At 47.8% G+C, this 72,089-nt stretch overlaps 1 protein-coding gene across 3 annotated transcripts; it reads left to right on the forward strand.

The window, feature by feature from the left end:
* The first annotated feature begins 342 nt into the window (after positions 1 to 342).
* Positions 343 to 55,261, forward strand: Cnpy1 (canopy FGF signaling regulator 1). Of its 3 annotated transcripts, XM_087659239.1 has the most exons (5): positions 343 to 588; positions 17,575 to 17,687; positions 46,962 to 47,165; positions 48,919 to 49,015; positions 52,672 to 55,261. In XM_087659239.1, the coding sequence occupies exons 1-5, from the start codon at positions 486 to 488 to the stop codon at positions 52,713 to 52,715; spliced, it is 561 nt and encodes a 186-aa protein (XP_087515365.1). In that variant the 5' UTR covers positions 343 to 485; the 3' UTR covers positions 52,716 to 55,261.
* Positions 55,262 to 72,089: the final 16,828 nt, after the last annotated feature.

The following is a 72,089-nucleotide window of genomic DNA, read 5'->3' on the forward strand; positions in this document are numbered from 1 at the left end:
ATCTGGACCTTAGCAAACAGGGGCCAGGCTCAGGGTTGAATAGAAAGGTTGAGAATCTCAGATAGACAAGGTTAGGGACTAAAGGGTGATGTACCGTTGAGTAAAGGCAAAAATGGGGGTCAGGGCAATTGCAGGGTAAAAATAAAGATCAAGGGGAGGAGGCAGTCTGGGTTGTGGCTGACTGGGCTGGGGAAGGTAGCTACAGACCTGGAATCGGGGTAGATGCAGCTCTTAGTCAGGGAAGTGAGCTGGAACTGGCATAAGCACAGGGGTGGGGCCAGCATGAGGGTTGTGGCCCAGATGAAGGTGGGCGGGCAGGATTGGTTAACCACCAGGAGGCAGGTGCAGTGCACCTGTGGGCCAGCCAGGTGCAAGGCTGTGGGAGAGCGGAGCACAGGGCTCCTCAAGCTAAAGCCGCTAAGGGACCTTGTGTGTCCTTTTCCTCCTCTTGCACCTGTGTTTGCTGCAGGCATCTTTGAAGAGACATGGGGCTCGCCCTGCTGCCCATGGCTTTGCTGATCCTACCTGCCCTGCTGCTGTGGCCTACATTAGCCAATGACTCTGAGGAACCCAACGTGCGTTGTGGAGGTGGGTATATGTGCATACGAGCGTGTGTGTGCATGTGCGTGTGCGTGTGCATGTGTGTGTGTGTGTGTGTGTGTGTGTGTGTGTCTCCCTCTGTGTCTGCTGTGTGTGATGTCTCAGCCCTAGGCTTCTGGGGACACAGCATGTTCCTATTCTGTGGGAGTCAGGCCACTGGGCAGTTCCCTTTCCTCAACGCTCCCGTGTCCCGGGTACTAGAGAGCCCCCGATGCGTCTGCCACGTGGCTGCTGGACAGTCTTTGGAGCGCACTGCTTGCTGCTTGCCGTTCTGGAATGACAGTGCTCTGATCTGGCTTCTGTGTGAAGCTGGAAGATTCTTTGTCTTTGCCAGCCTTGTCTGGCATAGGCCAGAGCCCCAGCGTGTCTGCAGGCAGAGGCAGGCAGCAGTCTTCCCTGGGTAATTTGATGGGTTGATGTTCGGGGAACTAGGTGTCTGGTGCCTAAAGAAGCGCTCTGGTGGTTTGTGATGTCAGCTAACCCCTTGCTAACCCCAGGATTCACAGCAACTCTAGCTATTGGAGAACCAAGGAAGGACAGAACCTGTCTCAGCCCTGTGATCCCCTTTACACCTTTAGTTAACAGAGCTGTGAGGATGGTAGGCGATAACAGAAACGCATGACCAGATGGGAAAGGGCTGTCATGTGCAAAGGAGAGGGGACCTGAGGTACAGTTGGATGCTTCTGGCTGGCTTAGGTTTCATTAATTCTTGAATCTTGAGCAAACTCTTTGCTGTTTGCCTGCCTCTAGGCATCACAAGATGACCACTGGAGGCTTGGGTTTGTGACCACTCAGTCTGTCTCTTTCTGTGGTGTTAGAGTTGCTTCTCTATGTGGTGTTGGCTTCTAGCCTAGCTCTGGGACCAGGATTGGAACAGTTGCAAAAGCACCGAAGTGGGTACAGGGGGACAGAGTACAGGGTTGAGAGGGGAGCAGAGTCCAAGAAGAATATCTATCCCAGGGTTTGCAACCTTCCTGATGCTGCAGCCCGTTAACACAGCTCCTCACATGGTGACCCCCAATCATGAAGTTATTTTGGTTGCTACTTCATAACTGTAATTTTGCTACTTTTACAAATATGGAAAACTACTTCTGGAAATGGAGGTTTGTCAAAGTGGTTGAGAACTGTCTATCCCGTGTGCGTTGGAAGGGGTATAGGGTAGAATGAGGTTGAGATGAAGTGCTCAAGGGTGGCAATGAGCAGGGTGGAGGTTACACTCTTCCTCAGAGTTGTTCTCTCAGTCTCAGGATCAGCTGAGCCTTTCTGCCCCACCCCAGGTCGTCACAGCAGCCCCCAGTCCCCTACGAGGCCCCCAGAGATGAGGTAGAGCTTCTAGCTCCTCGAACAGGCCCTCTGATGCACAGACCCCATACTGGATGTCTTTCTTTACTCTAATCTTGTAAAGCTTCTGCTCCCATGCAAATAGGAGGCCCGACGCAGGGGACCGTGGGGGTGAGGACCAACTGCCCAAGAGGGAGTATGCCTGTGACGGTAGCTGCCCGAGGAAACCTATAGCACCAGTTTCCAAGTCTTCCAGAGGGAGAGAGGTAGTGCAAGGAGCAGATGGCATGGAGAACATGGGCCCTTGGGCCTGCCAAGAGGAGATGTGAGCTGGGAGGGTTTAGAAGGCAGGATAAAAACCCCTGTTACCTTCCTCCTCCTCCCCCTGTGCTGCATGCAGTGGGGTTTCAGAGCTTTGGTGTGTGTTGTTGTAAAAATATAAAAATAAAAAAAAAGTATAGGGGTCTTTTACCTTGCTAGGTCCGGCACCTCAGTGCCCCAAGATATTTGCTAGACGTCTTGGTGGAAACACATCCCAACTCCTCCGAGGCCCACTGTCTCCTGCCGCCGCACACTTTCCTACACTCAAACCGTCACATAAAAGAACACACAACACAATAATCTTTGACCCAACTGATAAGATATAATGGCCCACCTAAACATACAAAGCCCTGTACCATCCATCCCTTGAGAATATTCGTAACAACCTGTAAAGGTGCAGCATGGAATCTTAACGTCACCCGCCATATTGTCCTGCCACCGCTTCTCTCCCTCTCCCTCCTGTCTCTCCCTTTCTGTTCCAGTCTCCTCCTTTTCCTTCAAACTTCTCTCCCACTCATCCCTCCTTCTCCTCCAATGACAGGCCTCCTTCTATCCTGTACCTGCCCCTCACCTGTACTTTAAAAATTCAATGCAGAGAAGGTTCTGGTGAAGTCACCTGATTCCTGAGTACAGGACTAGGCAGCTGTCCTTGGGGCAGTGGAATTAGCATCAAAATACAGACAACTCCAGGGCAAACCACAACAGTGTAGATTTTAAGTAAACATGTGTTAGGGGTGCTTTGTACATTTGGAGATGCCAATGAGTTTAGGACACACCCAGCACGGGCTGGGAACAGGGTCATGTGGGCAAAGAGCCCAAGACCTGGGTGAGGAGTTAGGAACCAGACAAGGTCCCAGCGTGGGCATGTCCCCCACCCCCACGCCTCCCTGTTCATTTGGTTGTGTGTGGGGGGGGGTATAGATGTTCACGCGGGGCGTACCTGTGGAGGCCAGAGGTTAAGGCTGGATATTTCCTGAGTTGCTCTCCATCTTAGTTTTTGAGACAGGGTGTCTCACTGAACCTGGAGCTCACCAGTTAAGCTAGACCACTAGTGGCTGACCATTAATCCACAGGGATCCCCTCCTATCTCTGCCTCCCCTCTGGGATTACAGGTGCCCGCTGCTGTGCCAGGCTTTTCACTTGTGTTCTGGGGATTAAAAACTCAGGTGGTCACACTCCTCACACCTCCCCTCACACTTTTCCTCACACTTCCTCCCCACACTTCCCCTCACACTTCCTCCCCCCTCCCCCCTCCCCCACACTTCTCCCTACAACTTCCCCCTCAACACTTACTTCCTACATTGCCACAGCAGCACTTTACTGACTGAGCTGCCTTTCTCACCCCCATTGTTCCTCTAACCTCTCTCAGTGGCTGCTTCCATTTCTATGTGAAGCAAGCCCACTTAGGACAACTGGATGGGCATGGCTCCTGGTTTGGTTTGAGCCCCTGTGTCCACGCAGATGACTTCAAGCAGACAGTGGGTACCAACATGCCAGAGGCAGTGCCACTCTGTGCTTTGAGGCAATCCTAATTCTCCTTTATGGAGAAACAGAAATGGAAGCCTATTGCCACCCAAAGGGAAAGAAAACACTTGCTGCCCCATTTAGGGGTGACACCGGAGGCGGAGGGCAGAGCAGCATTCTATCCCACCTTCACACTGCTCATTGTTGTCGTCACTGAGGACCTGTTTGCTGAGCGTGCAGTTCTGACTTGGTTTCCCCTCCAGGGATGCTGCAGATGGTGACTTTGCACCTAAGGCGTCAGGCTGTTCTTAAAGCCTGTGGGAGCTGATGGGACTGATAAACAAAGCGAGGTGGAACCCTGTCCCACACACCCGCAGCACTGGAGCAGTATCTTGTGGAAGTCGTCTCACAGACTTCCAAGGTAGAACCCCAGCCTGTGGGTAACCTGCTGATGTCCCTATGCTGTGAAGTCCTAAGAGCTTTGGTCTCCAGAGAGGTCTTAGTCTGAAGGCAGCACCAATGCCAGTACCTCTCCGATCAGCCCCCAGAACCCATGGTCCAAGCTGCTAGCTCCTTGCTCCTGAAGGCAGCTCTGAAGCTTGTTCTGCACTTGCTTGTTCAGCACATGGCTTTGGTAAAGGGTCAGTTAGAAGACAGCTTAGATTTCACAGGCCAGACAGTCTTTACACTGGTAAGACCTTTCTTTCTATAACACAAAAACCACCCCCCAAACATATAAATGGGTCAACAACGTGGTTCAGCAGGTAAAAATGCTTGCTACCAAGCCCAGTATCCTGGGTTCAATCCCCACAACCCACATGGAGGAAGGAGAAAGCTAATTCATAAAGTTGTCCTCTATTCTCCATGCATGCACTGTGGCACATGCATATCCCCTTCTGAGAGAGATAACCAAATATAATAAAAAGAAAGCCTGTAAACCCTTGAGCACGCCTATGTTCCAATAAACCTTTATTTATTTATAAGAGCAAGGCGAAGAGCTCATTCCGACCTGTGATTGTTGGTAGCTGCCCAGCCCTGCTGGACAGGCTCTGCGTCCGCCCGCCCACAGCTGTCCCTCAGTTGCTCCAGGCTCTTTACTCAGAACTCGCTCACTTCCCTGCACACCACTTCTTTGTCCTGAGGACTCAGTTTGAGACATGGGAATTATCATCCCATTCGCCAGGGGAGGCCTGGGCATGCCCTTCCCCAGGGTCCTGCAGTTGCAGCGCTGAGTTCTGGGCTGGCTCCATGCTGACTTGCGTCTCCACTGCCTAGTTGAATGCCGGGAAGGGAAGAGTCTACAAGAGCTCTGGGGAGATGGTAGGGAAACAAATGTACTGACAAGCACCTAACCCTTGGGGACAGGAGCCCTGTGGAGAGGAAACTATTCTTCTCTTCGGGAAATGACTCCAGCTGAACCCTACCTGTTGAAGACATGGGGTCCCCACTGTCGTTGACACTTCCTTCCACTCCTTGCCCTTAGTTTGCCATGTGGCCAGTGAGGTGACAGCCCTGTGGTTCCTTCCTTCCTTACTGATGCAGTCTAGCTGGAGCAGCCACATTAGACTCAAAGGCAGAAGCCACTTGTGGGAAAGCACTATGATCCCAGCCCTGAATTTCCGCTGACCTCTGACCTCTGGAATGCATTTCCACTTTGTCTTGGGCATTTGGTCTGGAGTCTTGTTACTGCTGCTTCCCAACCATCACTCCCAACCTTCCTATCAACACCCTACATCCCTCACCATCACCTCGCATCCCCCACCATCACCCCCACATCCCCACCATCACCCCACATCCCCACCATCACCCCACATCCCTCACCATCACCCCACATCCTCACCATCACCCCACATCCCTCACCATCACCCTACATCCCTCACCATCACCCCACATCCCCACCATCACCGCACATCCCCACCATCACCGCACATCCCCACCATCACCGCACATCCCCACCATCACCCCACATCCTCACCATCACCCCACATCCTCACCATCACCCTGCATCCCTCACCATCACCCCGCATCCTCACCATCACCCTGCATCCCTCACCATCACCCCACATCCCTCACCATCACCCCACATCCCCACCATCACCGCACATCCCCACCATCACCCCGCATCCCCACCATCACCCCACATCCCCACCATCACCCCACATCCCCACCATCACCCCACATCCCCACCATCACCCCACATCCCCACCATCACCCCGCATCCTCACCATCACCCCGCATCCCCACCATCACCCCGCATCCCCACCATCACCCCACATCTCCACCATCACCCCGCATCCCCACCATCACCCCACATCCCCACCATCACCCCACATCCCCACCATCACCCCGCATCCTCACCATCACCCCGCATCCCCACCATCACCCCACATCCCCACCATCACCCCACATCCTCACCATCACCCCACATTCCTCACCATCACCCCACATCCCCACCATCACCCCACATCCTCACCATCACCCCACATTCCTCACCATCACCCCACATCCCCACCATCACCCCACATCCCTTACCATCACCCCACATCCCCACCATCACCCCACATCCCCACCATCACTGCACATCCCCACCATCACCCCACATCCTCACCATCACCCCGCATCCCCACCATCACCGCACATCCCCACCATCACCCCGCATCCCCACCATCACCCCACATCCCCACCATCACCCCACATCCTCACCATCACCCCACATTCCTCACCATCACCCCACATCCCCACCATCACCCCACATCCTCACCATCACCCCACATTCCTCACCATCACCCCACATCCCCACCATCACCCCACATCCCTTACCATCACCCCACATCCTCACCATCACCCCACATCCCCACCATCACCGCACATCCCCACCATCACCCCACATCCTCACCATCACCCCACATCCTCACCATCACCCCACATCCTCACCATCACCCTGCATCCCTCACCATCACCCCACATCCTCACCATCACCCCACATCCTCACCATCACCCTGCATCCCTCACCATCACCCCACATCCCCACCATCACCGCACATCCCCACCATCACCCCGCATCCCCACCATCACCCCACATCCCCACCATCACCCCACATCCTCACCATCACCCCACATCCCCACCATCACCCCACATCCCCACCATCACCCCACATCCTCACCATCACCCCACATCCCCACCATCACCCCACATCCCCACCATCACCCCACATCCTCACCATCACCCCACATTCCTCACCATCACCCCACATCCCCACCATCACCCCACATCCCTTACCATCACCCCACATCCTCACCATCACCCCACATCCTTACCATCACCCCGCATTCTCACAGCACCATCTACACTTGTTACAATGGATGGATCTTGCTGTCTCATCATCATCAAAGCAACTTCCTGTATATTCCACAATGTGGGCACATAAATGGCATGAGTTACACAGAGTCACTTTGCTGCTCTGAAGCACTAGATTTTGAGCTTACTCCAGCTGGCCTTCCTTCCTTGTTTTGTTATAACCTTGTGTGGGTGAAAATGTAGTGATTCTTCTGTGTGGGTGTTGTATCCTGACCCCTGCATCACTAGCTAGTATCCTGGGCTTTACACTTGTAGATTGCCCTGGTATTTCATGCAACATATACTTGTCTGTGTTTCTGGCTTGTTCTGCTCCCTCAGCCTGATCACTTCCCACTCTAGTACAGACATCTGATATTCACAGCCTTTCATACACTTTTCTGGTGCCTATGGCCATGTAGTACCTGAACTTACCCAGACCTGTCCAGCCAAGCTCTGACCCATCTTCTCTGTGCCCTGTCCTTCTCTGTGGAGAACTTGGTTCTATTCCAGATGTTACCCTTAGAGCAGTTATGTGAGTGAGAGTGTGCAATGGGTGTGCATTGTGTGTGTGTGTGTGTACATGTGTGTATTTGGGCCATATGGGTTGTATGTGTATGAATGTATGTGTCTTTAAATCATGTGGGTTGTGTGTACATATATACAAGTATGTCTTTGGGTCATAGTAGTTGTATATATGTAGATGTATGAATGTACGTATGTGATGTATGTGTGTTGTTGGGTCATGGTTGTTGTGGATACATGTATATATGTGTATACGCATGACAGTTGTGTATATGTGTATGTGTGTCTTTGGGCCATGTAGGTTGTGATATATGTGTGTGTGTGTGTGTGTGTGCATGTGTCTATGCTTGCACATTCATATACATGTACACATATATCTATGCACACACACACACACACATATATATACATATATATATGCCTTTGGGCGGTGTGGGGTGTACATGTGTGCATTTGTGTCTTTGGGTCATGTTGGTTGTGTGTGTAGTTGCATGTGCATACACATGCGCATGTGGTGGATCTTATAATGACAGCCAACCTGCAATCATTATTGTATTGACCAACTTGTGTTTATCTTCTTGGGCACAGCCCCCTTTCTCTTAATGATCAATTCCTTCTCAAAGAAGTAGATATGGCCCAGGAAGATGAGTCAATAGGTAAAACTTCAGCCTGATGATCTGAATTTAACCCTCATTAAAAGAGCTCGATGCAATGGTGTGTATTTGTAATCCCAGCTCTTCTGCAGCAAGGTGGAGGTAGCAGAAAGGACAAGGGAGGATCTGCCTCTATAAGGAGGAAGACAAGAACAGACTCCTGAAAGCTGTACTCTGATCTCCACATGCATGTCTTGGTACATGAATGCACCCTACCCCATTTCAAATGTTTTTTAGAAAGGCATAGAAAGGAAGGAAGGAAGAAAGGAAGGAAGGAAGGAAGGAAGGGAGGGAGGGAGGGAGGGAGGGAGGAAGGGAGGAAGGGAGGGAGGGAGGAAGGGAGGAAAGGAGGAAAGGAGGAAGGAAGGAAGGGAGGGAGGGAGGAAAGGAGGAAGGAAGGAAGGGAGGAAGGGAGGGAGGGAGGGAGGGAGGAAGGGAGGGAGGAAAGGAGGAAGGAAGGAAGGAAGGAAGGAAGGAAGGAAGGAAGGAAGGAAGGAAGGAAGGTTGAAAGCAAGGAAGCCAAGCAAGCATGTGAAGCTGTGAAGCATGTGTGGACTCCTGGGGTGGTTTGGGGGTTTGAATGAATTTAAATATTGAAAACCCATTCTTTGTGGTGGCCATGTTGGCTGCTGTAGGGATGGCCCTTCCTGGATAGCAGAGTCCACAGTCCTTCCTGCATACTTTGAGCAGTTCTCTCTCACGCTCTGTGGATTCCTTTTTTCAATCTTCTCACCGGGGCTCACAGTGCAGATGCAGCCCAGCAGGTCATTCCAAGGTCAGTCCTGCTTTCCTGGGGACACCCGTGCTGTAGCAGCTTATAGATAGCAGCTTTCTGTATCTTCTCACCCATCAGCCACTCATAGAGGACACTCTGCCTTGTTGCTGGCAGACCTCTCAGCCCATCAGCCCTCAGCATAATGGACAGTCTAGGCTATTGATTTAGTGACAGCCGCTCCTCTGAGACTAGAGCTAATGTTTTCATTACACTGAAAACACTGTAACAAGTTCATTCTGAATTAGGGAATGGGTAGTGTTTGCTGAAGGAGGGTGACATTTTGGAAACCTGAGCTAAGACCTACTCACAATGACCCAGAGGCATGTATCCAGTCAGAAGCCTGCGACTCAGGAGCTCTGCCTCCTTTCTTTCCCACCTCACTGGGGCACTGGCAGAAGACCCTTATGTCTCTGGGTTCCAGTTTTCCTCCTCTTCTTCAGCAGTCAGCTTGGACTGCATCTCCGAGAAGTGTTCAACCTTCTCATCTGGCTTCTGGGCAATTTCTATGGACTTTCTTCACCCTACCTACTCACATTTTGTACTGTTCATAGACCCATTTGACTCTCTATCCCATTGCCTTTAGGTTCACACGTGTGTTAGGTACATTTTATTGTTGTGATAAAACACCATGGCTGTTCCTCCTTACAGAAGAACAGTTCATGTGGCTTAAGGTTCCAGAAGGACAAGGTCTGTCACCATCCCAGCAGGTGACAGCTATGGCCACTGGGGCAGCCAGCTGAGAGCTCAGACCCTGAATCTCAAGCAGGAATCAGAGAGAGTGCACTGTTATGAGATACTTTCTTCTACAAGGATACCTTCTAATTCTTCCCAAACAATAGAGTCTAAGTTGATTAAATTTCCTTCTCCATACCTGAAGACTTGTGGTTGGGTACAGGGACTGGTGGCTAGATGGGGCTTGACTTCCACTGTGGCTGTGGCTGGTAGACCAGAAGTCTCTTTGGTGTTTTCTGGTAGGAGCCAATGGGAAATTGAGCTGTGTGTTAAAACAGGCCAAGTGCTCTCCAGCCTTGCTTGTGTCTCTGCCACGACAAGAAAAGAAACACAAAGGACCCCTGTTAGAACTGAAACATTATAGCAATGGTGGTGTTCACTCATAAGCAAATCAAACTTCTTATGAGTTTGGGCCACTGCTCTCAAAATGTCCATTGGAGGAGCCAGCACAAGCTAGCTGCCTCACTGCACACTGCCCAGACTGAGCTTTGCATGTTGCAAACCAGTTTCTTCATTGAAATGTACTTTAAACTGACTTTATTGTGACATCATCCTTCTTCCTGGGCAGGACAAGTTTCTGAGCCTGTTGGAGTAGGTCCAGTGCCTGTGCATGGAACTATAGGTGTTCAGTTATAGTGATACCCAACAACAGAGGTGGTTGGTTGGCTCAGAAGACAACAGACAAAGCTGGTCTGGGTGGTTTCTCTATCTCTTTATGAGAACTCACATGAACTGTGTCTTTCAATTCTTTCTACAACCAGACTATTTTCTTAGGTTGTTTTTTGTTTGTTTGTTTGTCCGTTTGTTTTTTGAGACAAGTTCTTGTTATGTGCTCTGGGCTAACCTTGATCTCACTGTGTAACCCAGAGTGACCTCCAAGTCACAGTAATCCTGCTTCAGCCTCCTGAGTGCTGGGATTATAAGCATGCATCATCACTGTGGGTTGCACCATACTTTTCCTCTGGAAATGTGGCTCTAGCTGGAGTCTCAGGACAGAGTCTGGCCTTAAGACCACTTTCGTGGCTATACCTTGAAGAGGTTTTACATGCCCACCCTCTGCCCACTAGCTACCTACTCACATGCTTCAGAGGGAGTCACGGAAGACGATAGCCAGATTATGGGGCTCAGGTAGCTTTTAAATCTTTGACCATGACAGAATGGGACCCAGACCTCAGGCCTCACCTAGCGTGTTGAGCAGTGTTCACTGAGCATCCAAGGCCAGCAGTGTTCACTGAGCATCCAAGGCCAGCAGTGTTCACTGAGCATCCAAGGCCAGCAGTGTTCACTGAGCATCCAAGGCCAGTAGCTGCTATTGCTGCATGTGGCCTCCAGCTCCCCCAGGAGCCTCAGGGTGGAGCCTCCCCTGTGCACCTCTAATTATATAATGGTTTCTTTTCACTGACACAGACCCACAGGACCCATGGGATGGGAAATAACACAGAAGCACCTGCCTGTGTCTTGTGAAACAGCGAAGCAATCCACAGCCTGTTGCTTTTTCTATTCTTTTGTCCTCCCCCCACCTTTCCCTTTTCCTTCCCTCCATTGCTTTGCTTTTTGAGGCAGAGTCTCATCACAAGCATGCACCAGTACATCCAGGTCCAGACCTAAAGCTATTAAATATTTTATGGTTCAGCATGAAGGAAACGTAGAGTCTCTCAGACTAAGAGCTGCCTAATTCAAAAGCATTCAGAGGCAAGGCCTGAGTGGTGTCATCTGGCTGGGCTCGGTGCGTTTCCAGCTACCTGAAGGCTGGCTGCAATTGCTCCATTTGGTGTTAGCACTCAAAATCTTACTACCATGTGTCTGCCCATATTTCTACCAAAGCAAACAGCATTTTCTAATCATGGTTCTCGGTGTCCTTAGGCACACAGGGCCATCATCTTGAGCACCAAAAATGATTGCGGCTGGTGGTAAACAGAAAGATAGTGAAACTAGACAATTTCCTAAAACAAATCCCCCACACTCCAATACATTCTTACATCTTCCCAGAAGCAAGAGGGAGCTGCTTTCCGGCTCTGTGCAGTTGGTCTGTTTTAAAGCAGTATTCAGTAGGGTTTTTGTCCTTCCCAGCATCCGTCCCTCATCTTTGCCTCTCAGCCAAGGCATCTTAAAGTTGTGAAAATGAGTTCTTTCCTTACAGTGGCTCCGATTTTAGACCTGGAAAATATAATTTGGGTTAAAACTCAGTGGGGAGCCCCTCCCTCAGCCGGGTTGCCGTGGTGATGGGATGGGGGGGGTGCAAGACCTGCTGCTACTTGCAGGAGCCCCGGGCTCCAGTTTTGTCCACACCAGCTGGTGAGCCTCATCTTTGCAGACCCCACCCCCACCTGCTGCCTCCTGAATCCCTGCCCAGTGCCTGACCCTCACAGAGTGGGATGCTGCTCTCTGGCTAGACACATACTTGCTAGCTGAACCCTGATCTTGTTTAGCTAATGAGCAGTCAAGAGCTTTGGAGAACGGGCCAGATCTTCCCTAGCCCTGAAGGGTGACCACAGCCTGCCTCTGCCAGGCATCCTGACTGCTTCCGTGTAGGAGACAAGGTGAGGCCAGGCCACAGGCTGACTCTGGCCAAGGCAGCAGGCCTTCAGAGATGGAAAACATTCCTTTAAAATGACAAGTGGACAGGCTTGGGAGACCCAGATGCAGGGCTCGGATTCTAAGGCCTGGAACTGTGGATGACACCCAGTGTCCTGCAGGGAGAGCCAAGAGCATTGCCAAGGTATGAACCAGACAGGCAGTGAGAGCTAAGGCAAGTAACCGGGAATGGTCAGTCTCTGGGCTTCTTTACTGCAGAAGGAGGCTTTCCTTTTTATTTCCTGTTGGGGCAGAATTGTGCCCCTCTCCATTCATATGCTAAGACCATAACTGTGCACATGGCTGTTTTGGGAGAGAGGCCCTTTAAATACAGGGTTAGAGTGAGCAATGTCTGTAGGGTGGGCCTTACCCATACATGGCTAGTTCCCGATAAAGTGAGCAGGACGCACATAAGCAGAGAGATGGCCATGGAAGGACACATTGTAGGAGGCATTCCAGGGTGAGACACATTGTAGGAGGCCATTGAGAAGTGAAGCCCTGGGAGGCACTGCCCTGTCCCTCACACCTTCGATTCACAGTTAACCTTCAGATCTGTGAGATACTTTAGGCCTCGGATCCTGTTTGTAGGATTGACAACAATCCCAGCAACACTGTCGTACCACAGAAGGCCACCAGCTTCAGAAACAAGCATCATACTGACAAAGTGCTTCAGCCCCTGGGGTTGGTTAAACTGCACCCACAAAGTCAGGAGCCCACAGAGGTCTCAGCCATGTCCCCAGAACTCCAGATTCTCCCTGGGATACATTCTTACAGTTCTGTTTTTGTGAAAAGGGGAAGCTTCCAGAAGATCTGCACAGCTTTTGCTCCCCACACATCTCCATGGTTATGGTGCACACTCATCTCCATACCAGGAGCTGGCCAGGATGCAGTTACTAGCGGAAGAAAATGCATAGCAATGATATTAGGGAGGCAGCCAGCATGACCACCCTGCCCTGAGCAGCCACCTTGTTACAAGTGCTCTTGATTTTTGCCTCCTGGTGAGCGCTCAGATTCACTGACTTACTAGCATTTCGCCATGGTCATGTTGCCTGGACTGTGGCAGCAGCCCATTGGCCATCACTTACACAGCCTGGCTCTTCTTCCTCCGTCTGGACCTAAAGAGTCTGGCCAACATGGAAATCTCAAGGGTCACAAAGGTCAGAAGACTCGTCTCTCTTGCCTCAGAGAGAAGACGCCTTCCCTTCCCGCCCCACCCTCCTGCCACCTCACTACATAGCACTCAGTCCCTCCTCTCCAGGGATCCGGGCTCTTGTTTTTTCTTCACTCCTCCATCTTGTCTTGTGCTTTTCCATCACAGTGTTTGTATGGTTGTATGGTTTCTCCGATTCTTCTACTAGTCAACGATGCCCAATTCTCAGTCTCGATACTGGGGCCCTGGCACTGGCTGTCACTTGCTTTCATTCTCATGCAGCCTGTCACTGTGAGGTGACCAGTATGACTGCTTACGCAGTGGCCAGAGCCCTCTCAGAGAGCCATGGTGAAGCTGAGAGGGATTGGGGGCCTCAGGTCCCACATGTTGTACAGTACCATTCTGCCACATACATCAAGCAAGTACAGTCCTAGACCCAGGACTGCCAAAGCAGACACCTCAGTATCCCTGTGTGGAAGAGGCTGAGTCTATGTGGCACCCTTCTGATCTGTGCCATCCACCCTATTCTTCTGGCATATAATTCCTCCTTTCTGAAGGACACCAGAGCCCTTTACCCATAAGCCTTTGAGTTGCAGAGCCCTGAGTGTGTGCATTCTGAACCGTGATCTTCAACCCACAGAGAGGCAGTTTTAGTCTGAGTGAAGGTGTTCAGGTATCTGTTGACATAGAGGTTGTCACCAGGGTAGATCATCCATCTTTTAAATGGTCTGTAAAGGAACAGAACCTGCAGTTTACCTGCAGTATCCTGTTGGGATATTACGTAACAATTTAAAATTGACCTTGCAGAGGTTAGTAGCCACCCCAACTCATGCTCTCCTTGTCCTAGAGGGCTGTAGAAAGTTCTGTGGGTCCTGTCTCCAGATGGGTCAGATGTCATTGGGCACGAGTGATGTCCTTTGGATGCTTCTCACCATATGGCTTCTCCTCTGGGATAGAGCTCACTGATATCCCAGGCAGACGTGCATGCCTGCCAGGCAGGAGTGTGGTTTGTGCTCAGTGACTTCTCTGTGCCTCAAAGACAGACAGTGTCAAACATCAGAAGATACAGCACCAAAAACATTCAGCCCCTGAGTGTCAGTGCCTGCCTATTCTTACTGTGCTGACTCTCTTGTCATGTCCAGTGCAGGCTGTATACCATGCTGGCACTGGAAAGTGACACAGAGTGATGCTCTAGTGCATGTCTGGAGATGGCCCATCACCTTAGTACCAGGGGTCACTTGAATTTTCTGTCCCCATTTTCAAAGTCTCCTCTGAGAGAGAAAGAGGAAGGCAGGAAGAGAGGAGGAAGTGCAGCAGGGAAGGAATTGGGAGACCCAGCTGGGCGGGTGGCTTGCCCTCTGGCAGGCAATGTGACCTGCCAGTGCCCCCACGAGGCTCCGCTCCTGCTGTCTGCTCTAATAAACTCGAAACTCCAGTGGCTTACGTGAAGATTTCAGATTAACATTTAAATTAATGCTGGACTTAAAATATGGAGCCCAGGTCGCTGATGTGACTCTTCTTTAACATGTTCTGTGACCTGGGGCAGAAATTTAAAATGATCTTTTCTCAAAGAGCTCTTCCTCCTTAGGGAGGCCAGGGATGGCATGGCAGTGCTGCAAGTGCCCTCCTGCCCATTCTGTCCCTTCCAGAAGCTAACGATGTCCTCTTGGTTCTGAGAAGCTCCCCCAACCATGGCTGTAGGTCCTCCCCCTGGAGGCCATAGCCTTTTGGGTAGCCCTTTAATGCCCCTGCTCCAGACTTACTGGGCCTCTGGGCTTCTAATGAAGCCTAAATGCAGAAGGAACCCGGAGACCCTAACACCTTAGATGGGGTTGTGAGTGTGATGTGTGTAGGAGTAGCTCCCAGGAAGTCTCTGGGAGGGAAAAAGGAGGCAGGATGGTGGGAAAGAAAATGTGCCCAGTGGCAGCCCTGCACTCCACAGGGGACACAACAGTGGTGTCCAACTACAGTCCACCTCAGGGAGGATGACCATGACATGTGCTTGCTGGCTGGAAAGAGTCCAGATTTAGTCCTTCCCAGGAGGGACACCAAAGTACAAAGCCATCCCTCATCTTCATGGTTCTTCCACCACCCTGCTTTCTCATGTCTATTCATTCCCCTCCACAAATGCCTTCTCTTCCCCTCAGCTATTCAGGATGAGGGGTATGGAGACCCACTGGGAGACACTGGACTCAGTGTTCCTCACCAGACATCTTACTGTGTCCTGCTCCTGACTGCCCAGAACCAGCTCCAGCCAACATCCTCATTCTAGACGTAGGACAAGAAAGGCCAAGGGTGAGCTGGCCCTATTGGAAGGTTCCAGAACAAGCAGCTTTGGAGCTAAAATGCACCAATGGGAGGTCTGCTTGCTTTCCATGACCTAGGGTATCTGATGGTAGCAGCCTCTCAGCCTCAGAGGTCATGTCAGCATAATGCCAATGGGATCATGGCCAGCTGTACCACGACTAAGGCCAAGCGAATCTTCCATCCCCGTGGACCATGGTTAAGGAGAAACCCCAGCTGTCCTACGGGAGGCCTCAGGCGGCGTGGGCTCAGTTTACCATCCAGTAACAGTTTCATATCCAAGTGCTAACCAGGCCCAACCCTGTTTAGCTGCTGAGACCAGATAATATTGGGTGGTGTGACTCTGGGGTGGACAGACACTGGTTCAGTGAGGTAATAATGGCTGGTGACAGCTTGCTCTGACCTGGCTATCTTTATCAGGCTGCGGATCATAGCTGGGCTTGCCTGGCACTAATGCCTTAGTTCCAAATCTGTAGCTGAGGCTAGCTCAGAGCTGCTGAGCTAGATGCGCATGAGAAGCAGGTACCAGGGAAGTCCCTTCCAGCCAGGCCCTCAGAGAGGGAAACTCCAGCATTTGCCGCAGGGCAGAAGCAATGTCACCATCGAACTAGAGCAACATCTACCTAGCAAGTGCCTGGAAAGCAGCAAACACTCTGCCCCCAGCCATAGTCCACTTTGTGCTGCCATTTGCTACATTCAGGCACAAAATCAGAAGAGCACCTAATCTGGGGTCAGATTCCAGTGGCAAAGTCTAGTTCAGGGCAGTTCAGTTATACTACTTTAGCAAGGAGGCTACAAGACAGTGATTCAGGGTGGAAAAGACAGCTTTGACGGCTCCCCAGCCTGGTGACAAATTGCTTGGGACCCAGACTTTCCCTGTTGAACTTCTTCAATGTCCCCCAAAGCGGCTGCCTTTGTGCCGGCCTTTTGTCCCCAGCGAGAGAGACAAGGAATCCAGAGTCGACCTCCAGTATAGCTGAGGAGGTTGGCGAGGAGGCACCAAAGGCTTTACCACGGGAACAGCTCCACTTTCTCAAGCTGGATCTGAAGTACCGGAAGGGAAGAGAGAGATTTTAGGCAGATCTACCAGATCATGGAGATAGGCCCTCCAAATCGTTTCAGAGTTCGTGGAGACGGACTTTTAAGAGCAGGGGGCATCTTTGACCAACTCTTTCCTGTGGTGCAGGTGGCTACTTAGGCCAAAGCGAAGCCACCAGAGAGGCTCAGGGATATGTGATGAGCTGGCACCACCAGCAGCTTCCCCTGGGTACAACAGTGCCATCTACGTGCAAAGGAAGACATATGGTTTGAAAGATCAGAATAGAGGGCTGGAGAGATAGCTCAGTGGTTAGACACACTTGCTACTCTTGCAGAGGACCTGGGTTTGGTTCCAGCTTTGCTAGGGACTGTTTCCTAAATGCAGGCCATATGGGGGAAAAATCTTTTTTCTTCACCTTAGTAAGGATTTAATTTGTCAATTGAAACATACAGAACACACTAACAGAATGCTACAGAGGACCGAGGTGTACTACCCAGACCCGGCACCTCCTCCAGTCCAGTGCCCTATTCTGGCATCCATGCACATCAGACATGGACATGGCACACAGACAGATGCATAAATTCAAACAAATGATCTTGGTTTTTGTTTTTAGAAATTAAAAGGGAAGACCACTGTACAGAAAGGATTAAGTAACCTAGGTCTTGGTCCTTTTGTCTTTGGACACTGCAGAGCAAGGATTCTTGTCTCTGAGCCAGGTCCACACACATCTGTGGTTGCAGGAGCTCTGTGTCCAAGGGCGAGGCAAGCGTTGCCTCCTCCCACCTGCTCCTCTCCCCTGACCACAGCATCTGTCTTGTTTAGCCTGCAGGGCCCTGATGGACGAGGTGGAGTATGACGTCACTAAGGCTCGACAGAAGAAAACCAAGGTGGGCTCCTACCGGATCCGGCCTGACGGGACACAGGAGAGGAAAAAGGTAGCAGAGAAGGAATTATGTGCCAGTGTATAATTGCGGATATGGGCAATTACCAGCCATTTATCCAAACAGCAGTTGGTCTTAATCTTCTAACCTTGCTCTTGTTCAGGGTGTCAGCTCTAAATTGCTTCTGAGTCCTGGGGGACCCAAAGTAATCTTTAAGCTTGAAATTGAAGTATCTCTCTCAGCACCTAAATTTTGTGTTTTGTCAAGTTGGAAGACATTTCGGCCCCGTTGTTCATCAGAATAAGAAATAGCGAGTCCACAGTTCCTGGGCAAGACCAGCAGGGAGCCCAGGGAGGTGGCAGGGCAGATGCTCAAAGGCTGTGCAGAGCCCTGCTTGGGTACTCCACCCCTCCTCCTTCCTGATTCTACACATTTCCAGTGTGGAGCAAAGCAAAGCTCTTCAGGATACACAGGCCCATGGCTAGGAGGGGTTCTCCTTCAAAAGTATTCAAAGGGGACTTGCCCCAAGAGTCCACAGTGGCAGTTGCTACAAGGAAAGATGGGCTCGGCGTGCAGGCAGGAGGGCTGGCCAGCTGAGAGGAAGTCAAACATTTTAGGAGACACCATTTCTTCTAAGCACAGACAGTGAACACTAAAACTTAGAATAGCTGTCCCCATGGTGTCCAGTATAGGCAAAGCTGAATAGCCACAGGAACTGGATTCTTGCTGTTTTGTCTCGTGTTAAAGCAAACATGGAAAGAATTTGTCTGTACATCATCTCCATGGTATTCCCAGCATTGAGGGAAGGGGAAGAACCCAGACTGTATGGAGGTTGACTCTGTGTGTGTGTGTGTGTGTGTGTGTGTGTGTGTGTGTGTGTGTGTGTTCACATCTAGAAGTATCACTTTAAAAGAACAATTTTCATGGAGTAATTGGGGTGTCAGAGAAAGTAGAGGAAGGGCATGGAAAGGTCAGAAGGGGATGGCTGTTTTCTGGGAGCCACAGTATCCCAGCCCTTAAGCAATTTCTTTTTTTTTTTTTTTTTTTTTTTTTTTTGGAGCTGGGGACCGAACCCAGGACCTTGCACTTACTAGGCAAGCGCTCTACCACTGAGCTAAATCTCCAACCCTTAAGCAATTTCTAATCCTGGAAATGACCTTGCAGAAGACGTAAGACCCTGTGGTACTGACCATTGTGGAAGAGCCAGGCACACAGCTGCTCAGAGAGTTGGATGAACTGACTTGAGCTTCTCCCTTCTTACCCTCCTGCAACATCCTGCAGTGACATCACCAAGGGCTGTCCATGTATGAATTCTGCCCTTTCCTGGGGTCTAATCCCAAAAAGGAGTTACATTTACCACTCACTTCTCCTGCCTGATCCACCTTGGTAATCTTAGTCCAAAGAATTTTCTGATTTGCCGGGACACAAAGTAACTTCAAAGAGTCCACTCTGCCATATGAATCATGGAACATTAGACATGGGCCAAGGTCAAGATGATAGCAGTGGCTCAGGGACTGTCCAGGGCTCTTCCCTGCATGGCACACCCTGCACACTCACAAATTGCAGTTCTATTGCTGGGAGATCTGGAGTGATCTGGTCATCACTTTTCTGCGTCTGGCTGCCTCACAGTGGAGTAACCTCCATAGCAGCGGTCTTAGAGGAATTCCCCTAGCCTCAGAGGAAACTGACTGGAGGGTTTCACATCTTTTCCAGTTAGTGAACTCTCCTCTCTGTGATTCAGACCGCAGGGGTTTGCTTCAGTCCTCAGCTAATTGGCCAAATATTATCCACAGGAGCTTGCCTAGTATACACCACAGAGGAGCCAGCAGCTCAGGTCAGGCCTCGCCAGCTTGGACCAGATCCAGGCCACACAGCCTTGTCAGTGGTGTAGATATAGAGGCATCCTGTGTCCTTCCTGAGCTCAGGATGGGACTTGAAACAAAACCGAGTGTTTGGTTGCGTGGCTGGACACTGGCATTCTTACACACCGCGCTCGCTCATCTTTCTTTCTCATACATCTCTCTCTTGCACAAATCCCCTGTCTCACGTTGCTGCCTTGTACCCGTCTATCCTGCACCCTTAATCCTGTACTTCTGTGGCGCAAACTTTTCTCCCACACTACCTCTTTGGTTACTGACATCATTTGTGGCCTTCAGGGAAACCTGTCCATTCCAACACTCTTCCTGACTCTCCGGTTAGTAATGAAGCCCTAGCAGGCAGCCAGATAGCCTGGCTAAGTCCCTTGAGCTATCCAGGACCAAGGGCCACAGCCAAACACAGGATTCAGAATTCCCCAGGTCTCCTCCCCTCTGCTGTCTGTCCCCTTTGATTTGGCCTTCCCACCTTGTCCCTCTCTGGGACCTGGATGGCTGCTCTCAGACCCTGTCCTGCCCTTTCTTTCTGGGCACCATACACCAAATGCTCTTGAGTAAAAGCTGCCTTAGACAAGGGGAAGCCATTGGCTAGAGCCATCATAGACAAGGGGAAATCACTGTCTAGAACCATCACATCTCTAAGAGATACCTTTTCTGTTGTGTACTGTGCAACACCAGGATCCCCAGGCATATACTGTACTCAGGGTTTTGCCTGCTATCAAACGGAGGGTGAGAGGTCATTGACCCAGCCGGCCAGGATGCGAAGGAGAGGTTCAGTCATCAATCAGGAGCTTAGCCAATAATGGTGGGAACACTGTCAAAGGGGGTGTCCTTATAACACCTGGGACTTTGTGTCCCAGAGGCTTTCTAGTGGCAAACAGACCAGTGAAGTGCTGGGATGGTGCAGGGCCCTTATCTAGACTGCCACATCTGCCTGGTAACTTGAGTGTACTCAGAGAGGAGGCTCAAAGCCAGACTCTTCCCCCTACAGTGCAACACCTTCTACTAAGCGAGCAGGCAGGATGGAGTTATAGAAAACAATTTTCACTTGAATGGCCTGTGACATCATTTCCCAGGGTCAATTTTACAGACATCTGTGAAGGATAGAAACACTTGTTCAGTAACAGGTACTGTGCACTGACTCAGCTCTCATACACTTCTCAGAGGTCAGAAATACTCTTCTCACCTAAGGGACTCTGTTCCATTTGCCTTGTTATGCCTGTAAACAAGACCCCTATAGCCAAAGGGAGCCTCACTGCACCCAGCCCTTTTCCCCTTTAGGAAGAAATAAGCTGACCTCAGCGAACTGTCTCCTAGTACTGGAGGCTGGGGACAAGTGAGAGAACACCCAGGGGTTCTCCAACTGTGGATCTTAATACATCTACCAGTGTGTTTCAAAGCCATGTCTGGAATCTTCAGAAGTCAGAGTCACCTTGGAGGTGTGGTGTCAGAAATGGTGTCCTCAGGTGGGGCCAGTGGCATGAGCCATGGACTCACACTTATTTTTGTATAGTGAAACCCTAAGCTCAGTCACTGGACACAGTTGTAATTTTCTGTACTAGTTGCCTATGAGGCTGGAAAGTGTGTTGTATGATTTAGTTTGGAGGGTTCCTCTGCCCAGAGAAAATCAAGCCACATACGATCTGTAAGAAGGTATTTGAACAGACGAGAGCCACCAGCTAGGGCTGGTATTAAAGGGACCAGTATTTTGCTAAGTCCAGACACTTATGTCTTTGGTTCCTTTTCTGTTTTTAACAGTTAGCTTGGAGGTAAGCAACCCACTTGAATGGTTCCTTTTACAAACAGAATATTGATTCATGAATCACTAGTGACTTGGTTTTTAAAAATGGCATTTATTTGATTTCTTGAGAAGCAAGACAAACCTCAGTGTCATTTGCTGCTGGCAGAACCGCTGTGTCATGTTATGTCCTCTGCGACACCCAGGTGCTCAGGAATCCTGGAGCTGTGCAGATCCAGCATATACTACTGTACTTGGGGTCCTGTCTGCTAACAAAAGAAGGGTGCTAGGTCATTATCCCAGCCAGCCAGGAGGCAAAAGTCCATCCAGAACTTTAGCAGCTGCTAGTGACCCTTAAAATCAGCTTAATGGAGCATTTATAAGAAAACATCTTCTTCCCTGAGGGGAAAAAAGGTAAAAAAAATAAAAATAAAAATAAAAATAAAACATATAAATGCCAGAAGTCATCTTCTAGAGGAGAACTGTAAGCTGTGTTATTTTATATAAAGCATTAACATAAGAAGTAGGCCATGTCTAAAAATCCAAAAGCCACCATAGCAGTTGGCTGTCCCCAGCAAAGGAGAGTGGCCTGAAGACACTTTGTTTGAGAAGACTATTAACTGAATGATGTCACGCTCATTCATGCTTCCCTATGCAGAAAATGCCAAACTTTTCTGAATGCAGAGGCTCTGGCAGTCATGACTTGGGGTTTAAAGGCCTGTTATATATTTTTATATGGACTGAGCCTAGACTGGGCACCCGCATGCAGGGCCAGGCTCTGGAGGGGCCTTAGGATATCCTAGCAAGAAGACAAACAGTTTAGTGAACATCAGTGTTATGGAAAAACAAACAGTATCTCTTTATGCCCCTTTTTATAATTGTGGGAAGTCACAACCTAAGTTCTACCCCCAGACCCTTCTACCTCAGAAGGCCTCACTCACACACCTAGACCAACTAGCACCCATGGGTGTGGCACTTGCAATGACCCTCTCAGAAATATCCAGACTCAAACCAAGGCTGGGTGCTTGCCTGTTCCAAGTATAGAATGAAGTTAGTGCCTACTCTGTGTCACATCCCCCGCAAGCATGCCACTCAGGGGATACAGAAGCCAGTGGAACGTGGATTGTCCTTGTTCTATAAGGAGTCCTATGGAAAAAAACAGAGGGTGGGACCTTCTTTGGCATCAGGATACCTCTTTCCTTTCCATGACTCTACCTGGTTAAGAACACTGTTCTTCTGAATAAGATGACCATACCTCTCAGCTGCCTACCATGACATGAGCAAGATTCTGTGGCCAGGAACAATAAGATAGTTCATCCTTTTCCCTGACTCTGTACCTCCAGATCACCTCATGGAGGACAAACACCAGTGGATGGATGGATGGATGGATAGAAGATGGATGGATGGTAGATAGACTGATAGATGGATAGATGGGTAGATGGTAGATAGATGGATGGATGATGGACAGATGGTAGATACATGGATGGATGGATAAATGGATTGGTAGATGATGGTAGATAGATGGATAGATGGGCGAATGGGTAGATGGGCGAATGTATGGATAGGCAAATGGATAGACGGATGAATGAATAAAATGAATAGATGAAAAGATGAATACCCTTAGTCTGAGTAGATGGATGGATGGGCAGATAGACGGATTCACAGATGAATACCCCTGGTCTACAAGATTATATAACTTGGGCTGTACACAAATTTTAAAACAAATTTATTTGACAATATTTCACCGGATTTTATTGCAAAGCTTCTGTCTTCTTAACTTGGCTTATATATAGGAACCGTTTTTTGTTGTTGCTGTTGTTGTTTTTACATTTCTAATTTGTTTGTTCTTTTAGTGAGAACAAGAAAACGTTTACACAGCACACACGTGAAGGTCAAAGGACAACTTATAGGATTCAGTTCTTTCTTTCTGCCATGTATATCCCAAGAAGCAAACGCAAATGTCAGCCAGCTGCCTGGGCAGGTCTTAATGGAAACGCATCACTCCATAAGCAGAAGGGCACCGAGTGCAGGGACAAGGTGCTTCATCCGGCTTCACTGACCATGGAGAAGGAGGCTCAGGGGATGGCAGCCTGCCTTAGCCAGGGCAGTGAGCTTAGGCTCAGGAGATCTGTCTTGGAACTGTGCCCGAGTCACTGGATCTGAAGAAACAAAAACAAAACAAAAAAACAGAAACAACCTCAAACCCAAATAAAAGCCTGCCCCTCTCCTCAGTTCACAACTATCCCCTTCACATACCATAACCTAATGTAGTAGACAGCTCCAGGATGAGTCAGGCAGCCAGTGCTCACAGCACACGGAAAGAAGAGGCACAGGTGGTCAGTTCAAGCGACTGCACTTGAGTTCCACCTGAAGTCTGGGGAATACAAGAGCCAAATGTCACCTCCACATTCATTAACCTTCAGGAACAAAGATGCACATCAATGTCAGGAAAGGGGAGAAGGCAGAATTGCCTTCCGGTTTGTACTTGATTTAGCTCCTTGGGAGAGCCTCTCTAGCACCACCCTGAGCATCCACCCTGTGCAAGAGATAACAGGGTTTTATTTTGGGCTTGACTGTGGGACACAGAGATGTTCCTCTGGTCAGTCCCCTTTTCTCCAGTGCTGTCACACTAGGAAGGGAGGCAGCAGCACTCGCTCAACTGCAGTGTCCCAGATGTTCAATAGGGTGGTGGGCGAGACCTGATGCACACAGCTTTTTGACTGTTCAGGACCAGTGCCAACACCCTGTGTCTTTGTGATGCCTGAGACCAACATGGGAGCTCACCTCTAATCCCTCTGTTTAGGTCAGCCTGCTCCCTGATCACTAGGGCTGCCTCAGGCTTTCTCACCTCCCACACCCCTGGAAGAACCCACATGTCCACATCCAGAGAGAACCTGGAAAGATGGAGACCATGCCCTATAGCCTCCATCCCTCAGCTGTCCTCTGTGACTTAGAAGCATCCCGTACTTGCTGACACTGTACCTACAACCCTGTCCACCTCCCATGCATGTTAGCTGTAGGGTGTCTGTCACCTTCACATGTGGTCCTAGAGTCCTGTCACCTGAAAGTCTCCATGCCAATCCTTTGCTATCCAACAGAGGTGACCTCCAAAATGCCTAGATTCTAACCTTAGGGCTCTTTCAAGGTCAGTGCAGCTGGACTGCACACTGTGGTGGGAACAGGCTTAGCCACAAGCCCAGCAACCAGGCTCCCTTCCTGATCAGCTTCTTGCTAGCAAGTCTGAAGTTGCCAGGCAGGCCATTATGAGACTCTGAGTTAGTGAAAGAAAGGGTTTCCAAGTCTGTATATGCACATGTGTGTCTGGTTGTGTATACTCAATTATATGTATGTGCATGTATGCATATGTGTGTGCACATGTGTAAGTGTGTGCATGCACATCTGTATGTCTTCATGTGTGTATTAGTGAACTGGAGTGTGTGCGTGCATGTGCATGTACACATGTGAACAGGTGGGTGGCTATCAGAAAAACAGGCTCATGTTTGCCTCTCAGGGCAGAGACATCCAGGGCATGACTGTGGCACTTTGCCTTGGCTACAACGGTGACACTCTGATTGATTAGGAAGCTCTTTGTATCCCAGAGCTGAGAAGGGAAGGTAAGTCACTTTTTCTGCTACTGGGCAGGACTCACAGGGTGTTGTCCTACTGCACAGTCCTGTGGGACTTGTGCTGTTCCAGGAAGAGCCAGCAGGTGGATCTTTCCCCAGTGCCTCACCCTCCAGACCTCTCAAATGCCGCCGCCGCCGCCTCCTCCTCCTCCTCCTCACCCTCACCCTCCCCCTCCCCCTCCCCCTCCTCCTCCCCCTCCTCCTCCTCCCCCTAACCAAGGGAATTTAATGTTTGTGTCTTCTCTGCCGGTATGGGGAGGGGTTTTGAGTTAAAAGGGGAGGGGGTGTCTTAATCCTCCTTGCGGGCATTGAGACAGTGCAAGAAGCAGCCAGACCCTAAAGTTTGGCCATTTGAAGGGAGGAAGAGCTTCCCCACAACAAACAGGTAATTACAAACTTCTTAAAGAAAAGCCCCTAATCCCCAGATAGTGTTCTCTGTTCAAAGGTGCTCATTTCCTCACTTTGTACTGTCTGATTTTGCATACTCCACCCATGGCCTTTCTTGAGCATATATAATAACTCTGCTGCATCCTGAAAATGGCCCAAACCTTCCCCCTTTTGGAGAATGGCACACTCCAAGACTCAGACAGCCTCATTTGTTGGCCCGCTAAAAATGTCAGGCCCTGTTGGGTACCTGGCTCTTTCCTTCTCCCGCATCCTCTGCCCTGGGCTTCCTGTGTGGAACTTCCTGAGTTTGCAGGATGGCTGCAGCAGGCAAGGGAAGCCTCCTGGAGACAGAGCTTCTGAGTCAGCTGTCACACTGTGTGCCTGAGAAAGCTGCCCCTGTCCCACTTATTCTTGGCTACCAGACCTGCTGTAGACATTCTTTGCAGACAGCATCTTTTTCTTGCATGTAAGAAGGTAGGTGGTGCTGGTTTGAATGTTGGGGAGTTGATAGTGAGGAGTAAAGGAGAGAGGAGCAATTTCTGTTTTCTGAAGATGGAATGAGGTAGAGGTGCTCAGAGGACCTTCCTTCCAGTGTTCTCCTGGCCAGAGGAGACACCCTGCTGCAGGTTGCATCCCACTGTAGTATGGGATGGTCTCCTAAAGGTGGTATGGGGTTTATAATTCAAATAGTCCAGCTAGACTTTTTGTTTTAAATTCAGAATACTTCTGAGAAGGAAGCAGAAGGCATCATAAAATCAAACAGAGTCCTGGGGGCCATAGAGCTGCTCAGTGGGCAAAGTGCTTGCTGTCCTCGGCACCACATTAAAGCTGTGTGCAGCAGCAGGACCTGTAATTTGGTGCTGGGAAGCAGGAGGACCCCTCAGGCTTGCTGCCAGCTAGTTTAGGCAAACCCAGGAGCTCCGGGTCCAGTGAGACACTGTCCCAGGAAACAAGGTTTGAACAATGGAGAGAGAACAGATGTCACACAAACTTTTTTTTTCCTTTTCTTTTTTTCGGGGCTGGGGACCGAACCCAGGGCCTTGAGCTTGCTAGGCAAGCGCTCTACCACTGAGCCAAATCCCCAACCCCTTACCACAAACTCTTCTATCTGAGGAGAGGGAAAACACTTTACAAGAGTGGTTTAAAGGCTAGGGCCTAGAGGGAGGGGGCTAGAGAGCTGGCTCAGTGGTTAAGAGTGTGTACTGGTTTTACAGAGGATTCAAACTCCACCTGTGCCAGGTTCTCAAAACTGTGTATAACTCCAGCTCCTAGAAATGTAATATCCTCTTCTGCTTCTGTGGGCACTGGCACCCATGTGTACACACCCACACACGCACACACATAACTAAAAATTCAAAAACATATATCATAAAAAACCCTTAAACTGTTCATGATGGTATAGGGTTTTAATTCCAACACTTGGCAGGCAGAGGCAAGCAGACCTCTGTGAGTTCAAGGCCAGCTTGGTCTGCATAGGAACTCCAGGACAGCCAGGGCTATATAGAAAGACCCTGTTTCCAAAAGCCCTAGAGGCAGACATAGAGCCCACAGGAACCTCACTGACGTCTTCTGCCAGAAGCATATAGAGCTCTCTTTGTCGTCATTCAGAAGCTATCTAAACTCTCTAGAGCACATCCCCAGACTGCAGTGGAGGCTGACTCCTGCTTATCACATTGATCAGACATTCCACGGTGCATACTCTAGGGTCCTTCTGGATCCCAAGTGTGTCTGGATCTCACACAGATTGGGACACACATAGGGGCTGGGAGCAGCCACAGCGAGAAACCTGTCTTTGGACAGGTTCTTGCCATTGCTCTTGAGCATCTGGGATGTGGTGATTACAGGGCCAAGCCCAATGGTGATGAGGCCGGAGAACCCTCTCCCCATGGAGCCCTGGCGCTGGGCCTCCCCTCCAGAGTCTGACATTCCTGCAGGGATTTCCTGTCCGCTGTCTGCCTGTGTGATTGTACGTGTCTGAAAGGGGCCGGAGCTCCCAAAGGGTCAACTGAGCAGCTCTCAGGAAGCAGAGGAACAAATAGGGAATTATCCCCGCTGAATGCTAGTCCGCTCTACTCTGCTCTCCCATGTGGGAAGTGCTGATCCTATGCTGAGGGCGAGCGGGAGGAGGGCCTGGGATAAAAGTTGGCTGTATTTTGGATTTTCAAGTGTCTTTTATTGACATTTTTAAATTACAGAATAGTATGTTGCGATATTAACCACAGATGGAACGGTTCCCTTTATCAACACTTTCTATTATAAAAGTTTCCGTTTCCTGCAACTATACTGGGGTCCAAAAATACTAAATGGAAAACACCAGAGGATAATTCAGGAAGAAGGGTTTCATGACATATTATCAAGACAGAGTTTTGTACCCTAGGGTTTATTATTTGAGGAATATTCAAAATATTTTTATTTCCAAACATTGATATTTAGCAAATCATTTTGACTGGATTTTAATTATTAGACTTTAGTCTACTCTGCTGGCTGGCTTCATGTCAACTTGACACAAGCTAGAGTCATCTGGGAAGGAAGAACCTCAGCTGTGGCAGTGCTGTCACCAAGTGGTCTGTAGGCAAGCTGTGGAGCTTCTCCCGTTATGAAGTGGATGAGGGAGAGCCCGGCGGCGCGGGTGAAGTGGCCCTGGGTTCCATAAGGAAGCAGACTGAGCAAGCCTTGAGCTGTGCTCCTCCACAGCCTCTGCAGCATCAGTTCTTGCCTCCAGGTTCCTGCCCTGACTTCCCTGGATGGTGAGCCACAAGCTGTAAGCGGAAATAAACCCTTTCTTGCCCAGGTTGCCTTTGGTCATGATGTTTTATCGCAGTAATAGGAACCTTAACTAAAACATCTCGGCCTTAGTCAATAATCAAACTTGTGAAGAATTATCTTAAAAGCCGTCTTAGGTTTTAGAGTTTCAGTGCACAGACTGGGCCTTAACGTGGGCAGTTCCCACTTACCCCATGTCCCTGTGCCCCTTGTCCTGTTTTGCAGTGAGATCTTGCTGTGCAGCCCAATCTATCCTTGAACCTGCTCTGAACCCCATCTCCTTGTGTAGCCGAGGCTGCGTAGTTGGAGTCTCCAGGCGTAACACACGCGCCCTCTCTTACGCTTTGCCCTGCTCAGTGTGGCGATTTGCTAAGGGAGCATATGGAATAGGCGGGTTAATTCAATTGTTAATTCACACTCATGCGAAAAACAGATTGAATTTTTAAAAGCCATCGTTATTATATGTATTTATTTGTGTGTGTGTGTGTGTGTGTGTGTGTGTGTGTGTACAGAGACCAGACGACAACTTGTAAAAGTTGGTTCTTTTCCTCTACCCTGTGCATCTTGGGAATTGAACTCGTTATCAGGCTTGGCAGCAATTGCTTTTACCCACTAAGTACCCGACCTGAATTTCTTCACATGCATGTTCCTATAGTAAAAAACAGGATTTGACATTATTTGTGGTTTGGGGGCATCTTGATCTCTATTAATGAGGGAAGCTGACTATACATGGAGAAGTTCCTCCACCCTACCCTAGTCCATCTTCCCTAGTTCCACCCCCCCCCCCCGGTCTCGAGCGGATGTATACATGCATCAGATGGTTAGTGTTTTCTTGGCGTCGCTCATTTTTAACTGTAGGAAGATGATAATGTATATTTTTCCTCCACTGAAGAATATGAAAATGTTAAGTAAGCTTATTGTTATACATATATACTTTCCTCTTGGAATAGGCCTAGTTGTATCACCTCAAATCCATATGACAAAGCTCTACCTCCATGACTGTATCTAGAGGCAGGTAAATCTTAGGTAAGACCTGACTGATAGGAAGACACCCCAGAGTGCACAGTGTCATTGCGGACACAGCTCTGTCACTAGGACTGAACATTCCAAACAATGATCTTGGACTTCTGACCTCAGGAGAGGCCGAGGGGAATTGTAACGCTCACATCTTGGCAAGTGTCACAGTGAGGGATGTGGAGCTACAGGCCATGAGGCATCTCAGTCAATAATGCCATCTTCCACAGCAGTGAGTGGAAATCTACAGAGGTCTTTAAAATGGGTCCCAGGAACTCAGACCCTTCTCTTGCAGGTAAACTTTCCGAGGCCCTTCCAGATGTTTTCCATCCAGCACCATTACAGCAAACCTCTTGGACTCAGGGTTCCCTAGGACTGGAGTTACAGATGTTAAAAGCTACCACATGGGTGCTGGGAATCGAACCAGGATCTTACGTTGTCAATGCTTGGTGATCCAGGACCTTGCACTTGGTAGCAAACACATTACCACTAGTTTACCTCCAGCCTTGTTCACCTGATTTCTATAGACTACATTCTAGATTCTTCAGTGGTTTGGGGTCAAACCATATAGGTTATACACATTTTTAACTTTCGTCTGTGTCCCTGGATAACCTCCCTATGGCCTCAGCATTTTGCAATCCAACTGGCAATGTTTTACTTTTGCCCATTATGGAAAATACCATTTGTCCTCTCTTCAGTGATACGCTAGGAGCAAAAAATATCGTTTCACTCCTGTTTTAATTTCCCTTCCTGGTCTGGCAGTGAGCGATCTCTTTTGTCTTGAGTCCTGCATCTGCTTACTTATTTGTAGCTTCTCCCATTTTTCCATCAGATTATTGTTTGTATTTTATTACTTTGTATCTCTGTGCACTACTGCCTGCTGCCTCTGACACTCACACACCCGCACCAGCTGGGCTTCCCCCAACCCCCAACACTGACTCCTCCCCTTTCACTGTGCTTTGGGGCCTGGCTTTGTCATGCAAATGGTTTTCTGGGTTTTCTTCCCAGGGTTCCTGCTTCTTTTCTAGGTTTTCCTGTAGTGTCTGTGTTGAGTATATCTTTTAATGCTGCGTACTATGAGTCTCAAGTCCAGCTCTCTCTCTTCCTGGTGAACAAGTCCCCTGTGCTAGCACCATTTCCTAAAGAAGCCTTGCTCCCCAACTGACCTGGAAAGCTGCTGTGTCTGCCACCTTAAGAAATACAGTTAATGACTTTATATTGTAGCGAGAATTCTGGAATTTCGATTTCTTTAAAAAACCACAGACATATAAGAATATATTTTCATTTTAATCCCAGGCGTGGGGGTATAGGGCTGCTTCACAGCAGCTGACGATGACGTGCCCCATGCTCCAGCAGAGTCACGGTTTTGTCCACTGCAGAGAGTTTGTTTCTATGATTGGGTAATGTTCAGAACTCTGAGCACTTTTCAGAAGGTACATAAAGCTAGGTCCGAGAGGTGGCGGTGCATTGTTGGTTATTGCCGGCTGAGGTTTGCTGTGGTTTGTAAAGTCGTCATGCCCGAAGGAGAAGCAAGAAGAAATTAGATATCCTGACAGCGAAGATCAAACTTGCCCCAAGGAATCTGACATCCCTAATCAGCAGGAAGTAGTCTAATGATAATGTCGACCCTTTCTGACCCCTGACTTTACTCAGAGACCTCTCTCCTTTCTTCTTTATCCTTTTTTCCCCTCTTATTTAGTGTTAGGGGGTTGAAGGGTAGAAAAAGGGGTAGAGGAGGGTGGAAAAAAAAACCAAAGAAGCTACATATGCACGAATGCCTGTGCAAAACTTGTGTGTATAGCACCCAGAGGGCAGAAGAGGGTTCCCTAGGATTGAAGTTGCAAATGGTTGTGAGCTACCATATAGGTGCTGGGAATCAAACCAGGAGTGTTGAGATTAGAGATATGCGCCATCTTGCTCAATTTATGTGCTGCTGGGCATTGAACACAGGGGTTCAAATGACTCAGTTCTCCTGAAGCCTGTTTAAAAACTAGGTGCATGTGTGCATCTGTGTGAGAGACCAGAAGAGAATTAACTAAGACCGGGGTTATAGATGGTTGGTTGTGAGCCACCATGTGGGTGCTGGGAATAAAACCAGGATCCTCCGGAAGAGCAGCCAGTGTTCTTAATGGCTGAGCCATCTCACCCTTGTAGGTGTTGTGAATCAAACTTGGGTCATCTAGAAGAACCAGACATGTTCTTAGCTGCTGAGCTGTGTGTCAGCCCCACTATACTGATCTTTAGGTGCTTTCTTATACATTGTGCACCACAGTATTTTGCTTATAGCACACACCTGGCTCTGTCAAATAAATCAGGGAAGGAAGAAACGGTTCATGTGGCCTTGTTGCCTTATCAATTTCAGAAGGTCTTTTGGGACTGGCTACTTTCACTGTGTTGTGAAGCCTGGTTTCAATGTTTTATTTGTACAGGTGTTTTACCTGCATGTTTGGACAAAAAGGGGGGGATGTAGAATGTTGCTGATACACAGATGAAGGCAGGTGAAGTGTAAGACTAGAGTCTGTGATTGGGCAATGAAAACAGAAGGCGAGGCTGAGAGTTTCAGACAGAGAGGACAGGAGACAGAAAGAGGACAGAGAAGATGAAGGAAGAGGATGAACCTGGTCCACATGGCTTGAAATAGCCACAGGTAGCTATGAATATTATAGAAGAGCATAGAATAATATAGGGCAATTTGTCCAATCTAGGTGGGCAGTTTGTATCAATAGATATTGACTCTGAGTTCATTGTGTGGGCGTTTTGTAGGTTGAGAATTTATTGGTATAAAATCTGACTGATAATTTACAAGCCTCTGGACTTTTGATTTTACTGGGTTACAGGAATTTGTGACAGCTAGTCACAGGGGGCAGATGGCTGAGAAGATACTGAATCTGGGGGGAGGGTGTGGGGGTGCAAGGGAGGGGAGGACAGGAAAGACCTCAGTTTGCAGTTTTCAATGAGGGACGGGAAACTGTTACTAGAGTATAGCCGGTGATAGTGTGGTTGCTTTTTAATTATTACATGCGGCATACAACTATGTACTGTGTGTGTTCTTTGTGCCCCAAGAGACCAGAAGAAAGTGTCAAGTCCCCTGGAGCTGGAGTTACAGATGGCTGTGAGCTGCCATGTGGGTGCTGGGAACTGAACCCAGGTCCTCTGCAAGAGCAGACAGTGCTCTTAACCTCTGAACCACCTCTCTAGCTCTGTTGTGAAGTCTAGGAGAGCAGCAGAGTTATGGAGGAGAGGGTTACCAGCCCAATGGCCAGCTGTGTCACTTGCTGCTATGAATCTGTACTGTAAAGATTTAGCTGGTGATGCCCAGTACAGAGAGAGTCACCTGTGAGATTGGAACTCTTATTTCAAGGACAAGGTACAGTAGAGTGGTCTTGTGGGAGACCTGTTGTCCCTGAAAGGGATTCTGCCCGATGGTCAGAAGGTAGGTCTGAGAAGGACTTAGGGCAACCCACCCTCTTCTGCACATCCACTCATATGCTAGGTTATCAGGATTAGAACAGCTAGCCGGAGTTTAAAATCTGGTAACAGTGTTTATGATACAATGGAGATACAAAGACTTTATTAACCAAAGACTCTGGTTAAGAAACAAAACCTGGCATTACTATTTGGGCATATATAAAGACTAGACACTCGGCTGCCCTTGGGGAGGAGGAGAAGACAGATGATTCAATACTTCTGAACAGATAAAAATAGTAATGATCAGTAGGCACAAAGCAGCAAGAGAGAATGAAAGATTATCATAGCTTAGTGCAGATTAGGGTTAACTAGCCAAATGCTGGTGGTGCATGCCAGGCATTTATAAAGACAAACAAAAGCTGTGACTGAGCTCTGATTGTGTGAAAGACTCAGCGTCACCGGCCTCAATCTTCTCTGGGGCTCTGGAAAGGAGGAGCCCTTTCCCTGTCCAGAAAGGTGTGGCTTTTCAGTGACTTGTACCTCATGCAGGAGGTATGCGGCACTGGGCATGGCAGCCTTCTGTCCTCCAGGGTTGCACAGCAAAGGGGCATAAGGTAAGACTTACCTTCTCATAGCACATCAGGGACGAGAAGTGTAGCACTGAGGATGGTAGGGTGGCTTCTCCTGAGGACTCAGGAGGAAGGAAGCCCACGCCAGGATCTTCCAGCCTCTGGAGGTGTTTCCCTACTCAATAGGGTTCTAGCTGGGGAATGTAACATCTTAGTCCACCCTAGGGTCACATACCTGTGCATCTCCCCTCTTGCTATAAGGACACCCACCACATGGGCTTCAGAACCCATCCTAACACAGGACCTTGGCTTAACCATGCCTGTGAGACCCTTTTCCAACAAAGAGCACACATGGAGGTTCACATCAGGACCTGAACATATGCTTTGTGGACATAACTTTACCACCAAGCAGAAAGAGCTGGATGACCCGGACACTACACTGGTTCCATGGGGTAAGTGCACCCCCTGCACCTTCCTGCAAGGTATTCTTGGGTGGGAGGTGGGGGGGGTTCAACTCAGTCCCATTGCTGCTCAGACTTTCCTGTGGTTGAGTAGTTCTGGGGCAAGCATTGTCTCCTGAGGGCTGGGCAGGGGTTTCCCACTATCCCTATTGGCCAGCAGCATCCCCTGTCCCTCCTTCTGCACAGTGTCCCTATGGGAGCAGACCTTAACATGCACCTTGATGGCTCCTCATAAGACACTACACTCTTCCCTACCATCCCTGACCTGTCTGAGTGTGTGACTGCATGTCATGTGTCCTTTATCTCTGACCTTTGAGTCTGTTTCTGGTACATGACTTGTCTCTTGCCATTTGGCAGAACTACTTCTTCAAGTCTGGCATTAGACATTTCACTAAAGTCTAAATACATAATGCATCTAACCTTGGATTTGGTAATTCTGTCACACTCAAAACAAGCTGTCAAAGCCGACTGGCATGACTTATCCTTAATAAATCCCTTGTCCTGTTAATTGCTCCTTATCCACTGAATAAGAACTGTGTGGATCCACAAATCATGAGAAGAATGGAGGATAATGGGGGAAATGCTTAAAGGATTGCCAGTTTCCCCCCGGGAAAAGGGGAGCTGGTGACACAATGGGCACAACCATGCCTGGCGCAGGAGCAGCTAGAACGGATGTGCTTTGGCTTTGAGTCGGTTTCTTTGAAGGAAATCAAGGGTACCAATTATTTTGGAAGAAGAATGAGTCCAGAATGCTGTTCTGGAGCTATGGCCATAGGACAAGTGTCCAGACATGGCTGGAACTGGCTTGCTGTGTGAATGGCCAAGGGAGGGTGCAGGGCAACGTCATACTCTTCAGAGGTACCCAGTACCCTTTACCAAATCTAAAGAGGTGCTCTCCACTGTGGCCTCTGATGCTCAGGGCCTTTAGCATCTGGCTGGCCTGGCTTGTCTTCTACCTTCAATATGTAAACTAGGCCTGTGACCCTGGACAAGAAACCTGTTTCCAGAGGCTGTTTCTGCTCTGTGGAGAAAAAAGATGAATGATTAGGATGGAGACCTTCACAAGCGCCTGGTCCTGCTGTCTCCCCATTGCATCCCCAAGACAGTCAGGGGACTTTAGCAAGGGATATGTCCAGGGGAATAAAACCACTTAGGGTTTTCTCAAGGGTCCACCCAGTGGAGTGAGTAATCCGTAGGGTATCATTATACCTAAAAAGGTCCTCGTATGACCCTGCATCACATGTGACCCTCAGTTCTTCAAGTATGCCCATGGCCTGATGGGAAAGAGTCCTTAGACCATGCCAAGGTACTCTTAGGCATATGTGTGTGCGTGTATATATCTGCATGCATGCATGTGCATGCATGAGCATTTGTGAATGTGTAAGTGCATGTGTGAGTGTGTAATTGTGTTTGCGTGTATGCATGTGCACGAGTGTGTGTATGCAGTCATGTGTGGGCATATGTATGTTGCACAAATGTGGAGCTACAGGTGTTATCTTCCAGGATAGCAGAGCTATTTGGTTTCCAGAGGAGAGAGGGGAATCAGCAGGAAGACAGGGTGACATCATACTAGGGGTAAGGCTGTGTTATACTTGGTGCAGGACCATGCTGAGATGCAGAGTGTGAAGTCACCTGAAGAGAAGCAGGGTTATGTGTAGTATTACCTGTAAAGACTGAAGATGTTACCAGCTCCACGGTGAACCCAACTGCACCTCTTAGCTTCAGATAGTATGTAAGTGAACAGAGCTGCTTAAGTGGACTGGAACTGTATCTCAGTGTAGAGCTCTTGCCTTTGGTTTAAACACCAGTACCACAAAAAGGAACTTTTAGATGCTGAAATGTGAGCTTTGCATCCTCCCCCACTGTAAAAGCACCTCTTCCATAGCACTACGTGACCTTTCCCACTCTCCATAAATACGAAAAACTGCTCTTGTCAGGCAGTATCAGGCAGATAGATCTCTGAGTTTGAGGCCAGCCTGATCTACAGAGTGAGTTTCAGGACAACCAGGGCTTCACAGAGAAACTTGGTTTCAAAACAACAACAACAACAAAAACAAGCAAAACAGCTGCTCTTAGCTCAAGAGTCCCCAGTGTCCAGAGCCTTTTAGCAGAAATGGCCACCTTCAAGGCTATGTCCTCTACATATGACTTCAGGCCCCAGCCATGGTTCTTGGGACAGGGTCCCCTTCATTTTGCTCACTGATATGACTACCGTGCTTGGGACATAGTGACTAGATGGGCCCTCCAGGACTATTTCAATGGACTCTCTATCCAGATTATATTTTCCCCATCATTCTTCGGTCCCTGGCATAGTGAGAAGTTTGATCAATAGAAATGTGTTGCTGGTCTTCATCTCCGTCATCCCTAGCTCAGAGCTTCTGATGGAGATGTATCCAGTGCACTTGGCCTTTGCAATCATGGTCCCTCACATGATCAGGAATTCTACTGCCTGGAGTAAGTTAGCTGGAGTATGAGTTGGCAGGGAGATTGTACTGTCCCAGTGCAGTACTAAGAAGGTTGGTCTCTATTGCTGTGATAAAGCACCATGAACAAAATCAATGTAAACAGAAAAGGTTTACTTCAGCTTACAGTTCCACATCCCCTTTCATCATTGAATGAAGTCTGGACAGGAACTCAAGGCAGGAACTGAAACAGAAACCCATGGAGGAATGCTGCTTATTGGCTTGCTCTTCCTGGCTTGCTCAGTTTATTTTCTTATACTCCCCCCCACCTCCAACAGGACCACCTGCCCAAGAGTATAACAACTCAGAGTGGGCTGGACCCTTCCACAACAATTATTCAGCAATAAATTTCCCCCACAGAAATGCCTACCGGCCAATCTCAGGAAGCATTTTCTCAATTAATAATCCCTCTTTCCATATATGTTTAGGTTTTTGTCGATGTTTTCTCTTGGAGTTACTAACCTTAAGTAGTGCAGAAAACTTATATGGATAGAGACATTTGAATAGGTTTCACATCTATTTCCTAAAATAAATCACTAAGGTGAAACTTCTGTTTTGCTGGGACAATTAATACTGTGGGCTGAAGAATCAGCTGTGATTAAGATAACAACATTCAAATAAACGTGGTAATGAATTGTGAAAGACAAAGAAAGTGACTACTGGCCACTTCCCTGTCTCAGATGCTGAGACAGATCTTCAGGGAGGAAGGCAACATCTAACTCTCTCTGTCTGTCTCTGTCTCTCCATCCCTACCCCCCTTCTCACACCTTCTCAGCTTGATTAAAGGAGACAGCATAGGTGGAGGAATAGGAAGTCACAGTTAGTGACCTGTTGGTGGCTATCCCTCTCCAGAGTGGGATACGCCATCGCCATCGGGAAGGATCTGCTCACTGTTTGAGTTTATGTTTGCATTCCTGACATCTGTTAGCCAAGTTCCCTTTTGCGACTGTGCCTAGAAAGACAGCATTCAAGACAGCACACGGGGAAATACATATAAGACTGAGGCCCCCAGTTCCTGGTATCTATAGCTAGCAATATGCCAGAAGAAAAGAAGCCACCAGGAGAGCATACCACATGCACAATAACACTCAGAGCACTATTATTGGTAAGCGTTAAATGTTATCACCACCATTAAAATCTCCAAATCAAGGTACTGGGTAATGAACCCTGAATTTTGGGGGAGGGGACTCAAAGGGTTTTTGTTTTGTTTTGTTTTTGTGTATGTATCAGTCTGTCTGTCTGTCTATATCTCAGCACACATTCATCAGAGCACACATAAGGAAGTCAAAGATCTCTGTTTTCTCTTTCCACACTGTGGGTCTGGAGGATTGAACTCAGGTCCTTTGGCTTGGTAGCAAGCACTTTCATCCACTGAGCCGTATCACCAGCCCATGAGTTTAACCTCACACAGTGCTCCGCTAACACACTTTTAGACTGTGGAATGGCACAACTGTCTGGCTCATTGCTTCCCTGTGGGGTGCAGAGTGGAACCTTGGAATTACAGCCTTGGAAGGAACAGGTTGTTTTCTCAGGATGCTGATGTTTTGAGTGAATTTTTCCCTTCATGTCTGGATCCCATTGCTGTTTTATTGAATTCTTGGTGGTGAAGACATTGATTATGTGCCATGCACCTGCTAATGGCTCCAGAAGGGGCAAACACCAGTGTCAGAAGCTATTTAGTGAGGACAGGATGGATTTACCAATACAGCTGCCTTTTGTTGGGGACACATAGATTGGGTTTGCCCCTGTCGTGTTGTGTGCTTGTTTACTTTTGAGATGAGTTCTCATTATGTAGCTTTGGCTAGCCAGGAAATCACTAGGTACACCAGGCTGGCCTTGAATTAATAGAGGTTTGCTTTCCTCTGTCTCCCTAATGCTGAGATCTAAGATGTGTGCCTTGTATTTCATACTCATCCTATCCAAACCTGAGGAGATGCTTCCTAGTGCAGAGAACTAAGTGAATTCAAATAATCCACCCATCAGATCCCAAATGGCTCACCTACCCTTTCCTATTTGGAATTGAACCTGTCTCGTCATGGCCTGGTATTTCTGAAACAAACTTGTGAGTTGGGAAGAAGCATAGCAACCTAACGTTAAACATTAAACCCATGTCTCACTGCAGTCTGGAAGGACCGAGTCTGCTGAGAAGTCTTTCCCAAAGACAGCAGGGAGGCACATTCAGGAGGACACCTCAGCCCGCACATGTCCCTGAGTAGTCCCCGAAGAAACCCAAATGCTTGTAGGAGGAAAGAATGACATTAGGGACGGTCAACAGTGCTGGGAGTGCTCAGTTCTCTAACAGCACAGAGGATCTCACACCACAGTTCAGGGAAATGCCAAGACCCCTCCCTACTTCTGCTTCCGGTCTCATTAGTAAATATCTCAGTCTGCTTGTGCTTGCCTTCCTGAGGGAGGAACTCATACTCTGTCTCATCCAGGCAAGTACTCTTTCACTAGCTACACCCAAGTTCTACAAAATTGATTATTATTGTATATAAATGTCCACACTCAAGCATGATGTGTGTGTGAACAGGACACACATGTGACATAGTATACATGTAGAAATCAAAGGACAACTTTCAGGAGCCACTTCTCTCTCTTTACCATGAGATTAACATCCAATTCAGGCTTGGGGTTTGCATTGCAAATGCTTTGACCTCTAAGCCATCTGGTCACCCAAAGCTCTTTGTTCTTGTAGAACAGTGAGGTGGCCAAGATTATGAAAGAGTAGGATTTCTGGCACTCTGTAGGGGCTGCTCTGGATGAAATGAGTCTCAAAACTAAGGCATCTTTGTGTATGTGTTGTCCAAAGGACAAGGCTTAGGTTCAGGACCTCTTGATCCTAGTGCTAAATGGCTCTCCTTCCAGGCTCTGCTGGCCTGCTCTTTCCAGATACTGCACACACACACACACACACACACACACACACACACACACACACACACACACAGACACACACACCCTTAATGATATTTTTAAGGCACCACAAGCAATAGCCTCTCCCACCCTCCGGCTCTGACTTGGCCAAGCTTTGACAAAGTGATGCAGCTAAGATCCTAAAGGAAAGTTGCTGGTACTGGTCCTAGAACACTGATTGGGGAACAAGTGATGCCACCCATCCCAGAATCTCTTGTGCCAAGAGACGCTGGAGAGGGAGAAGTGAGAGCTTTGGGGTACAGGGGGTGCCTATGTGCTGACTAGAGCTCACCCACAGCTGTGCTTTCAACATGTCAAAAATGACTGTCCTCCCTCTCACTTTTCTGTGATGAGTACAGAGGTACCCCATCTCCTGAAATTTGTGTCATTAAAGTGTGTAAATTCTAAGGCAGTCTTCCCCTTCAGAAGAGAATACACACCCTGCTTTTGTCAGTGTGGCTTGCCTAGTCAAACACAAAATGGTGTTACAATGGCCCTGTTGACCCACGAGGATGCTGGGAGGCCAAATGTCACTGGCAGCCTTTCCCACAGTCTGGTAAGAATAGTCTGACTAGACTCTTGTATTTAGGCCAGTTCCAACAAGGCTCCTTCTCCACCAGGCTACACTGATGATCACAGGAGGCAGAGCTTCATTGGGCTTCCTTAGGACTTGGCCTGGACAGCCTGTCTCTGCATTTGGGATCTCTGCAGAGCACTGTAACCTAAGCCTTAGGGATGCTCTGGATGTTGGGCCTGCACTATAGCCAGCAAAGTGGAAGCTGAGCCTTCAGGATCCATGTGTGTTAGCTAGGTCCCCATAACAAAGTCCTACTGATGATACACTATTCAGTTTTCCTGAGGCCGAAGTCAGAGTTGACAGGGTCCGGGGGCCTAGAACCTCTGTAGTTTTTCTGGCCTATGGATGCTCTCTTCCCTCTATGTCATCCTTCTGTGTATCTGTGTCTGAATTGCCTCCTCCTTTGTATTGTATTTTTTGGGACAGAGTCTCACTGTGTAGCCTTGGGTGGCCTGAACTCACTACATAGGCCATGCTGGTTTCCAGCTTCTGCCAACTGAATGCCGGAGACGAGAGGTGTGTGCCACTGCACCTGACTCTAATGTCCTCTTCTTGTAAGGAAACATACATGCACAGTGAACAAAGGGCCACCCCCAAATATCACTTAACCTTGGTTCCCTCTTCCAAAAGACTATTTATAGATGTGTCATTTATAGAAGGGCCTGGAGGCAAGAGTTGGGGAGAACACCATTCAACCTCCACCCCTGCCCCACCCTGCCCTCTAATACGGACATGACAAGAAACAGATGCTGCTGGAGCTGGTTGAGAAACAGAACACGAGGACACTGGGCTGTGTCCAGAAAGCAAGGCGCCATAGCAGTTTAGGAGTGCTGTCAGACGAGAGGGAACTGCTGCCAGGTCGTCCTCCTGCTTGAGACTCTCCTGAGGTATACATGGCTGGTCACACTGTGCGCTGAACAGGACACACTGTGCGCTGAACAGGAGAGCTTCCCAACAGCCACGGCTCTGCTTTAGGTCACAGCTGTTTCAATCAGCTCACAGAGAACCCTACCAGTGCCGTGAGGTCTGCTGCGGGTATGAACTTTACTTTCCTTATATGTTTTACTCCTTTGATCCTTTTGGATTTTTAAAAAAGAAATAAAATGCAAGTGTTATTCTCTGTATGGAAGAATATTTTTAAAGAAAGACGTCACAGGGAGGCGCGGTAGATGACAACTGTAATGGAAGCACTTGGGGCGCTGAGGCAGCCAGGATATAAAGACAGATTTTAAAAGATATAGATAGATAGATGGCAGATAAAATAAAGATGATAGATAGATAGATGATAGATAGATAGATGAACTGAAAGAAGAGCGTTCTGTCTGTGACCTCCAGGGATCAAGACACATGCCTTTGGAAAGACTACGCTGTAGGAAGGTCTCACTTCAGCCCAGTCTGAGCGCTTTTCTCCCTCTGCTTGTAGTTATGAAGACAGCCTGCCAAGACGCAGGGTCTGTGGGTGGCCCAGGGAGTTGCTTAGCCTCTGCTCACCAAGACTCCTATCATGAGCAGGGGATCAAGGCTCAAGCCAGTGAGCTGAGATCAGAAACTCTGCTGTCCCTGGATTCTTTGAACAGGGAAGTGAATGGTCCAGGAATACACCAGAGAGGGGTAGAAAGCTGTGCCAACTCTCCAGAGTGTCCTCAGGCTCAGCTGGGGAGGGGTGGAGGGTGGGAGACAGCCACTCACAGAACACAAGTTCGTTCTTAGACTATAAAAGAAACCCATGAACTGGGGGACTGAGACCGGGATGGGGGTGTGGAGGCCAGATGATCAAGAACTCTCATGAGAGACTCTAGCAGTCTCATGAGGAATGGGAACCCAGTAGGCATCCTGACTAGAGTTGTCACTAACCCCACTGAGAAGCCAGCCACACAGTGCCTTCAGGTTTACTGTCAACTAAGAGGCCAGTTGGTGCTCTCTGCATAATTTGCCTCTGTGTGTGTGTGTGTGTGTGTGTGTGTGTGTGTGTGTGCGCATGCTCGCGCAAGTGTCTATGTGTGAGAGAGTGTGTTTGTTTGTGTGCATGTGTTGGTTGTGTCTTAGCAGCTGTATATAAGTGTGTAGCATGTCTCTGTGTGTGTGTGTGTGTGTGTGTGTGTGTGTGTGTGTGTGTGTGTGTGTGTGTGAAAACATGTCTGTGGATATGGGAATATGTGTGCTCTTTCCCTTTGTGGAAATGATACACTTTAACTCATTACTAAGGTCCCTGACCACCTTCCTCTTAGACTTAACAGGTTTCACCAGGCAATCTCACCACATGGCATGGAAAAGACAAAGTAGCTGTGTGGCTACCCACTCCCTCCCTACACTGGACCACGCTTGGCCCGGCTGGCTCAGCAGACAGCTTAGAGATCTGCAGGACAGTACACTGAAAAGCAAGGCTGTGTTGGAAGGAATCTGTAAACTGTTGGCAGTCTCACTAGACATGGCCACACTACCACCATCTACTGGGACCATAGTCTAGTTAAAACATCTTATTTCAGTATTATTGTAGAATCACGAAGAGTCTTGAGGAAAATCTACATTTGGTGCTGGAGGGATGGCTTGACAGTCAACAGCACTGGACACTCTGTCACAGGGTTGGGTTCATTTTTCAGGACCCACATGGCAGTTCATAATTGTGCCCTCTGTGGGCACACATGTGGTACACGGACATGCACACATCCACACATATAAAAATAAAACAATAATTTTTAAAAGTTTGTATTTGAAGAAATGCATTTGTCTTCAGCATAGATGAGGCCCAGTAATTACTTGGGGAATGAATAAGCAAATTCTTTTTATTTTTATTTAAATGTTGACCTTTTGAGTACTGCAGCTTAGGCTACTCAGAAACTTACTATGTAGCTCAGGCTGGTCTCTAGCTTTGCTCTAGCTTTGCTCAGTCTTACATAAACAGTTTTGTCTTCCACTGGTCTGCAACTGGGAACTCTGGCTTTCTCCTAGCAGGGATCATCACTGCTAGGTACAGGACAAAGCTAAGCACCTGGTGGCCGTGTACCTGGCTTCTAGGACCTCACACAACTTGGAAAGTGGCCCTGTTTTCCAATGATAGCTGTGCATATCATTTTTCCATATGTTCAAAACTTAATAGGTTTGAAAAGTAGCAGAGTATTTTTATGAGAAACCTAATAGCAGTGCCAATTTGATACGTAATAATGAGGAAAAGATACACACTTTGGCAAATTTAGAAGTCAAGTTCAATTAGATGACTGCCTCCATGCAGAGATCATCAATGCTCTTCCACAGTATGATTTTTAAAATTCTCTTTTGTCACTGTTAAGCTGAAGATAACATCAATAATAATAATAATAAGAGGAGGAGGAGGAAGAGGAAGAAGAAGAGGAGGAGGAGGAGGAGGAGGAGGCGGCGGCGGCGGCAGCAGCAGCAGCAGCAGCAGCAGCAGCAGCAGCAGTAGTAGTAGTAGTAGTAGTAGTAGTCGTCGTCGTCGTCGTCGTCTGGGTGGGAAATTCCCTAGATCAGAGTGTTCTCATTTTGCTACTATCTTTCAACTCCCTAAGAACACATGTTACTGGTAGGTACCCTCATACTCCAATGATGAGGACAGAAAACACTTGCAAAAATGGCCTTTCAAATCAGAAGGGCTTGTTTCCGTCATTCAGATTGTAAGAAATAGATTTTTTTAAAGGCAAGGATACTGTAGTGACTGCTGGGCTTGTGTAGCCCACAGACCTACCTGTACAAACAGGAAGTTTGTGGAATCTTGAAACATCAGTAATGAGAATTTTGTGATGCTCCAGCTGCTTTTTAAATATAGTACCAGAAAAGGGCTCTTATTGGTTTGTTCCAGAAGTGACTAAGTTTTTTCCCTGCTGTGTACAATACTGGAAATCCATCAGCTTTTATTATTTCTCATCAAAATGAATTCCTTTAGAATAGTAATCATATTGTCTTATAAAACCAAACAGTTGATGTAATTTGCATATTAAATGAAGGAGTGTTATACAACAAACTCATAGCAGTCAATTAACACAAAGGCTAATTATATGATTCATCAGCCTACAAGAATTTCTGGATCCAAGCCTAAGTGAGGTAAGATGCAGTAACTTTCGAATCTAAATTTTGACTTTTAACCAATATCAGTGATGATTCCATTCTTTTCAGATGAAAAGTTACCTGTTAGACTGCATCTAGAGTTTGCTGTAAAACACTAATAATTGCTACTTTAACCAACCCTCAAGAAAGGAAAATCTTTGCAACAATATGAAATTACCAACCACTAAGCAGGTTAAATGTCACCTTCATGTCTGAAGGAAAACTACAAAACAAGCATGAAGATGAATGAAGTTTATTGGCCAGATGAATGAAGTCAGGCTGTGATGGCAAAGAGGGACCCATCACAACCCACAACCAGTATCTGCATGTCCATTGTGCTATGATATAATTGTATTCCTGCCTGGTCATGATAGCTATCAAGCAAGAAATTTGCTACAAGATTAACAGAGACACAGTAATGAAAAAACATGGAGCATGCTGTAATTGGCTGTTATTAAAGTGTAGTCATAGTGGTTTGTAACAAAACCTAGCTGCAAATTCATGGAGACATCCAAACCAGAATTTTCAGATAACTTTCCTTCAAAGTTGTGGTCTGGGTGCCTCCCAGCCCATCCCCTTGCTTACTTCCCAAGCCAGTGGTCAGGAGAAGTCTAAGGAGGCAGGAATGGATACCACATATGCCACATGTGATTTAGAGGTGCAGGAGGGCTTCAAAACTGGGAGACCTTGGGTTTACTTTGATTGTGGGTCCCCAAGATAGTGAGGAAAAGATCCCAGATCACTTGTACATTTCTAACATGCTATAGGAGTCCGGGTAAAACAGGAAGAAAACTGTTCCAGTAGCATGAACGGCTCTCTCCCTACACAGCAGTGGTGACAAAGGCCTGTTCCATTCATATTTTAATGAGGCCAGTATCTCTGAGACAGTCCTTGCCGGGGAGGCGAGGTTCCTGGAAGATCACAAAGGGAGTCGCTTTATTGACAAGTCCCATTCAAAACCTTCACTGTGTACAAAGAAAGACTTGGTTCTTATTCCACTTGTCTCACTACTTACTGCACTCTTAGAATCCAAACAATGGAGGGGGGGTCAATTATTCTATGAACAGTCTTTAAATATACCAAAGTTGGTTCAGTTGAGCACAATCATATTAATGTAATGTTAATACATGTATAAAGAGCTGAGATGAGAAACATCTTTTAAAAATATTTTCCAAATACACTGTGCTTGGGGATTTTAAGATCAAAATATGGAGACTCTTCAGTAAGATGACCTCAGCGCCCGTTAGATTGGGAGGGCTCCCTTTCCTTTTCTGGAGATGCTTATCTAGCATCTTGTAAGCCTTCACCAGCAACTGCTCCTGATTTTAAAGACTCCTGCAAAAGGCTAGCTAGCTAACACCATTCAAAAGCTGTCAATCTTCAGATTAAAAAAAAAAAAGCAAAAACAAAACCTGCAGAAATTCACACACAGGCACATGCACGATCACACACATATTTGTGCTAAAACAGAGCACACTGCCTCCCTGTCCAAAGGTGTAAGGTTATACTTTAAGACAACTCACTGTTAAGCCCACTGATGGTTTTAAAGTGAAGGACTGTTTTCAAAAAGTACAACCCAGGAGATTTTTCTTTTTATTAAGTAAAAGCTTTCAAAAGTAATCTGTAGAAACCTTTCATGATTTTGCCTCAAACTTAGAAGACTCAAACAGTCTTCTACACACAGCTTGGAGTATTAGGTCAACTTGAAAAGGGAGAGAAAAACAGAACAGTTTCTAGGGAGGTGAAGAACCGCTTCAGCTTTGTGTTGTGAGGACCTGATAAACCGAGTAGTCTTTCCAGGGTCCTCTTCCCTATGCTTGGGTGCACTTCCACCCAAGGCCCTGTCCCACCCCCACACATAGACTGCTTTTTTTGATGGGAGGAAAGGAGAGAGTGAATTTCTTAGTTGTTATTAAGTTTTTTATGAAAGGCACTGTGACTTAAAACCCTGCTTTGTGGACAACTATAAACTGATTCTTACATGTAACAGTTTAGGAAAGATGCTCAACACAGGGCTATCCCTGAAAATGCGGGCCCTCGTTGTATTAAAGGCCTGCTTTGAATATTAGCGTAAGGATTCGCCTTTGCGATCTCTTGCTTTTCCAAGTGATCCATCCGAATTTACGGAGTGTCCATCAGCTCTCCGATTTTCAGTTGTGTCAGTAAACCTGTGAATTTCTTCTTTGCAACTTATAAAGCTTGAAAAGCACAAATAAAAATGCCTTGTGTATTTGAAAGTGCCACTGTAGAATCCTGGTTTGTATTTTTTTTTTAACTGTAGATATTTATTTTTAACTTAATGAATTTGGAAAAAAGAACTTGACACCTGCCGTGGAGTCTTCTCCTAGTTCGCAGACACATTTAACTAACTGCGGTTGGAAAGCCGGGGTCTTGAGAGTTCCAGGTGGCCACCTGGGCCGCAGAAGGTACGGAGCAGTGACCCAGCGTGTCCTCCCGCTCCGTTCCTGCGCTCCACGTAAAGTGCGCGCCTGGGGTCGGTTCTGAGTGGACGCTGGGGGCGGCGGCCGATCTGGGGGTGTTCCTCGCGGGCTCCGCCGTCCGTGCTTTCATATTAATTGCGGATCGGCTTTGCGGCCAGATGGCGGGGAAGCGCCCGGACCCTTTGTGCGCCCCGAGCGCGCCAGTGAATGTCGCACAGTCGTTGGCACCGGAAGGGTTCACACTGCGTGTGAAAGGGGACAAAGGGGGCTGGATATATCAACACTGCAGAAACCGAGTTCATTTGTCATGCAGCCCCTTTCAACGCAGTTGTCATGCAAACTTCCTTCTTTGATCAGCAGAGGGTGGAGAGAGAGAAAGCACGCAAAGCCTAGGGCCGGCTGGGCGCCCTTGGCGGCTCCACGCCCCTTCCGGAAGGAGCCGCGGGGACCTGGCCTCCTGCACCTTGACCCGTCTAGACGCCGCACGAGGTTTTGTCTCGGTTTCCAAGGGCGCGGGGTGCTCTTTGACCCGCGCCCGGGGCGGAGGTGGTGGCATGGAGCCCAGCGCACCCTGGCAGGTCCCGGAGGGAGAGGGGCGCCCGGGACGCGCGCCAGCTGTTCCCAGAGCAAGCCGGGGCCAATGAGGGGCGCTCCGGGGCCCGCTGCCCGTGACCACCTCGTTGTGGACCCCGCTTAGCTTCCTCGAGAAGTCCGGAAGGCGAGGGGGCAGTGCTACGCAGGATTCCCCACAGAACCGATGCGCTCTCGATGCCCCTTTCTCCTCCCATTTTCTGTGTTTCATCCTCTATTCAACAACTTTTAAAAATGGTATCTACAAGTACTACTTCTAGATTTTTCCCGTCTCTTAACTGTCCACTGTCAGGCACGTTATTTTCTGGCTAGAATTTAAGCTCGCTTTAAGCTGCATAAAGGACGATGCGGCTGCTTCCATTGAGAAGCCGTCCTTTCCACTTGTTCATTGGACCCGCGTGGGCGTGGGCAAGTGTCCTGGCTGGTTCTGTTCTTCTTGTAGGTTCCACTGGCTCAGTCCGAGGCGTTCCTCATCGACCTTTTGGATAAAGTGTGTGTGCGAATGAACGACTATCAGCTGGAGGACGACCCAGTGACCAAACAGAAGTATTTCAGGAGATATGCTCCGAGAAAGGGAGACAAAATATACAAAGAATATAAAAAGTTCTTCTTTTATTCCGATGCCTACAGACCTTTGAAATTCGCGGTAAGCCCCCATCTAAGAACCTGTTGGGGTCCCCTTTTCCTGACTGTAGCTACTCTTGAATTGTTGCTGAGCAGTGGACAGTCAGGCACATTCACAAGCCCTGGTGTCCTGTGCTGCCCCACTGCTTAAGTTTTCACTGAGCCCTTGGTTCCTTGGCTTGTGAGACATCTCAAGGGTTGTGGCGTCCTTCAGTGATCAGTGGGGAGGCTGAAGCGACTTTTATGGAAAGTGCCTTATGTCCCCTGTCCTGGGGACATGGACACCATTTGCACATTGCTTGTCTGTGTATTCTGCTGGTGTGGAGTGAGCTCAGCCTCTCTTGTTACCTAAGGAAGCAGGGGTTGTGTTTTCTAGTCTGAAATCCGAATGGAGGCCAAGAGTCGTTAGCAAATGTGTGTAGATGAATGTTGAAGCAGTGGTCCCCAAATCCTCTCTCCACTCCCACAGGCTTCTATGGGAGAGTGTTTCCTAGGGTTGAATCAAGTTTTGTATCTCAAGCTAGGCTACACCAAGGCTTTGGGTCGAGAGCTAAAGCTAGTTTTACAAAAAGTTGACCTCTGGGTGTGCCTCGCAAAAATACATTGCAATGTATTTCCCCTTAACGCTGTAGAATCATACAGTGATGGGCAGGCCTTGTTAAAAAATTTATTAAGTTCACACAGTGGCCAAAATGTCAGGCGTGCTTCAGCCCCAACATGGGGCTGTAGCTGACATTTGGAGATTTCATTTTAATTAAAAAGTGAGGGCAACGATTCAGGGCTAAAAGCCCAATGGAACCCGGATGCGGATGTGAATGTGTTTGTCTTTCACAGGTTTTAAATAAACACATTATAGTGGAATTTAAATATTTTAAATGCCATTTTAAAATCTTAGAGTCTTGCTTAATGAACTCAGAGATGGTTCACAAGCCTCCAGTGGTTGGCCGTCAGTAAGTAACCTCACAGTTCCAAAAACGGCCGCCTGGTAGTTCTTGAGAGACAATACTACACACAAAATTTAACACTTTCAGATCCCATAATAACTTTGTATCTGAAGTGTCAGGTTGTTTGTTTTTATTTTTTATTTGCTCTGGAAAGCAAACCCAAGATTTGGGCTAAGTTCCTTCCTAAAGAGTCTACAGAGAAACTTTCCTTAGCCAGCAAGGCAAGCACAGTGCTCTGGAGCTAAAGGGGTAGGTGCTGGGTTGTGAAGGTGGAGGAGCCTCAGTTGTTTCAAAATCTCAAACCACAAAGTGGATTACTATGTTCAATTGAAAGGACATTAAACATTTCTAGGAAGTGTGGTCTTTAAAATGCTGAGGCACAAGAAATAAAAGCTGTTACTCCCTGCTTTCTGCACTCCAGACTTTAGGAAGAGAAACAAACACAGCCAGCCATTTTCCTTCCTTCCTCCCTCCCTCCCTTCCTTTCCTCCTCCTCCTCCTCCTCCTCCTCCTCCTCCTCCTCCTCCTCCTCCTCCTCCTCCTCCTCCTCCTCCTCCTCCTCCTCCTCCTCCTCCTCCTCCTCCTCCGTCTTCTTTTAGATCTTGCAACAGTGTAATCATTTAGTTAAGTCTTAGGAAAACGATACGATTAGCATCCCTGGAAGAAGGTTACTCTTATGCAATGATGTATCAAACCAGGGGCAAAGGAAAATGGACCTCCTTGGTTACATGCTTTCCTGTGTTCAGCTACTAAAATGTCGTTAAGTCTGTGCTAATAAGGGGCCCTGCCCATGTGTCTCTGCTCACACGTGTTGCTATTGTGTTTCTGCAGTGCGAAGCCATTATTGAAAAGTATGAGGATGAAATATTCGAACTTATCGCCCAGGAGGCACACCATCTAGCTGATATGCTGTGCAGTGAAAAATCAGGTACTGTGTCTGATGTAACACTTGCTCCCAGCCTCACTTACTGGCTCTCACTCAGCCTTGCACAGCTCATCTGCACGGTAGCCTGGCTGTCTCACTGCCAGCCCAGTTCTATCACAGCCTTCTAGGGACCAGACCCCTGTGCCAGAAAGGAGAGCTACAGAAGCCTTCTCTGCTGCCTTTCCTTCTCTGTCTTTGTTTTGTTTTTGTTTTTGTTTTTTGTTTTTTTCCAAAGAATTTAGTCTTGACTTTACCATTGATTTTCAGAGCTGGGTGACCCCCAAAGTCATAGATGTTAGATTTTTGTATCCTGGCCCAGGAAAGAATGTACCTTTCATAGCTTAAGTATTTGTACTAACAACAAAAAGTGGGATTTTTATTTTGAAAGAAGAGTCATTAAGTTTGTTGCTTGTTTGGGTTGGGGGTCATTCGGATATTTTTTCCCAGGTTCTTTTCCCCTGACTCTCTTCATCTAAAAGGTTTTTCTGTCCCAACATGTTTAAATAATACTTGCTGTATATTTTTAGACACATGTATGCCCGCTTAGAAGCTAGGAAAATAACGAACAGGTTATCTACTATACGCCAAGCCCCTCCTCAGTGTTCTGTCTTCACACATGTTTATACAGAGATAAGCATGGGCTGAGTCTGTCGAGAAGCATTTCTCAGACATCCTTAGGAAAAAGAATGAGTTTATGTGAAGACGGTGGTTAACCTAGTATAGTGCTCTGTAAGCCATGTAGAAGCTTGAGATGGAATTCAGCAGAATACGTGCATGCCAATAACACGTCAAATATGGTACCCAAGTCCTTGAAGAAATATTATTGTGTGCTTGTAGCTGCATATTGATGTCATTTGAAGTTTCTAGATAAGAGGGCCTCAAATTTACTAACAAGATAGTCCAAGTTTTCTTACGCTGAGTAGACAATAATGTGGCCTTCTATTTAAAATCCCATTCCAGTGGGAGCTTATAGAAAAATTCAGGAAAATGATAGAGAAGATTGTCTAACAGCCTGAGGTATTTTACAGTTATTTATATAAATATAGATATTTATATAGGTATATAGTTATTTAATTACAGAGGTGTGACATAAGTTCATAGTCATACTTTCCAAAGAAAGGCTTTTTGAGGTATCTCAATCAGTTCGGCTAAGATAGGTGTATGGCAGATATTAATACATATACGGTGGGCAGGGTTTTAACTGTCTGCTAGTCTTCCTTGTAAACAACTGAACCAGCATAGTTACCTGTGACAGGCACCATAAATGATTACGTGAACACCCAAGCATTCCAGAAAGACCTGAGGGGGTGTTAGGCTCTGTCTCGGTGAGTCACTGCCTCTCAGTTAAGATTTTTGGGGAGGACTATTCCCAGGTTCAGTGATCTGACTCAGTTTTAGCACCCTTGCTCCAGTTTCTGTATAGGTGTTATTGGAAATAAAAATGGAGACTATAACTCTGGAGAATAAACCTGTGAGCTGCATAGAGTTGCTAATGTGAAAGCAGACACTAGATGACTCTGTGTTTGATTGCTTTTCAACTGTTCCGAGCAGCAGCTGGGCTATGCAGAGTCAAAGGCAGTGCTGTGGCCCAGCATGGTGGAGAGAGCTCTTTCAGACTGTACTCTTCACAGAGCATGTGAAGCTTACATGTGAAGCTTACATAGGTACAGAATCTTATATGTAAATCAAAAACTGTATTTAACAGAGACAAAGCTCCCTAGAAAGCTACCGTGAAAGCAAGGTAGAATACAGACTGACATAACTTATTGCTAGAAAAGAGTTAAAATAAAACCCACTAATAAAAATGTCTACCAGCCAAGTCTCTAGCTCTAGAAATGTCTATTCTCTAAATAATTTTTGTCTTCCTAATACCAATAGGTGAGTGTTTTCCCTATTCTCAAGATAGCATCTTGTATGTAACGTAATTGGTTAATGGACAATTACTTGTGCCTGCTCTCCAACACACACACACACACATACACACACGCACACGCACACGCACACACACACACACACAGAAAAAGAGAGAGAGAGAGAGAGAGCACTAACTTCAGCCACAGGGGCTCAGTTAACACCAAGTTAACAAATAAATTCTAATGACTGGAAGAGGGGCCAAGGCTGCTACTCCTGTTGCTACACATGGAATAGTTTCAGACACCCATGGCATGAAATGTGACTCTTTCATGTCACAAAAAATTCTTGAAGCCTTGATATGTCATCTACAATACAGTACGGTGGCCTTTCTACCAGAGCAAGGTACCAAGATTCACTGTCTTATGTTTCATTATAGCTTTGCTGCTGCCTTAGCTCAGCAAAGTAAACTATGTCTCAAGGCTATGTCTTGTATATACATGTGTATGTGGTGGTGGGATACGTGAGGGTAAGTTGCCATCCCGAGAACTGGAAGATTGTTTGTCCATTAGACACAGGGAGATCAATAATTACTTAGAAAATGGATGTGTTTATAACTAGAGATTTTTCTGGACACTTACTTTCTATATCTAACAAACACACTGCACATATGAGTTTTTCTTTGTCCCACTTTGTCTAGATTGTCTCCCTTGCTTTGTCGCAGAGCAGATGAAGCCAGTCTGGCTCTTCAACACATCAAGGCTCAGCCATTCACCCTCATGCGCTGAAGTGCGTAGCAGGGAGAATCTCATAACCACTGTAGAGAAGCTCTCACTGAGGGAGGGTGCTGCATGGATCCGTGGTGCCACTGTGGTGCCATGCACTAGGCAGAAGGACCCTGGGCTCACTCTTCTCATGTGTATGGCAGGGGAGTCAGGTTCACTCATCTTTTTGTCTTTTCATAGACAAAAGAAAAAGGGGTGGGAGAAGTGACTTCATGAGGTCTCCCCAGTGGCATCTTCTGGGCCAACCCCTGCATCTCCAGAGAGTCACTTTGATATCTTAAATCGATGACTAAAACAATGATATAATATAGATTATGACTCAAAAATATGACTGTGTCCATAAAGGTGGAGGGCATGAGGCTGTGGACTGTGAGTGGCTCCACTGTATCCTAGAGATGTAAGGGTCTACTTGGAAACATAAATAAATATATTCTATATTGATCACTCTGTGCTAATATCTAATCACAACCTTTAGAAACATATTAAGGGAACTCGTGGTGTAAGGTGGCAAGTATCTAGAAATGGCTAGCTGACATTTAAGTGAGCGAGAATCTTCAGTTTTGTCTGACTTCTCAACCCAAGAGAGGAGACTTAAAAAGACTATGGAGCTAAAGTAACCCACAACCTTTCTTAAATAGAACTGCTCCCCTTGCTTTCAAAAGGAAAGTAATGTGGAGCAAAGTAGCTGGTGCCTCCTGCGTTCCACACCAGCATCCGCACCCATTCTGACGTGAAGTGGCCCGCACACATCTTCCTTAAATGTTCCCAACCCCATGGAGCCCTCAGATGAGCAAGCATTTGCTCAAACAAGGTTGGAAGATGGGGTGAGAACAGCAGGGTTGGCCCATGAATCATTCTGGAAGCTGGGCTTGTGATCCAGGCAGGTGTTGGAAATGTGTTCCTTTCTAGTTTTCCACATATTTACATTTTTACTGAGAAAATCTTTAAAATATGCTGCCATGGAGAGAAAACGGCTCAGCGGCCTGGGATTTACTGGTTAGTGACACCGTTACTCTTTTTCAGATCTGTGTGGCACTCCTACAAACAGTCCTGAACCCGAGGTGTGAGAGGAGTGGAGTCAGCCTGACAGGTCACTGTGCACCTCCACATCGTGTGACTGCCGTGATAAGGAAGTTCATCTCCTGTCTGCTGTACTTGTCTCATGCGTGATATTGGTTTGAAAATCTCTTGCTTGGCATCGTGACAAACCCCAAGTCTTGTCTTAGGTGAAGAGAAGTTTATAAAACAGAATACCCCTTTGCATATTTGTATGGAAGCTGGGTTAGCAATAGAGCATTAAATCTAGCCATGGGAAGAGGGTGAAGTTATTTCTTGAAGTCAGTAGGGAATTAAGGGTGGGTCCAAGCAAATGCGCCTGACATGTCCATATACAGTTTGCAGTTTCAGAAGAACTCAGTTTGATTTCTCAAATTCTTGATCAGCCACAATTCAAGGCATTCAGTTGCAACTAATGCCATGGATTTGCTATTCTGGAAGGTTCTGTGTGGTGCTTTTAAAGCCACCCCTCTCAACTAGGAATGGGACTTACACATCTGGAAACTCTTATATTTTAGAACTTTATTCCTAAGATTAAATAGGACAAATAAAAGAGTGAATACTTCTCACAGTGGTTTCCTGGCCATGCCCTGAGTTCAGATGATTCTGAAGGGTGTCTCATAGTGGGTTTCAAAAGATGCGACACTCAGCACATTTTTGTCTTGCTTCAGTCTCTCTTGGTTGGTTTTTCCCTCATTGATCATAGTGTGTAGTTTTTCCTACTGGCTGACTTGTCTCTCTTCTATGGGACTTTTATTTATGTATTTATTGTTGGATGTGGAGGGAAATTCACCTTTACCACACTTACTGTAACAAAATGTAATAACAGTTTCTCCTGGGTGTTCTCATTGTCTCTGCTAAATTTGTATTCAGTGGAATTGAACTTTAATTATTCAGCATGTGTGGGTACAGGTTACACCTGTTTAATTAAAGAAATTGTCACCATTGTCATTGAAATTTGCATGAGTAATAGGCAAACATTTTACCAGAAGAGCTAAAATGGTTGTTTATAAAACCATCCAGAAATGACACTATTTAGATTATTCATTGGACACCTTGGCCAGAATAATTCTTATATTTGCTAGATTTTACCAAAATAAGAAAGATTTCTATTTTTTCCTTCCTCTTAGTCTTAAGTCTTAATGCCACTTGTTTTCTGGAAATCTGAGAAAACGTGTGCTTTAGCAATGTGTCTGTGGTCAGTTGTAGGCCCTCTGCGACCCTGAGATTCTGTGCTCCAAACGAACAAGGAAGAGGAGATACACGGTCAGGTGATGCTACCTCCCAGCAGGGAAGAAACAAAAAAGGGAGGGGGAGACGGGTCCCTGCACCTTATTTTTGTGATCCATAAGATTAACTCAGCATTTGAGGTAGGAAGTCTTTTTAGCATTGCCTTACTTGGGCTTTGTTAGGAAATGCACACTAGGGTCCCATTTCTTAAGATTTGTCCTTCTGGGAACAAAGCTGAGAAGGCCAACTGTAAGGTAGTTACTGATCTCAGACTGCTTTTCGCCTGCCGGGACCTCTGGGGCAGACAGATCCGCAGACACTCTGCTTTCCAAACCGTTCTGGATTTCTCACCAAACAGGGTCTTAAATCTGACCAGTGTTTTGGGTATCTCATGACTCATACTTTTTTGTAATTCTTTTTCATATCAAGTTTGCTGAGCTCATGTAAATGAAGGTAGCTACTGAGTTGCTGATTAAATCTTGGTTCGATTGAGAATTACCCAGAGCCACGGTCTCTCTGCCTGCCTCCTGTGGGATGCCTGCTTTTCTGGGAAGTAGCTATAGGAGAGAGGAAGCTGTGTGGGCCACCATTCCCCTGACTTTAAAATGACACCAAATAAAAAGTAAGATGAAAAGTCAGAGAGAACCACTCACCACTAAAAGCAAGCAAATGAAAGAGATGCCTAGGCCGCAAGCTGACATTTTCTTAAAATTAACAAAAATCAACCCAGATCTGAGTCAAAAAATTAATAATAACAACAATAACAACAGCATTAAGTTTCCTGGGAAGACAGGGTGAGTAATAAAAGTCAGGAAGAGGAAAAATGTGTTAGAGGCTGCAGGGAAACCATTCTTGAGCCTGTAATCGCACAATCCACACACCAAACTGGCCAAAGCAGGATGCTTACCTTGTTCTGCAAGTTGCTGTTTGCTTAGAACTGCTGAACCCACTTAACTGGAGAGCACAGAGTAGAACGGAGCCCAAGTCCCTACAGGAAACATCCACCCTTCCCGAGGCAAGTCCTAAGACAGCCAGAGCAGGGGCTCTGACACACGCTTCTTGGCTCCCGCAGTCTTTATTCTTACACATATTTCCATGTAACGATAACAAAAGTTTAACTGTGTATCACTCTTAAAATTCAGATTACGGTAGGATAGTGGGGGAAGTTAATCTTATACGTGTTTGTCAGTCTGCTCTTAAACTTGATACAAAGTTGTGAGCTGATCTTAGAAATGTTAAAGGCCAATCAGTAGAATGTGGCACCATTTGGTGCCTACATACAGTGAAGAACATTAAATTATTGCAATAAAACTATACTTGTAAGAGACCAGTGTGGTTTCTTTATGACTTCCTGACTGCAATATAATTCTCCTTATAAGTTTATTTGCTTCTAGACCAAGGGAAAAGGTGAATAGAAAAGATCAAATGCAATAAATAAAGCCAAAATATGGCCTGAGAATCACCTAGGAAAAGGTGCAGTAAATGGCATGGTGTCGCTGGAGTACTTGCTGCCTTGCCCCAGACATGTGTGAGGCGGGGCTTATGTCATGCTTTGTCATGGTCTGTCCTGCAGGTCTTTATATAATGTTGGTTAATCTACTTCCTGTTGCTTCTTCATCTCCGGCAGAAGGTTTGCCTTTGAAGGCAGTGTGTGGAGACAGTCTCACTCCTCTTCTTAATTCTCTGAGAAAGTCCAGAAGCGAGTGGAAGGCTGGGTGGTGGATAGATGCTTGGTAGATAGGTAAGTTGATGGTGGATGGGTGAGTGGATGGATGGATGGGTAGATAAATACATAAGTAGAAAAAACTTACATATAAAGGTTAAAACAGAGGGAAATTAATGAAATTGGGAGATGGGAAACATTTGGAGCGTTGATGATCTAGAAAGATCCTGGAGAAATGGTATCTGGAAATGTAAGTCCTTCCAGAAAACACACCTATACTTCTCATCTTGAAGAACTGTCTTCAAGGTCACTTCAGAAAGAGAAAAATACTTTAAATTACAACAGATATGATCCCGTCTCAACAGTAACATATCGGCAAAATATTTTCAAATATTAACTTGCTGAAAAACAAAAGTTCTGTGGAAGGTAGAATCTTATACTGTGCCAGGATCATGGAAGACAGATCTAAAACATCCTATCAGATCTTTTGTGTCCCCTAAACACAGCACAGAACAGAAGCCTAACCAGAATGACCCAGTGGATGGTCTTGCTCCCTCCGACCGCTGAGTGGGAATGAATGGAACCTGGGTGGTTGCACATTCCTTCCCAAAGAGCTGCTGGGTGAGCCGGAGTGAAGGGGATGCTCATCTCTCCAAGTCGGGGAATGAATGTCCAATGTCAGCCAATTGAGCATGGCTGCGACTCAGAGTCTACAAGTTAAGTGCTTGTTGCTAACTTTAAACGTCATGACAGCAAGGCTGGCACTTTAAGCAGCACAACGGACTCCTGGCATTTTCTGTGATGGTTTGCCTTAGCAGCTTTCAGAGTGAGTGGGAATTTCTCCACAGCGCATTGTCTGAAATCAGCAGATAAAGGGAGACTGTAATCCCAAAGTGACACTGCAGTAACAGATTTCAGTCACCAATCTTCTGGGAGTGATCTTTATGGCTCTGCTGTTCTTCACCAGAAGACACCGCTGAAGCACTCCCACACCCCTGGATAATGGAAGACAGCACACACTAAGAAATAGACTATCTGCTCCTATTTAACAAAACGTCTATTAAGATGGGAACTCTGATACAAATGCAGGTCCCATACAGGATAACAGATAATTAGAATAAAAACAGATGCTTCAACTGCCTTAAATGTAATCAAAGCCCCTATTAACTACAAATATCCTAACATCAGTGGGTGCAGGGTGAATATGTGTTTTTGCAAAGTGATACTCCAAATGGTGGGCAAAAGAGATGGCCAATTAGTGCCATCATTCCCCTCATAGGTCCTAGCCTGGGAACACATATTGGTCTGGACTAGGGCTGATGCCATACCTGATCATGGGCCAGCGGTGCATCTCTTAGCCAACCAGGAGGCTCAAGCTTCTTGTAGGTATCCACCAGTGGGGTCAAAAAGTCCTTCTTTGGTTGAGCAGCACAGGGCTGGAGGGAACTGATGAATGAGAGGATGCCTGGGACCCTCCAGCATGGGCATAGCAGAGAGGCAGCAGGGCTGAGGGGAGGGGCTGGGTGTGGGGAACATGGGACTGAACGCCTGAATACAGGTCCACATTGTTTCTGAGTCTTGCTTCTCTCTTTCCCAGTGAGTGAGTCTCACATCAGGCAAATCTCCACTCCCATTCTTTCTGTATAGTTCCTGATGATTGACTCCCAGACAAAAAATACTTCCTCCTGTGGCGAGCAGCTCTACTCTCCTGTCAAGGCAGGAAGTTGGGAGAGGTAGAATCTGTCACAGCCCTGCCCACCATGCAGTGGAGCCAAGGCCAGAGACAGGCAGAGCTGGGGACAGTGGACAAGGAGTTGGGTCTGCCTGTTCTCTGGACCATCTGGATTCCCCTACCAGTCCCCAGCCCCCTCTGAGCAGCCTGTGTCCTTGAGCAGGGGCTATTCGGAGCAGTCAATAAGGGCCCCAAGGGAGCAGTGTGGCTCAGGCAAAAGCCTTCTCTGAAGGATGAGTGATGAGCTGGAGGCTGGGCCCCTTCCCATTACTTTCTTATTGATTTACATCGGGAATTCCCAGTGCACAGCTCTGGCGCCTCTCATAGGCTGGACTGCAAATCCAAGATTCACTATGCCACATCTGGAGAGAGGCTTCTCCCCAAAATTGTGGGATGAAGGGGTTCAGCTTTAGGACCTGGCTAGTACAACTGGGTAGTAAATGATTGCTTCAGAATAGTCACCTGTTCTCTTCTCATCCAGTCCTCCCCACACAGACCTCAGGTGTCCACCATTCAAAAATACAAAATGTACCCTTAGTCCTATCAGCTCCTTGATCACAAAAGCAGCCAGTCTTGGAATGTCCACACTAGGTCCAGGATGAGAAAAGATTTCCAGAGGTCAGGAGCCTTCTGGTTAACCCAAGTCTGTGCCAGCTTTGCTGTGGCAGGTAAGGGCAGGCAGGAGCAATTCACGCACGGGAAGAGACCCAGCAATGGGGAACTCCCCTGAGATGGAGTTGCTCCAGATCCATAGATGATGTGACACATAGAGGAAAGTGGGGACTGGCTTGTAGCAAGGGGGATGGCCATCTGGAGTGCTGTGAGGAGTCCCCAGAGAAACCCTGGTCCCTGTCGGGGCGTGGGCATCAAGGGTAAGAGAAGAATGGCACACCGAGCACCCTGGTACGAGGAGGTGACAATCCCTCAGTATCTCAGGTTCTGAGAAGAAGCAGGGAGTGAGACCAGAGAGAGCAGGGGCTGCAGGTAGAAGAGAGGTGCCCCAACCCTGTCTTTTACCCCTGAATGTCTTGTTCAGTCCTTGTCCTTGCTGGGCTTCATACCGGCTGAAAAGCCAAGTGACATGCATGACTCTGGGCTCCGTAATGGGCTTCCCCAACCCCAGGTAAGTTTGCGTTCCAGGAAGATGAGAAGTGTTGGGGCCCCAGCTTCTCGACAGAACAGCTGTGGGGTTGGTTGTCTCATAGACAGTACTTCTGATGGCCTGTGGGCACAGAGTGAGTGCTGCTGACGCCTGTGGGCACAGAGTGGGCACTGCTTACAGTCTGTGGGCACAGAGTGGGCACTGCTTACAGTCTGTGGGCACAGAGTGGGTACTGCTGACAGCCTGTGGGCACAGAGTGGGTACTGCTGACAGCCTGTGGGCACAGAGGCTTTCAAGGTGAGCACAGGCTCTGAGTGTAGGAGGATGGATTCCTTTCTGCCAGGTGTGGATGAAGAGGCCGTTTCCTTCCTGATTTAAGACTCTTGCAACCTGACTGGGTAGAGTACACAAGAGGGGACAGGACCCCTTGACCAGCTGGTCAGTCATGAATGGCTGTCTGACTCAGGGCCTGCAGCCAGTTGACCTCTGGTCATTTTGTCCTCTTTAGGCCTGGCATGGGAGTGTCTACTATGGTGAGTGGGTTCTTGTACAGGACATGAGTAGAGTTCCAAGAACCTACATGGTGGCTTGCAACCATACGAAACTCCAGTTCCACACCTTCTTTAAAAGGGGAACAAGAATACCCTTGGCAGGGAATAGAGAGGCAAAGATTAAAACAGAAACAGAAGGAACACCCATTCAGAGCCTGCACCACATGTGGCCCATACATATACAGCCACCCAATTAGACAAGATGGATGAAGCAAAGAAGTGCAGGCCAACAGGAACCGGATGTAGATCGCTCCTGAGAGACACAGCCAGAATACAGCAAACACAGAGGCGAATGCCAGCAGCAAAGCACTGAACTGAGAATAGGACCCCCGTTGAAGGAATCAGAGAAAGAACTGGAAGAGCTTGAAGGGGCTCGAGACCCCATATGAACAACAATGCCAAGCAACCAGAGCTTCCAGGGACTAAGCCACTACCTAAAGACTATACATGGACTGACCCTGGACTCTGACCTCATAGGTAGCAGTGAATATCCTAGTAAGATCATCAGTGTAAGGGGAAGCCCTGGGTCCTGCTAAGACTGAACCCCCAGTGAACGTGATTGTTGGGGGGAGGGCGGCAATGGGGGGAGGATGGGGAGGGGAACACCCATAAGGAAGGGGAGGGGGAGGGATTAGGGGGATGTTTGCCCGGAAACCGGGAAAGGGAATAACACTTGAAATGTAAATAAGAAATACTCAAGTTAAAAAAATAAATAAATAAAGGGCTGGAGAGATGGCTCAGCGGTTAAGAGCACTGACTGCTCTTCCAGAGGTCCTGAGTTCAATTCCCAGCAACCACATGGTGGCTTGCAACCATCTGTAATGGGGAGCTAATGCCTTCTTCTGGTGTGTCTGAAGACAGCTACAGTGTACTCACATACATAAAATAAATCATATTAAAAAAATAAATAAAAATAAAAAAAAGAAACTCCAGTTCCTCTGGCCCCTACAGTAACCAGGCACATACATAATGCACGCATGCACACACACACACACACACACACACACACACACACACACACACACACACATCATACATGTGCAGGCAAAACACTCATATGCATGAAATAAAATAGATTTAAAATTTTAAAAGCAATAATCAAATCTTAAAAAATTTTTTAAAAGTCTAGACTAAGAACCAGGTATGATGCACACTTGTAATCTCAGAACTTGGGGAGCTGGGGCAGGACATTTCAAGTTTAAGACCAGCCTCAGAAGTATAGTGAAATCCTGGCCCAAAAAAACCAAACAAATACAAGTGAACAGAACCAAAAGGGGGGGGGGGGGAGTCAAAGCAAACACTTGAGCATTTTTTGTTAGAAGTGAAATGGAGTACAAATATCTAGAAAATGCAGATTTTAAAAAGCAAACAAGATTTGTCCTAAATCCCATAACCCAGAGGACTGTTTTAACATGTTCTTGTAGGTGAGCACACACATGTGCTTTGTGGATCAGACTGCCTTTTCTACCATTTCTTCAGCGTGTGTAAATTAATTCTCAGTGCCTCACAACACAACTGTCAATGGCTCTGGTGTTTTGACTTCCTTCTCTGTGGCTGCTTCTTATGTTTTCTTCTTAGGAACAGTAAGGGGATGAACGAGCTCCAGAAGCTCACCTCTCGTGAAGCTCACCTCTCGTGAAGCCCACCTCTCGTGAAGCCCACCTCTCGTGAAGTCCACCTCTCGTGAAGCTCACCTCTCGTGAAGCTCACCTCTCGTGATGCTCACCTCTCGTGAAGCTCACCTCTCGTGATGCTCACCTCTCGTGATGCTCACCTCTCGTGAAGCTCACCTCTCGTGAAGCTCACCTCTCGTGAAGCTCACCTCTCGTGATGCTCACCTCTCGTGATGCTCACCTCTCGTGAAGCCCACCTCTCGTGAAGCCCACCTCTCGTGAAGCCCACCTCTCGTGAAGCCCACCTCTCGTGAAGCCCACCTCTCGTGATGCTCACCTCTCGTGAAGCTCACCTCTCGTGATGCTCACCTCTCGTGAAGCTCACCTCTCGTGAAGCTCACCTCTCGTGATGCTCACCTCTCGTGATGCTCACCTCTCGTGAAGCCCACCTCTCGTGAAGCCCACCTCTCGTGAAGCCCACCTCTCGTGAAGCTCACCTCTCGTGATGCTCACCTCTCGTGAAGCTCACCTCTCGTGAAGCTCACCTCTCGTGAAGCTCACCTCTCGTGAAGCTCACCTCTCGTGAAGCTCACCTCTCGTGATGCTCACCTCTCGTGATGCTCACCTCTCGTGAAGCCCACCTCTCGTGAAGCCCACCTCTCGTGAAGCTCACCTCTCGTGATGCTCACCTCTCGTGAAGCCCACCTCTCGTGAAGCCCACCTCTCGTGAAGCCCACCTCTCGTGAAGCCCACCTCTCGTGAAGCCCACCTCTCGTGAAGCTCACCTCTCGTGAAGCTCACCTCTCGTGATGCTCACCTCTCGTGAAGCCCACCTCTCGTGAAGCTCACCTCTCGTGAAGCCCACCTCTCGTGAAGCCCACCTCTCGTGAAGCCCACCTCTCGTGAAGCTCACCTCTCGTGATGCTCACCTCTCGTGAAGCTCACCTCTCGTGATGCTCACCTCTCGTGAAGCTCACCTCTCGTGAAGCTCACCTCTCGTGATGCTCACCTCTCGTGAAGCCCACCTCTCGTGAAGCTCACCTCTCGTGAAGCTCACCTCTCGTGATGCTCACCTCTCGTGAAGCTCACCTCTCGTGAAGCTCACCTCTCGTGATGCTCACCTCTCGTGATGCTCACCTCTCGTGAAGCTCACCTCTCGTGAAGCCCACCTCTCGTGAAGCCCACCTCTCGTGATGCTCACCTCATGATGTTGCGGAGGAGCAGATGCTGCTTGAAGTGCGTGGTGGCGAAGCACTGCAGTCCTGTTCAGAATTTTCACTTTTCTAGAAAGATCTCAGGAGGTCCAGCCTGAGGGCAAACCATGACATCATTCCAGTCCCCCACATGTACCTGGTACTCCTGTAAGTGTAAGAGGACAGCCAGACAAATCTCTTGTTTGGGAAATCTGCCCTCAGCCCAAGGACAAGGAACCTTTGGTACCCCAGTCCTGCACAGGCTGAGCCCCCACTAGGTGGGCCTGAGTGCCTAAAGGTACTCAGGCCCTCAGTGTCTCAGTGATGGCCGTGAACGTTCAGACTCCTCCATGGTACTATACCAGTCCGTCTCCATGACAATGTTGTGTGGAAACACCACTAAAATCGTCTGTGCTATGGATGGAGTCCAGAGTCTGGATCCAGATAAGAAGCTGAAGTCAAAGCTAGACATCCTTTCTCAGGAAGAGACTCCAGGCTTGGAGTCCCTCTCTTTGCCTCCAGGGTCCCAGCCCGGTAAATACAGTGGAACTCTGGTGTTCCTGAGGCTTGTGGATGTCAGGATACCCACACTGAGACATCAGGAAGCATCACATTTGGCACTGTGGGTTTCCTTAAGAACGCAAGAGTATCTGCAGTGCAGCTGACAGTCATTAAAGCAGAGCAGGCAGGACTTGTCCACAGGTGACCACTCTTAAAGACAATAGCATGGGCCTGTCTGTTGACCAGAGAGAGGCCAGCCCGTCACAACTGGTTGGGAAGTGCAGAAGAACTAGAGTCACTGGGCTGTATGTGGCCAGGTGGTGATAAGCAGGCACAGTGCCACATTTTCCAAGGAGCAGGCCCCCATGGAGACAGGAAAAGGGCTAGTTGGGTTCAGTTAGAGAGCAATTAGCAAAGACCAGAACAGAGCCCTCCCCCACCCAAGTTCCCAAGACCTACATTCAGAGCCCTGTCCTGAGTTGTTAGAAGTTAGGGATCCTGTGTGTTTCCCTGAAACACAGAGAAGTCATCTGTTGCTGTCCATGGTAACACAGCCAGCCAGGCTTCTCTCTAGACACAGTCCTTAGATTTCCCCTCTCTGAGCTTTGCATCTCATTTCTTCTAGTTTTCATTTTAAAATATGTTTTTATTAGTTCACTGAGAATCTCTCATACTTGAATACAATGTAATTTGGGCATAATCACTCTACCCTTTCCCTACTTCCTCCTAGCTCCACCCTCTGCCTCCCTACCCTTTCCTTTTTCCTCTTCTTCCTTGTTTTCCTCCACCTCTTCCTCCTCTTCCTCTTCCTCCTCCTCTTCTACAGACCTTTGAGTGCAGTTCGTGCTGTCCATAAACTCCAGTGTATGGGGCCATCTATTAGGGCATGGTCCACCTCTCAGGGGCCACACCCTTAAAGAAAATTGCCCTCACCCAGAAGCCATCAATCCAAAGCTCTTCAACCAGGGTTGGCCACTCATGAGCCCTCTCCGGTCTATGCTGGAAGGTTGACTGGCTTGGTCTCTTGTGTGGGTAATTCCAGCTGCTGTGAGACAGTGAATGAAGCCATCCTGTGATGTCCAGAAAACACTACTTTACTCTGATCCTCCCCAGTACCTAAGTGGCTCTTTATAGTCTTTCTGTCTCGTCTCCTACAGTGGTCCCTGAGCCTTGGGAGGGAGCAGTGACACGGGTGTCCCATTTGTGACTGAGATCTCCACAGATACTTGCTCTCTGTGCAGTTTCTGTGTTAAAATGCTGTCCACTGCACAAAGAAATGTCTCTGATGAGATCTAAGGAGCTCTCTGCCCTAAAACAAACAGCAGTGTAGAGAGACTGCTCCCAAAAGCTGCTGACAGATTTAACAATACTCTTGCTGCCATGACAAATACTCTGGTGAAACGTACTGTTCTAGAAAGACTCTCAGGAAGCACAAAAATAACTGATAACATCCGCTCTGCACGCAAACCTGTCTAATCACAAGGGCTCTGAGACTGCCTCTCAACTGCGCAAGCCTGGCTAATGCCATCCCAGGGCTCCTTTCTGGGAGGGCAATAAATAAACAATGAATTGCTGGAAGAAATGTCTTGGACCAGCAGCCAGCTGGGGAGAAAGTGTTATTTATAACCAGTGAAGAGTGGGTGCCACTTATGACAGTCCCGTGGAACAGGGAAGTGTAACTCTGAGTCTTGGAGTCATATGTTAACCAAAACAACAACAACAACAACAACCTTTTAAAGAAACAAACAAAAAAACAAAAATTCAAACACACAGAAAACAGAAGAGGATTTGGGGAAAGGAGGCTCCTATAACACGGATTTAAGACGGCACATTTTTAGAAAGGTCTGCAAGAAGAATGGTTTCTCCCTCAACCAATAACTGGACACTGTGTAGCCAAGGACTGCCTTCCTACTGCATTTCCTGAGTGCTTTATAAGTATGCCTGCTTTATTTGGTGCTGGGACGGGCAATGGGTCACCTTTTCTGGGAGAGCCCTTCTCCCACAGCCCCAGCAGTTTGTCCTGCAGCCTTTGTACCCTGAGGGTTCCTCCCTGAAGTGACAATTTTGGAATTTTTGTTTCTTTAAAGAACACAGAACTGGGTTGGAGAGGTGGCTCAGCAGTTAAAAGTACTGACTGCTCTTCCAGAGGTCCTGAGTTCAATTCCCAGCAACCACATGGTGGCTCACAACCATCTGTAGTGAGATCCGATGCCCTCTTCTGGTCTGTTCTGGTGTCTGAAGGCAGCAACAGTGTACTAACATACATAAAATAAATAAAATCTAACAAACCACAAAATTATGATAAGAATGTGGTTTCATATTAATCCCAGGTGTGGAGATGTGGGGCTGCTTCTGACTGTCTGTAGCAACTGACCATAATTTATCTCATGCTCTAGCAGAAGCCTGGTTTTGCCAGCTGCAGATCGTTTCTGTGATAGTGCAACATATGTAATTCTGGGAACTTTTCAGAGAGTACATAAATACTGGGAACCCAAGAGGCAAGGGCGGGTGGTTGTTGGTCGTTCAGGGAGTTGGTTGCAGTTTGTTTGTGGTTGGGCTCAAAGAAGAAACAAGAAAGAAATTAGATTCAGGGATCTCTCTGTCTCTGTCTCTCTCTGTCTCCCCCCTCCCTCCTCTCTCTCCATCTCCTTCTCTCCCTCTCCTCTAACCTTCTTTTTCTCCTATCTAGTGTTAGAGGGTGAAACTAGGGGTGGGGAAAAAGGGTAGAAAAAAGAAGAACCCACAAAGTAGCAAAGACCAGCTACACCTTCCTACTCTTCCCTTTCCCAGGGGAGCCTTGTTGTGGCCCTACTGTGTGTCTTCCTACCAGTAGTGGAATGGCCTCTTACTTGCCTAACCCAGATGTGTGGCCACAGCTTCAGCATGAGGACAGGGCAAGCATACAGAGACCTGGAGCTCAGATTGCTACCTCCAGCAGTTAGGTGCTGCTCTGTTTGTGTCCTACTGGACTGCCCCCCAGCCCCTGTCAGCTCTCTCCTCTCTCTGCACTGTCCCTTACTCCTCCATGTGTCTTTATCACAATACCTGGGTGTCTATGGTTAGGTAGAGACCTAGCAATGGTGTGTTTTCTGGGACTCTGGCCTTCACTATAGGTTAGATAGATGGATAGGTAGATAGATACATAGATAGATGGATAGATAGATACATAGATATACAGACACACAGATACATACATACATACATACATACATAATCACTCACAATCCATATATACATCGTACCGGCTGCCCTTCATACTCTGACTTCTATGTTCCTGTCCATCTATCTCTGCTCCTACCTCACCTCCTTGCAGGTTCTAGCAGGGCTCACACCCAGTCCCAGGAGCCCTTTCAGCCTCCCCCTTCTTGCTGCTTGCTCCTCACTGCCCCCCGAGTCTTGCCCCCTCCTTCTCCAGCCATTGATGAAGTGTCTCCATTCCCTTCTCCCCTTTTGTTTCCACAGTGTTCTTTACACTGTTCACTTAAAGTAATCTCTGTCTCTCACCTTAGCCATTCTGGCCTCTGCACAGAGCCCACAGCCGTGTTACCGTGAGTGCTAGATGCCTGAAGCCAGCCATGGCAACCGTAGGCATGAAGTGGGGCTCTGTGTCTGTAGTTCAGCCTCTGCCTCAGCTTCCCTCTTTAGGGAAGGGGCAACAAGGAGCAGCCTGCAGCTCCCAGGAGACAAAGGAAGAGCATTTCAGAGACCAAACTGAGTCACAGGTACTGAGTTGCCAGAGACCGTAAAGCTGGGCAGAACCAACAGGTGACTAGAGCAACCCCTCCTTGCCATTTGTGACACTTGGAGTTGGGAATGCGGGTAACAGATGCCAGATACTGATGTATGAATGAAAACAGTTTGTTTGATCCTCTGTGTAGGAGAGAGTGCTAGCCTCTGCCCATGCGTGTAACTTAGCTTTTCTGGTTAGACTGCTTCCCAGACCTTCTCTGCACTGACATCCTGCCTTCTACACTGCAACTGCTCTCCTGAGCCTCACTGTCTCCACTGAGCATGCAGGCAGGGGGGACAGTCCAGCCCCAATTCCTGTGAGAGTTGATGAAACTTCTTCCAGAGATGGCCTCCCTTTCTCTTTGGGCAGTGGCATTTCCTCTGTTAAAGCCACAGAAGATGCAGCCATGCATGCAGGCCTAGCAGCCATTCAGCATGGCTCTTTCCAGGGTTCTGCACAGCATCCATGTACAACTTGCTCCTCCTCGAGGACTTCTTAACCAGAACAGTGGTGTATTAGCAGAGGATGGGAAAGGAGCCCTGATCTTTTAGCTCCTTGTCCCCACAGATTCCACCTCCACCCTACCCAACCCTGGCCCTCAATCTCCCAACCAGCCAGGACTGTTCATATAGAGCTCTGAACACCAGTGGCACGGCCCAAAATGCCATTACTGCTCATTGCCAGGGTTCCCGGTGCCCCATGTGCTCCCAGAGCAAAAGAAGAGAGGTGTCTGGTTACAGCCTCTCCTCCCACTGAGGAGCAGGACACAGCCAAAGAGCCCTGCTCTGCCTCATGTTTCTGAATTCAGCCCATGCTCTGTCCCAGCTCTTCCCTCCCAGGATCCTGCTGTGGCTGCCTCTTTCCCACCCTCTGCCCATCTGCTACTATGGTCCCCAGAAGTAGGCCTCTGTCCTAACCCAACACAACCCGTGGCTCTGGATGTCACCCAAACAAGACGTCCCCATCACCTTGGGTCATCTGTCATTCCAGTGCAAATGGCTCTTCTTAAGTGCACAGGTGCCCCCTCCTCAACTCACAGCCACTCATATGATGCAGACCCTCACTATGGTTTCAGGAGGTTTCTCAGGAGCTTACCAGGACAGAGCAGAATCCTCAAGCTCTGCCATGATTTTGTAAGGTCCAGGTCCCTGGTAAGAGGATCCCAAGCAGGAATGTATACACTTAGAATCTCAGAGAAGTTCCGTCAGTTGCTACACCCCTGCATGCTTTGCTTAAGTACAAGAATCCCTTAAGTCCTTCTGGGGACTGGGCCCTGCTTCCACACTGGTGGAGCAGGGCAGACACAAATTCCATCCCACGGAACTGAGCACTGAGCACAAAGGAACCGCAAGGCTGGTGCTATGGTACCCTTAAGACACCCTACCCAAGCCAAGGAACTGACCTGAGACTTTGGGGCTTTTAGCACAGACAATGGCCAGAATTCTTCTCAGGTCTGTCTGGCCTGGTTCTGGAGCAGGGAAGTAGCCCAATACCTCTGTGCTAGTGTCTGAGAACCAGAGATGGTGCAGAGCCAGAGATGTGAAGGTGGGCCATCAGAAGCAGAAACATACCTGGGAAGCATTGAGGAGCCAGGGCAGTTTCAAAAGGTGTGGCCTGCACAGTCTGTGCAGCCATTCCCTGCGCCCTTGTCAGGAAGGGTATCTGTTTGGGGTTTGCAGGAAGAGCAATGGGGAGGAGGGAGAGCAATGAAAGGATCAACCCAATGGTAGATCTTAATGGGGTCATAGTGTAGATCTGGGAGATGTCCCACAGGCCTTAGGAGGTTGTAATCCACAGGACCCATGATAAGACCCAAAGCAACTAGACCCTGTGGCAGGAAGCCTCGGCGAAGATGGATGAGAACACCTGGTGATAGTATGGGAATCGTGCCCAGGTGGGCAAGAGCTTTGGTGATACCTGTCAGAGCCACAGACCATCCACTGCCCCACCCCCCACAGCAGCATGTGCCTGACCAGAAGATTAGTTTCCAGGGGAAAGAAGATGACCAATGTACTTTACCCAAGACCAATTCCTACCCAAACACTGCCCTTGGTAATGGACATCTCAGCAGAGAATGGTGACTCAGCAGATGAGGCTCGAGTCCAGGTGAGTCCTCCACCCTATTGTCCTGATAGTGTGCATCCAGAGACTTGGATGGTGGGTGCATGTGGTAAGTCAGAACCTCCTAGCACAGGATGGGACTGCAGGACAGTCTTCTAAGGAAAGGGAGAGAAAGAATCTTACTCTAGGAGCTGGGAAGATGGCTCAGTCAGTGAAGTGTTTGCTGTTTAATGAGAACCTGAGTTCAGATTCCCAGTATTTGGATAAAAAGCAGGTTTGTCCTGTAGTTCCTGTGCTGGAAAAGCAAAGACAAGTGGGTACCTGGGGCAGTTGATATAGCCAAATTGGGGAGCTTAGGCTCAGTAAAATATTTGATCTCAAAAACCAAGATGGAGAGTGATAAAGGGAGAGGTAAGATATCGGTCTCTGGCCTACACACACACACACACACACACACACACACACACACACAGACACACACACACACAGAGACACACAGACACACACACAGACACACACACACACAGACACACACACACAGACACACAGACACACACACAGACACACACACAGAGACACACAGACACACACACAGAGACACACACACAGAGACACACAGACACACACACACACATACACACACACAGAGACACACAGACACACACACAGACACACACACACAGAGACACACAGACACACACACACACAGACACACACACACACAGAGACACACAGACACACACACAGATACACACACACAGACACACACACAGACACACACACACACACAGACACACACACACACACACACACACAGACACACACACAGACACACAGAGAGAGACAGACACACACACACACAGAGACACACAGACACACACACACAGACACACACACAGAGACACACAGACACACACACACAGAGACAGACAGACAGACAGACAGACAGACAGACAGATGAAGAGAGGCAGATAGACAGAGACAGAACACCCCTCTAGCCTCCACAGGTAGGCATCATCATCCCTCCTGCACATGAGGAAGCTGAGGCATGAGTGGGTATGGGGTGCCCTGTCCACAGCCACATGCTAGTGGCTGCTACCTGGGCTCTGCTGGGACTGGACTCCAGTCCATCTGTACTGCTTGGTGAAGTTGGTTGATTCTAAGGACAGCCAGCATACATCCACTCACAGGGGCCCCTGGAGCAGCCAGGTGTTAGATTGGGGTGGAAAGTGGAGAGCTTCAGTCTGGTTGGCAGTGATGATCACAGGAATGTGGATGAGTTTGATATTACCAAGGTGCACTCTTTAAAATGGCTACAATGGTAAGCTTAATATTATGTGGATTTTGACATGAGAAGCACACAGTTCAGCAGTGGGAAAAGACAGTAACATCCCACACAGGTAGGGACTCTGGCTGGCTCATAGTGTGGGTGGATTAATTATGTCAGTGAATAAGCACAAAGTGAGGAATAGATCAGGGAGGTGGTTTCTCCCTCTTCCCACCATAGCCACAGGCCCCTGGGAGTTTAGAGTTGGGAAAATCCTGCAAATTTATTCTCAGTGGTCTTACAGGATATTTTAGGTCTTCTCTGGTTGTGTCTGGAGTGGAAACTTAAAGGGTTCTTTGGGGGAAAATGATGTTTTGCTGGAGCAAACACATGAACGGATGTTTCCCTGAAGTGGACACAAGTGAGTGAATATTTGCTAAAGAAAACACATGAAGGAATGTTTCACTGGAGCTGACATAGGTGAAAGAATATTCTACTAAAGCAAGCATGAGAAAGGACACATGATGGATTCTTTGCTAAAGACACATATGCATTGGTCCCCCTTATATTTTGTAGTCAAGGGCCATTTGACAGGACTCCATAAAGAGAAATACATCAAAAAAAATTTCTGCTGAAGTGCTGTAGTTTCTTGATGCTTCCTCAGACTTGGGTTGATTAGTAGAGTGATGTCAGCTGAAACAGATTCACATGCTGAGGCAAGACACATGGTGAGACAAGCCCTGTGGGGACATGTTTGGAGGGTATAAATAGGACAGCCAGTGAAGGAAGCTGAGTTTGGCTTGCTGTTAGAGTTAGCTGTGCAATGCTTGTTGGTCTCACATCTTTGCTGATCTTCACTTTGCTAAGAGAACAGCTCCTGATGTCCTTGTTGGTCAAATCCTGCCTGGCTGTTACTGCTGGGTCATGCCACCTGCTGCTATCCCAATATCACTGAAGTGTTTGTGAGTGGATCAAAGTACCTCAGCTGACCTGTGAACTGAACATCTGATTTCTGATCAATGCAGGTAGAATTTACTCCAAAGAACCATTTCTAAACAGATACACTTCCCCTATATCCTTTCATTTCCGCTACCTCTTGTGGGTAGTGGGCTAGATGGGAGATTAAAGTGTTTAAGGACCTTCACTAAAAGTAGCTTTTGAAAAAAATTAAAATTACAGCCTTCTGTCTGGTCTTAGAGGCTGGACTATAGAGTGCAGCTGCCTAGTAGCATAGGTTCTGGGCTTGTCCTCTTGTTGAAGTGGCTCTGATCGAGCTGGTAGACAGCTGTGAGGCCCTACAAATGAAGAGCCACACTGTCTGACACAGGGGTTGAGGATGCTGATATCACTGGATTGTTCCACAGTGCATCAGCTCCATTGCAGATGCCCAGGAGGCTCATGGGCAATATCAATCTTGCTGGAACATGGGAGAGTCCATTGCACGTCTCCGCAGAGAAATCAGGCTTTCTGAATGACTCTCAGCTGCACAGGTCTGTAAGCCTGAATTATGAGCAGTCAGGACACTTCTGTGCTAAGTCTCTGCTTCTCTAGCATACTCTTGATGCACGCTACCTTTGCAGAGATGTATCAGCGAGTATGTCTATGTCTATAGGCTTAAGATCTACAAGGCTACCACTGTGATCCATGAACACAAAGCCATTGAAAAGCTCCAAGACTATTAGAGTTTGTCTTCATCTTCCTGTGTTTTCTTGGAAAGCAGTGAACTGATTTGCATGGGGCATGTCCCCCCAGGAGGGAGGTAGAGATAGGAGAGTCCCTTGAGCTCAGTAGCTAGCCAAACCAGCCTGCTTGGTGAGTTTGGGGCACTAAAAAACATTGTCTTTTTTCCCCAGAGGAATGTATCTGAACAAGATCTCCCAATGTTGTCTTCTGGCGTACACACACACACACACACACACACACAACTTAACATGAATACTCTTCCCATTTTACACATGGGAAAACAGGCTCAGAGAGGATAAGGAGCATTCCCAGAGTCACACAGCTATTCTCCAGATGCTGGCCCTAGTGCCTCTTTCAACCTCGCAGCATCAGCTAGGGGCAGAGAGAAGCAGTGAACAGATGTTTGTATTGTCTCTCAGATCCAACACCTCACTGGGAAGAGTCCCCTCACCCCAGACACCCAGTCAGTCCCCCAGAAGCTCCTGCTTGGCAGTGGTGTGAACACATGTCCTGGGAATTCACAGCAACAGCCAAGAAATTAATTTTGTGAAGGTCGCTAAGCACCTTTGCTAAGAAACAATAACTCATCTTTGATCCTCAGTGCTGGGCACACCAGGACAGAGCCAACATCTGTCTGGTGGGTTTAGTAAATAGACAGGAACTCTGGTTCCCTCCAGACTGCATCCTGCACTGGAAACCCATCTGAGCTCTCTTGAGCAGTGATAGCTTGGGACAGAGGAGTCTGGAGGGCTTGGATGAAGGAGCTTCTGGACAGGGAGGGCCATCCTATGGGCAGGCTCTAGGCTCGGGGAAGATCAGTGTTTGGAATTACACTACTTGGGAGGGGAAGTCAGCCTCAGGAATAATTACTGATGCACCAGTTTCATAAAGCCAAGTCACAGGCAAGGTCACAGAAGGCGCTGGCTAGAAGAATTTCACAGATCAGCACATGTTCATTTAATCTGAGCCCAATACAGGTGCTGACCATGAGGCATGTCACTCCTTCCAGTGTGTAACTGGGCCTCTAGGGATGGGGCCTAAGAACCAAAAAAATCCCCA

The sequence above is a fragment of the Rattus norvegicus genome, chromosome 4 (assembly GCF_021556685.1).
Source record: "Rattus norvegicus strain SHRSP/BbbUtx chromosome 4, alternate assembly SHRSP_T2T, whole genome shotgun sequence".
Classification (NCBI taxonomy): Eukaryota; Metazoa; Chordata; class Mammalia; order Rodentia; family Muridae; genus Rattus; species Rattus norvegicus.

Excerpts from the sequence above, each read along its gene's own strand:
- Cnpy1 (XM_087659239.1), top strand. The coding sequence starts at position 486 with ATGGGGCTCGCCCTGCTGCCCATGGCTTTGCTGATCCTACCTGCCCTG. Across the intron at positions 17,688-46,961 it reads GGACACAGGAGAGGAAAAAG|GTTCCACTGGCTCAGTCCGA; the intron begins GTAGCAGAGAAG and ends TTCTTCTTGTAG. Across the intron at positions 49,016-52,671 it reads GCTGTGCAGTGAAAAATCAG|ATCTGTGTGGCACTCCTACA; the intron begins GTACTGTGTCTG and ends ACTCTTTTTCAG.